The sequence below is a fragment of the Sus scrofa genome, chromosome 10 (assembly GCF_054392235.1).
Source record: "Sus scrofa isolate SSC_HxYL_T2T_F1_AM1 chromosome 10, Sscrofa_HxYL_maternal_Yorkshire_Landrace_v2.0, whole genome shotgun sequence".
NCBI lineage: Eukaryota > Metazoa > Chordata > Mammalia > Artiodactyla > Suidae > Sus > Sus scrofa.
The window spans coordinates 36,716,859-36,788,947 of NC_139392.1; the positions used below are offsets into that span (position 1 = coordinate 36,716,859).

Sequence of the window (72,089 nt, forward strand, 5' to 3'; positions counted from 1 at the left end):
TGCCTCAATTCCTCCCACTCCCCCGAGTTGGAGACTCCAACTGTGGGGAAAAGGGGCGATGACCACTCTGACTTCTTTCCTGCTGAAAAAGGGCAACATTAGGGAAAGCAGTTAGATCTCCATTCATGGATAGTTAAGTGGGCTTTGATACATTGCTTTGGATATCCCTTCTATCAACATTTGAACATTGATAGCATTTAATCAGGATGTAATGAAGACAGAAATACAATTAATTATAGAGGGTCTGAATAAAAGGATCAAGATGACAATGAGTATGGTGAAGAAATATTTTCACAAGGAGGAGGAGGTCAGGTGGTTCCACAGGGCAGCTCCAAAAACTAGAGCTGGATAGGACAGCTCATGAATCTACTGTTGAAGATCTAGCAGGGAATTATCAAGGAAATGCTGAAAAAAAGGCATCTTTTAAATCTAGTCCATCGAAGGCAGGCATAAACCTTGATTAGGCTCCATTGGCATGTGCCCCCCCTTTTCTTTTTCTCTTTTTTTTTCAGGCTAGAGGTTCAATCATAGCTGAAGCCACCAGCCTCTCTTTCTAAAAGAGGAGTCACACTCTCTGGAAAAATAAGGCATTGAGAGAAAAAAATGGATTCCCAGTCACAACTCAAAGGTTGTGTAAAAAATTTTGTAACCAGATTTCTAGAAATATGAATGTGGCAGATTCATGTGGGAGGGGCCCATGATTGGAGAGGAGGACTGAAAAGTGGCTCCCATATTCAGAAGGAAGCCAACAGGCTGTCTTCCTACATTTAGGGTCACCCAGAGCTCCTGAGTGGTGATAAGGACAGCAGCCATTATGGAAATGTCCCATCAGTTTTGATCCTAGGCCTGAGGGGTCAACCACAGAGACCTTCATCTTCAGGGGCAGTCCCTCTTCCAGTGATCTCCCCAACATATGGGGCACAGCCTAGGTGTTGTAGTTTGAGTCTTAGGGCATTCCTATTTAAAGGGTCCCTCTTTTCCACAGAGGAAACAGGCTCTGGGCATAGGTCTCTGCCCTAGTCCTCTCACCTTGGAAACTCCAAGGTTGACTCCCTGTAGTGCCATAACAAGAGCCTCAGCCTTTTCTCTGTCTCTCTTCTTGTTCTCCTTTGATTCTTCCTGGCCCTGATTATAACATTTGAGTTGCTTGTCTGAGGAGGTGCTCCAGGTTCTGATCAGGGCCAAAAGTAAACTTTTCTAGCTTTTGCCATGTATCTGGCACCAATTGAGCTATGAATTTATCCTTAAGAATTATTCAGCCCTCCATTGTTTCTGGGTTCCTTGGTGTATGTTTTCTCAATGCCTTTCTGAGTCTTTCTAAGAAAGCTGATGGACTCTCTTGTTCCCCTAGTAAAACTCTGATAGTTTTTAATGGGCTTTACTTATGAGGCTTTTAATCCCTCAACTATACATATAATAAAATGATTTCTATGCCAATTGTGTTTCTCTCCCTCATCAGCAGATCAACTGGGATACTCACAGGAACTGCCTGACACCCTGTGGGGAATCTTGTTCTATCTAGTTCCATTCATCTTCCCCAGCTTTGAGCAGTTTCAAAGACTTTATGTGTTTTTTTTTTTTTCTTTTTTTTTTTTCAGTAATAACACAATGTCCTTTCAGGCTAACTCAAAGGACTGCATGAGACCCTGAAAGACAATGATCTCACAAATGTCTCTTAATTTCTTCCCATGATGTTACTCTAGAATTGTTCTCATAGGGAGTAACACAATACAAAGTAAAAGATTAATTGATTCCTTTTTTGATTCTTCATAAGTATAATTTCCATCCCAGATTTGAATATATTTAAAGTTAACAGGAATTTTCCACAAATCAATTTGAGGCTTGCTATTATCAAATTCAGGATAGGGAGGCACAAGGCCTGAATCTTTCCAACTTATGGGGCTTTGGGCTTTAGTTATTATTTTTTGTTGGCCTGATCAGCTGGAGACTGTCCAAGAGAGTAATTCTTTAACAGAACAGAGGTTGATGGCCCATACATACAGGAATTGTCTTCCCCTTAGGGGGCCAATCCCATACAGTTCCATAGGAACCATTAAGAAGTATGACCCCCTCTTTTTCCCTGCATATATTCCAATGAATTTGATTTTTCATTCTCTTGAAGGTATCTGTCCTTTTTAAGGGACATAAAGTCCTATCTGGCATCCACATATTAACTGGTTTCACCTGGCAGTAAGTGAAACTCCAGCCTGTAACTAAATGTCCATCTTCACTAGTGGGCATATCTAAATTTTCTGAAAACCACATTTGAGTTTCAGGAGTTAAACATATGTTTTCTTTTCCAATACAAATTTGCCAATTTTTAAACCCTAAAATTTGATTAAAAGGCATCCCTTCTTCCTTTTTTAAAACAGTGCTGTTTGTCATCCTCCAGATCAGGGGCCCAGGAGGAATCATTAATAGATAAATATATATGCACTGGAGCCTCACCCCATTCCACAGGTCTCAATAAAGGAGGATTGGGGATATAGGCCCAGTAGGTATAATTGGTTTCTCCCATTGCTGCTAAGGGAATACTCACTGTGATAGAAATAAAAGTAAAGACAGGACCAAATTATTTGGAGTGATAGGCTTTCCTTCTCTTCTTAGTAGATTTTTGGCTTCTTGGGTTAGATGTTTAATCTGACCCCAAGTGGGAAGATGAGCCCTTCAGGTCTGTGGCAGCGACACATGAGTTGGTGTCACAGACATCACTGCTGTATCCATGGTGGGCAGCTCTGGATCCCAAATCATGAATCTGGGTCTCTTCAGTATGTTCTCATCCATCATTCTTTTTCTGGGGTTCGAAGTCGAGGGATGCTTCACAGGCTTGCTCGTGATATGGTTTGATTCTTCTTGATGGATTCCAAACAGGTTGTAATCCATGACGTAGTGAAATACAAGCATATCTCCTACCCCATGTAAAAAGTTTTCCTGGAGACCAGAAGTTTGTTAATGGATCCTGCCAACAAATCAAGGGCTGTACAGCCTGAGGAAAGTTAATCTTATTTTGTTCTGTACTAAAATGTCTCTCTGCAGCCATTTTTTCATCAGAGGCCAAATTTAAAATATTTAGAGTGAATAAGGTTTTATTTAAAAGTGTTTGTTGTGACTTAACTATTTCTGTGTCTCCCCCTTTTTGTTTTTGAAGAGCCTGTTTTACATATAAATTGGCTCATTCCACAATAGCCTGTCTTTGGGGGTTGTAAGGGAGACCAGTGAAGTGAGCAATATGCCATGTATCCAGGAATATTTTAAGTTGATAACTGATATAAGCTGGACCATTATCAGTTTTAATTGTTTGTGGCAGGCCCATGACTGCAAAACAGGCATATAAATTATGAATAACATGTTTAGCAGATTCACCAGATTGAGCTGTAGCCCAAATGAATTTAGAGCAAGTGTCAATATATACATGAATAAATGACAATTTTCCAAGAGATGAATAATGAGTAACATCCATTTGCCAGAGAGCATTTGGTTCAAGTCCCCTAGGGTTAACTCCAGGCTCAGATTGAGAAGGATTGTTAATAATTTGACATGCAGGACATTGATGGGCAATCACCCTAGCTTTAGCCCATATTATTCCAAGTCTCTTTTTAAGACCTCTGAACATTTACATGTGTTAAATCATGAAAATGTTGAGCTTCTTGACCTAGTGTCACCAAGCAGTCAATTTCTTTATTTCCTGCAACTAGAGGCCCAGGTAAGTTACTATGTGCTCTGATATGAGTAATATAAAATGGATATCTTCTTTCCCTTACAACAGTTTGTAATTCTGTAAACAAGTCAAATAACAAGATAGGTAAATTTTATTTAATGGTAGTGGTTTCAATCATTTTGGCAGTATGAGCTACATATGCTGAATCAGAAATAATATTGATTGGTTCAGGATAGTCCCTCAAGGCATGGATTACAGCAGTTAGTTCAGCCTTGGGCAGAAAGACCAGGTGTTTCTCTAATTTTAGAATGACTAGCCACATATCTGGCCTTCCCTTTACAAGTCCCATCAGTAAAGATCACAGGGGCTTCAATGATGGGTGAATCCTTCATCTTTTTTGGAAGAATCCATTGAGTTGATTTATAAATTGTAAAATAGGGTTTTTTGGATAATGATTATCTATTGATCCTACATAATCTGCAAAGAAAATTTGCCAACCTATGTGGTTTTTAAAACAATTTTGGATTTCCTTAACAGTTAAACTAACAATTACATGATTCAAATCTTTTCCAGACATTTGCACACAGTGAATACAACATTTTAGAATAAGTTGTGCCATCAGGTCCAGGTACGGAGACAAAGATTTTGTGACATTATTGGTAAGAAAAAGCCACTAGAGAATATTTCCTAATTGCATCAATATTCCCATGGGAGAATGAGGAGAAGGTATAATTACTAGCTGAATGGGCTGTTTTACATTGACCCGACTTAGTTGGGAGTTTTGTGTTTTACTTTCAATCTTTTGTAGTTCTCCTCTGCTTCTGCAATTAGAAAGTGGGGGCTGTTTAATTTAGAATCTCTCCTAAGTAAGGAGAAAAGATTTGGCAGTTCCTATGTAGGAATCCCCAAACAAGGTCGGAGCAAATTAATATCTCCTAACAGTTTTTGTAAATCATTTAATGTAGAAATTTGATCTCTTCGTAATTCTACCTTTTGAGGGTAAACAGTGGTACATTCAACTACAGTTCCCAGATATTGATATGGACTTTTTATTTGAATCTTTTCAGGAGCAATAATCAATCCTGCTTCTTTTAGACAGTATTGCAAACATTGAAAAACCTCAGTCAGCTGCTCCTGAGAGGGTACAGCACAAAGTATATCATCCATATAATGAACAATACAACATTTAGGAAATTGTTGTAGGACTGGCTCAACAACTTAAGCCACATAATACTGACACGAGGTAGGGCTGTTTAACATACCTTGAGGCAGGACCTTCCATTGATAATGCTTTCTAGGGGCTATATTGTTTATCACTGACACTGAAAAAGCAAATTTTTCCCTATCTTCTGCATATAAAGGAATTGTGAAAAAGCAGTATTTTAAGTCCAGGATAATTAACAGCCAGTCAGCTGGTATCATATTAGGAGATGGGAGGCCTTGTTGAAGGGCATCCATAGGCTGAATTACAGCATTTACTCCTCTTAAATCTGCTGACAATCTCCATTTTCCTGATTTTTTCTGTATAACAAACACTGGTGAATTCCAAGGACTAAAGGATTCTTCTATATGGCCCTTCTTTAATTGTTCTTGGACAAGATCATTTAATACCTTTAATTTTTTCTGAAGAAAGAAGTCACTGCTCAACCCAAACTGGTTTTTCTGTAGTCCATTTTAATTGAATAGTTTCAGGAGAAGCATAATTATTTTTACAAGCAGTGGCCACTAATGAAAAAGCCAATGTCCCAAACCAGATTTATCCATTTTAATCTCAGATACAACAGTTTGCACTCTCCCATGATGAAGTTGACCTAACTCCAGTCTGTGAATGTAACCCTCTTTATGTAGCATTTTTTGGCTTTTATGACCATATTGATCTACTGGTGATAAGTAAATTTCTGCATGCCCCTGTTGTAATAAATCTCTCCCCATAGATTGATAGGGTGTTGAGCAACATAAGGTTTCAATCTAGCTGGCTTCCCATCAGTCCTTCAGAATTAAGCCATTGGGCACTCTTTTTGAGACCCTCTGCTTTTCCTAACCCAGAGACTTCAATATTGGCTGGCTGAAGAGGCCAGGTGTCTGGCCAGTGTAAATGGCTAATGATTGAAACATCAGCCCCAGTATCAATCAATCCTCTAAAAGACTTCCCATTTATGATAACTTGACAAGTGGGTCATTCTTCTAGGACCTTTTCTGATAAAAACATTCCTGCCCCTCCTGTGGTATTGAATCTCTTCTGTCTAAAATTATTCCTCTCTTTTTTCTTCTGTACTCTAGGTAAAATTAAGATTTGAGCAATCCAATCCCCTTTTTTAAATTTCCAAGGAATCACAGTGGAAACCATCACTTGTACTTTATCATCCCTTATATTATCCAATATCCCAGTATGAACTCAAACTCCTTGTTCTGTTAGCCCCAACCTTCCTATTTCATCCTACTATATCTGTAGGTAATGGTTTTTCTAATTTGGTTGTAATAGAAGTAGGAGTTTCACTAGGAAGGAGAATTGAATCCTGTAAACTAGGGAGATCTACTTTGATATTGAATGCTCATGCAGAGCATAGTCCCAGGGAATCTCACATTGGTTGAGAGTTTGGGTCTTGTTCTCAATAGGAAAAGCTTACTTGGTTGATGGGGCTGGAAGCTTGCCCCAAGGAGAGTTTCCCAACAATGGGGTTCCATCTTTATGAAAGAGAGACCAGCACTATTTAGCCCAGTGACTTCCTTTATTACATCTTGGACATAGACTGGGCTGTTTATTATTGTTATTAGAAGGTGCTGAATCTCTGTGAAAGGAAGGTCGGGCTCATGGAGGAGCATGACATTGCTTTTTAGTATTTCCTGTCTTGCCACAATTAAAACATTTTTCTGAAAATTTGTCTTTCACCTTTAATTTAGCCATTGCTTGGGCTATAATTGAGGTCTTAAAGGACCCCATCCCCACTCCCTGACAGGCTTTAATATATTCAACAATGTTATCTTTTTCTTTTAAAAATTATATGGCCTTTTTGCAATCAATATTTGCATTTTCATATGCTAACAATTGAAAAATAATATCAGACACCTCAGAGTTAGTAATTTGTCATTTTAATGCCTCTTGTAAATGAGCTATATATTCAGTATAAGGTTCCTTAGGGCTTTGTAGGATCTTTTGAAAAGAAGTATTTATTTAACCCTTAGATTCAAGTTTATCCCATGCTGTTAAGCAACATTGTCTAATCAGTTCAATAGCCAAATCATTCATTCTCATTTGATCTTGAATATTACTCCAAGGACCAATCCCTAACAATTGTTCCATTGTAATCAGAAGATTTCAGACTGATTAAGATTAGCAGTAATTTGGGCATGAGCTTGCCAGCAAGAACTTAAATTGTAAATATTCACTGGGCAATAGCACAGCATGGGTTAAGTTATGCCAATCAGCAGGAATCATATTATTTCCTTCAGCTACTCCCTGCATGATTCCTTTTGTAAAGGGAGAATTAACACCATGGTTTTGAATGGCCTGCTTTAATTCTTTAAGAATTTTAAAAGGAAAGGGCTCATGAATGAGCTCATAAACTCCATCAGGGTTGGCAGGATCAATGCCTGGAGCCACTGTCTCCCTGACAGTTACTGGAAAGGCTAACTTCCCTTTGAGCCTGTAATATTCCCTGTTGAATGGATGATAGGTGGTATTCATGGATAATGTCCATTTTCTTTACAACCCTAGAAGTAGAGGCTTGATGAGTCCTCATCACCTCACTCCTAATAGTAGGCAATTGAGGAATATCAGAATAAAAAATTGGAGCTGAAGACTCAGGAGCCAAATATTCTCTATGATGATTTTGTTCAGGGACAGTAAGGTGGGAACTGGGGGACTCAAGGTCTCAGGATTCAAGAGCCCTTCCTCAAGAAACCACACCACTTTTATTGTGCTCTTTAGATGAGATCAAGTGAGGAGGGGCTATGGGTGGAGGATATAGGATTTGTTTACTATTTTATAAGTTATTTTACTATTTTAAGAGGCATTTAGCTGATAAAAGATTAAGCTTTTACTCTGATCTTTAGGCACATAACAGTCTTTGTTCTTAAGCTTAAGTCATTTACCAGCACTGTGACTGTTTTTCCAAGCAGGAAGATTGGATAAAGTAAAGAAGGACAAGATGTAGATTTTAGCAAAGAGGCTAAGAAAATATTGTAGAAACATATCTCATGAGAGCAGGGAGCCAAAAAAGAGGGGTGGAGTGGGTGGCATATCTGGCAGGATAGGTGTAGGCTGGAGTGGAATGTGAAAGTTAGGGAGAAGATGGTGGGAAGGAAACAGGCACAATAGTTTGGTGTCCTTACAGAGCCCTGGGTTTAAAAAAAAAAAAACAAAAAATCCTCCCAACCCTCATGCCCACTACACTTGATGAGACCCCTAAAGTTGAAGGGGGACAGGGAAAATGGAGGATCAGCTTGAGCAGTTGAGACATGTCCATAGTGAATCCCCAGAGTGAATGAGCATCCCCATACGTTCCCCTACTTCACAAAACAGGTCCCTCCTCATCAGTTAGTTAGGGGATTCTCCCTGCTTCCACAGTATATCTTTCTATTTTTTAATAGTTTTTTTTTTCCATCAAAGTCCTCTTCTGTTTCTTTTTTTAATTCCTCACCACCCCCTCTTTTCCCATCTCTCCTCCTAATACACACCTTTTTTTAGTAAGGGGAATACCATGATGTCTCTCTAGCCTGGCCCCTGTAGACACAACCTAGGGGCCTGCTGTTAAAACCACTTTATCCAAACATGGTATCTGTCTCATGGAAAATCCCTGTCTATTGTGCTGATGCCTGGTCTGTTGGTTCCTTTTGGGATCACCTTGATTTGTATTCTTCTAAATAGGGACTCATCTAAGGCCAGGGAAGTCCTCACTGACTCTCTGAGAACTCTATGTATGCAAAACCTTTAGGATGGCCACCAAATTTGTCACATAGTAACATGGTTGATGGAACCACAGCCATGAAAGTGTGCTTTCAGCTGTTCTGCTCTTTCACTATAGTCCACATTGCCAAAATATATCTGGAATCAGCTTTCATCTTCTCCTCAATGGACATGATAACTGGGCCAGCATTTTCTGAAGGTTAGATCATATTCACATGCTTCTCTTCCATGTTCTGTAGCTCCTTTAGCTTCTCAGCTTCTTCTTCCACCTCCCATACTCAAGAATTGATCACTTCCAACTCCAGTTACTCAATGGTGCCATTCCCCAGGTCACCCTTCACCAGTCCCAGCTCCTCTTCCTCCTCCTCCTGGCTGCTGAGGACTCTGGAGCCAGGCCCTGGGAAGGAGATAGGTGGGGGCATGAGGCCAGGGCATCTCCTCATTGGGCTTGGGCTCTGTCTTAGGTTCCTACAGCAGCCCCTCTGGCTCTAGCTCCTCAGACTATAAGCATATCCTATAGTTCCCTGAACCCCAGGGCCCCCTTCCTGACCTCTCCACCAACCCTGGGCACAAGATGATGTCACTGCCCCTGCCCAGAGCCCTGACCACTGCAGCTCCTTCTGCTGCTGCCACCACAGCCATCGCCACTCAGACTGTGTGTAATTTATTTATTATAAAATTAAAGCATAAAAATTAGTATGGAAAAAGATCAGCCATCAAATAAAATACATAAAATCATTAATAGATAATCTATGAAAAAGGAATACACATCACTTTAAGCATTTAAGTAGATGCCAAATTTAAACTATATTTATTTGTAATTAAAACATACAAATGAGATTATTTAGTCAAAATTTAATATATCATAAAAGTACAATAAGAATGTTTTTTTTCAGAATGTGGTCAAAAAGGTATTTTCAAGACTGAAGGGAGTACTAAGTTTGGTAAAGGTCATGAATGGTATTTTGGCAATGCTATGAATATGAGGAATTTCAATACATATATCAATTGATGCAGCAATTTCACTTGCAGGATCTCACACTAAAAATTTTTCAAAAAAATATACTTGCAAAATTATTTCTTATAGAAAAAGACTGAGGACATTGTAAAGAGGACTGGATACACCAATTTTAATATGTCTTTGTACAATAGTTACAAAGGTGAGGAAACAGAATGTGTTACAGCTACACAGACTGGCATGTAAAGATTTTCAGGAGGCTGAGTAGTAAAGTGCAAAAAAATAGTCATAAAGGCAAACACATATATGCAAATATACTTGTTTTTGCAAAGATTATTACTTAAAGACTCTTAGAAACAGACTATAGTGGCCACCTCTGGATGAAATAGAAGACTCTGGTTTCTGATAGTAGGAGGTTTATTCTACAATTTTTCATTTTGCATAAATACAACTTTATTGAATCTATATTATCAAAATGACTTACTGCCCAAGGCAATATTGCAAGCCCTATCAAATTACCAAGCACATTTTCTGCAGAACTAAAACAAAATATCTTTAAGTTTGTTTGGAAGCACAAAAGAACTGGAATAGTCAAAGCCATCCTGAGAAAGAAAAATGGAGCAGGAGAAGTCAGGCTCTCTGACTTAAGACTATACTACAAAGATACAGTCATCAAAACCATATGGTACTGGCACAAAAACAGAAATTTAGATGTGTGGAAAAGGATAGAGAGCCCAGAATTAAATCTATGTACATACTGTCTACTAATCTATGAAAAAGGAGGCCAGAATATACAATGGAGAAAAGACAGTCCCTTTAATAAGTGATGCTGTGAAAACTGGACAGCTACATATAAAAGAATGAAATTAGAACACTCCTAAACACTGCACACCAAAATAAACCCAAAATAGATTAAAGACCTAAATATAAGACTGGACACCATAAAATTCTTATAGGAAAACATAGGCCAAACACTCTCCAACACAAATCACAGCAATATCTTAGATCCACCTCCTAGAGTAATGACACTAAAAACAAAAATAAAAAATTGGGACCTAATTAAACTTAAAATTTTCTGCACAGCAAAGGGAACCCTAACCAAAATGAAAAGACAACCCACAGAATGGTAGAAAATATTTGCAAATGAAGCCACTGACAAGGGATTCATCTCCAAAATTTATAAACACCTCCTTCAGCTCAATATAAAAAAAGTTAATAAAAAACCAAATCCAAAAAAAAAAATGGGAAGATCTAAAAAGGCAATTCTCCAAAGAGGATATATGAATGCCAAAAAACATATAAGAAGATGTTCATCACTAATTATTAGAGAAATACAAAACAAAACTACTATGAGGAACCACCTTATACTGGCCAGAATGGCTGTAATAAAAAAATATACAAACAATAAATGGGGAAGAGGGTATGGAGAAAAGGGAAGCCTATCACACTGTAGTGGGAAAGTAAATTGCTACAACCACTGTGGAAAACTCTATGGAGATTTATCAGATAACTAAAAATAGAATTAACATTTGATCCAGAAACCCCAATCCTGGGCATCTATCCAGAGAAAAACATGACTCAAAATATACATGTAGTACAATGTCCATTGCAGTATTATATACAGTAGCCAAAACATGGAAACAACCTAAACATCCATCAGTAGAGGACTAGATAAGGAAGATGTTATGCATATACAAAATGGAATATTTTTTGACCATTACAAGGAAAGATATAATGGCATTTGCTGCAATGTGGACAGACATAGAAATTATCATACTAAGTGAAGTTAGTCAAACAGTGAGACACCAACATCATATGCTATCACTTACATGTGAAATCTTAAAAAAGGACACAATGAACTTCTTTGCAGAACAGATAGTGACTCACAGACTTTGAAGAACTTATGGTTTCCAAAGGAGACAATTTGTGGTGCTGGGATTTGGGATGGAAATTCTATAAAATTTAGTTGTGTTGATCATTGTACATTTATAAATGTAATAAAATTCATTGAGTTAAAATTAACTTTCATCATTTTTATACAATATATAGTAAAGGATCCATTAAAGTACAGTAGGCTGAAACATTTGTCAAAGCCATGTCTGGAGTATGAGTTTCCTAGTTATGATTCTAGAAAATCATCTTAGACCTTCCCTTATCTGATGAGCTGGGAATCAATTTTACTTTGGAAACAGATATGCAATTATATTGTACATGTTAAAATGTTTAAAAATAATTTATAAATACTACAAATAACATCAAATAATTTCATTTTTTTCTACTTGGGTTTACATGTAGTTTATGGCTATTCCTCTAAACATTCCTGTGTGCAACAATAAAAAATCAATAATCAATAAAATGTCCTAATATAGATATATTAACTAAAACTCTGTTTTTTAAAAGATTTGAACTTGAGTAACTTGTTGTACTACAAGAGTTGAACAATCTGTAGCATAGGAAATCACATTATCTTCAGAAATACTGTAATGAATCTCACAGTACTATATCAAGTGACTATGCAAATTTGTGACAACTAATTTTCTGAAAATGTTTTCACATCTTTATTTTCAAGGCTATAGATCAAGGGGTTCAGCATGGAAATCACTACTGTGTAAAATGCAGAAGGCACTTTAACTGTGGGCAAAGACTTTTCAGGGTTAGGGTTACAGTAAAGGAAAAGGATGGTTCCATGGAATATGGTGATAGCTGTCAGGTTGGAGGCACAGGTAGAGAAGGTTTTCTCATGTTCACTTGCAGTAGGCATCCTCATAACAGTGATACAAATGAGTATATAGGATGTCAGAATTATCAGGTTGCTTGATTCATTGAATATGGCAATAATAAAACATAGCATCTGACTGATATAGGGGTTTGATCAGGAAAGATAAACCAGTACAGAATGGTCACAGATAAAATTATTTATGATGTTAGACTTATGATAAGATAATGCAAGAAGAAAATATTTAAATGTCAGGGAACACACTATCCCCCTTGAGCAAGACTCAGCCACCAGCAGAACACAAAGCTTCTGAGATATAGCAGTGATATAGAGCAAGGGGTTACAAATGGCCACAAAACTATCATAGGCCATCACTTCTAACATGATAGTTTCTGTTACTCCAAATATGTGAGCAAAACAAAATTGCACAATGGACCCGGAAAAGGAGATGGTTCTGTCTCCACAATCAAGTTCTCTAAAAACTTAGGTGTAACTATGATAGAATAATGGAAATCTCCAAAGGACAAGTGACTAAGGAAAAAGCACATGATCATGTGGAGTTTTGAATTGATCTTGATGATGACTACCATGCCCAGACTCCCCAACACAGTGACTGTGTAGATAGACAAGAAAACCAGGAATATTGGAACCTGGGGTTCTGGATATTCTAAAAAACACAGAAGAATAAATGTGGGTATGATATTCTGATTTCCTTTTGATAACATCATGACCTCTATTGAATAAAGAACCAAAAGTTATTCCTGAAAAGTAGACATTAACAGAAAAGAGAAACAGAGAAGGAGGAAATTTCATAGGTCTCATTGAAGTTGATACAGAACAGTGATTCTTGGAGTTCCCATCATGGCTCATAGTGGGTTAAGAATCTGACTAGTACCCATGAGAATGCAGTTCTATCCCTGGCCTTGCTCTGTGGGTTAAGGACATGGTGTTGCCACAAGCTTCAGAATATGTCTCAGACACAGCTTGGATCCTGCAGTGCTGTGGCATAAGCTGGCAGCTGCAGCTCCTTTTCAACCCATAGCCTGGGAACTTCCATATGGTGCAGGTGAGGCAATAAAAAGACAAAAAAAAAATAAAGAAAGAGAAGACTGTTTCTTGAAGTATGGTCCTCAAACCAGCAGCAGTGAGAGCAGCTGAGAATTTTTTAGGGATGCAAAGTCTCCAGTATCATCACTAAATTCCAGAATCAAAGACTCCAGAATGGAGCCTGCAATTTATGTTTTAACCAGCCCTCCAGGTAATATTGATGAATGATAAATTATAAGAATAACTAAAATATATATAATAATCATGCTACTGTCTAAAATTTAGCCTTCATTACTGAATTGGTGAATTAATATTAATATATTACAGAACTGAAGTATAAATTTAGACCAAAAATAAATGATAGAAAACAACAGCAAGAGAGGTAAGACAGGAGAAAAAAGTACCTTGTTATGGTTCTAAGAATGATACTAACAGAGGTCCCATTGTTGCTCAGTGGTAATGAACCTGACTAGTATCCATAAGGATGCAGGCTCAATTCCTGGCCTTGTTCCCTGGGTTAAGGATCAAACATTGCCATGAGTTGTGGCTTGAATCCTGCATTGCTATGGCCCAGACCATCAGCTATAGTTCCTATTCAAACCCCCTATCCTGGGAAATTCCATAGGCTACAGGTGCAGTGCTAAAAAAGACCAAAAAAAAAAAAAAAAAAAGAATGGGTGTCAGATAAATCTCAGTGTAAATTTTTTTGTTTTTGTTTGTTTCAGACATTATAAAGAATTAAATACCCACAGAATGTGTGAGTTGGAGTAAATAAAAAATTGTATCTAGTCCCATGCCTTCTTTCTGGTTCTTAAAAATTGATTACAGAACCTTACACACGAAATGTTGATGTAGCCACCACCAAAACCTTCATTAATGGTGCAATGCCTCCTGATGAAATTTTATGGCTCTTTTATTGAGATCTTATTTAGCATTTTTATTTGTTAATTAAAGTTAATTAAATTGCATTTATTATATATTAATATGCTTTTAGGTCATCTATTCTGATATACATTTAAAGATTATAAATATGTACAATATAAAATATATATAACATAAATAGAAGAACAGGCATGTATTAGTTCAACAACAATAGTTTCATACAAAATATGTCCTAAGTTTCAATGAGAAATAAGCCCTCTTTATGATGAGGCAAACTTTAGGAAGATAAGGAGGTGAAAGCAGTAATGCCATAGAATAAATGACTTCAAGATATAGACATAAAACTGCCACAAAAACATATGGATGATTTTGTTCTATCTACTTAGTTTTGTCTGGATCAAGTGTTGGGCTCCAGACATAGCTCCATGAATGCCTACTTGACATGCACTATAAACAACCCCAGACATAAAGCACATGCCTTCAGAATATTCTTCCCAATAGCAAAATTTACTGGGCAGATAAGTTCCAAATATCCATTATTATTCAGGTTTATTTATATATTTATGTATTTATTTATTTGTCCAGCTGCACCTGCTGATAAATGGAAGTTCCTGGGCCAGGGATCCAACCAGCATTGCAGCTGCAGCCTGTGCCACAGCTGCAGTGACAATGAGTCTCCTTCAACATCTGAAAATATTAGCAAAACCCTGGTATATTAGGGAGATTGATACTACTTTTCTGATTTATTGGACACATTACATTAATAACAATATATACTCAGAAAAGGAGTTGGTATTAAACCCTAGCACTTTCAAATGATTTTGGCAAAAATATCTGGATAAGAATTAAGTTTATTAGGTTTATTCTCAAATTGAAACTAGGCCCATGAGATTTAAAAATCATTAAATAGCCTATAAAATTTTTGCAGCTTCTCCATTGGTTACCACTGCCTGTTTCTGCAATATAGAACTTAATTGTCAGAAACACTTCAGGCTGTCTTAGTGAAAATTAAAATGTCTCTAACCAGGAGTTCCCATGGCATCTCAGTGAGGTAACAACCTGATATCATGTCCTTGAGGATGTGGGTTCAATCCCAGGCCTTGATCATTGGACTAAGTATCTAGCATTGCCACAAGCTGTGATGTAGTTTGCAGATGTGGCTTGGACCTGGTGTTGCCGTGGCTGTGGCATAGCTACAGTTCTAAGTTGACTGTAGCCTCATAACTTCCATATGCTATATGTCTGGCCTTAAAAAGAAAAAAAAACAAAATGTCTCTGACCATATAAAAGGGCTATCTATAATTTTTAGAGTAAGGTATATGAACTGGAGCTCCATTTTTTTTTATCTAAATTGAAAGATACCGAAAGAGACATGAACTGACATGAAACCAGAAGACAGAGATCAATTTATGAAGGAGGCCTTTGTATGACTGATGAAACTCAGGAACTTGCATGCTCAGTAATCAGACACTTTTTAAGATATCAACAGGCTTAAGTTTGTAAAAAATCTGGCAGTATATTTCAATGAGACTGCAAGTAGAAATGTCATTTTATTTGCAGGACATAATAATGAATACAAAGAAAAAAATAAAAGCTCAATTGCCTTTCTAAACTTTGCTAAACTGTGGGTCTTATATTTGCCTCTGTGACAATGAACATATCTCCTACAGAGAATTATAATTGGAGTATTACTCAGTGGACCACAAAATCATATAATTATATGAAGCACTGTCTCTTGGGTCACTATGGTAGATATATTTTCTTTTTTTTTTTCTTTTTTTTTTTTTTTTGTCTTTTTGTTGTTATTGTTGTTGTTGTTGCTATTTCTTGGGCCGCTCCCACGGCATATGGAGGTTCCCAGGCTAGGGGTCAAATCGGAGCTGTAACCACTGGCCTACGCCAGAGCCACAGCAACGCGGGTTCCGAGCCGCGTCTGCAACCTACACCACAGCTCACGGCAATGCTGGATCGCTAACCCACTGAGCAAGGGCAGGGACCAAACCCGCAACCTCATGGTTCCTAGTCGGATTCGTTAACCACTGCGCCACAATGGGAACTCCGATATATTTTCTTCTAAATCATTTAGACAAAAAATATGGAGCACCAGCTCATATAGCTTACTCTAAAAAATATAGATAGCCCTTTTATATGGTCAGAGACATTTTGTTTTTCTTTTTAAGGCCTGACATATAGCATATGGAAGTTATGAGGCTAGAGTCAACTTAGAACTGTAGTTATGCCACAGCCATTGCAAATCTATGATTAAGATTTCTAAATATATTTCATTACTTACTTTTATTTCATATTTTTATCTTTTATTTATACATATATATTTTTCTACTGAATAGCATGGTGACCCAGATACACTTACAGGTATAAAATCTTTTTTCTCACAATACATGTTCCATTGTAAGTGACTAGACAGAGTTCCCAGTGTTACAGAGCAGGATGCCATTGCTAATCCATCCCAAAGGCAACATTCTGTATCTCTTTATGCCAAGATCCCAGTCCCTCCCATTCCCTCCCCTTCCCCCTTGGCAACCACAAGTCTATTCTCCAAGTCCATGATTTTCTTTTCTGTGGAAAGGTTCCTTTGTGCCATATATTATATTCTAGATATAAGTGATATCATTTGTTTTTCTCTTTCTGACTTATTTCACTCAGGATGAGTCTCTAGTTCCATCCATGTCATTTCAAATGACATTATTTTGTTCTTTTTTATGGCTGAGTAGTACTCCATTTTGTATATATACACCACATCTTTCTAATCCAATCATTTTTCAATGGACATTTGGGTTGCTTCCATGTCTTGGCAATTGTGAATAGTGCTGCAAGGGACATGAGGGTGCATGTGTTTTTTTAAGGAGAGTTTCATCAGGATATATGCCCAAGAGTGGGACTGCTGGATGATATGGTTGTTCTATGTATAGATTTATAATGTACCTCCATACTGTTCTCCATAGTGGCTGTACCAGCTTACATTCCCACCAAAAGTACAGGAGGTTTCCCTTTTCTCCACACCTTCTCCAGCATTTGTTATTTGTGTACTTATTAATGATGACCATTCTGACTGGTTTGAGGTGGTGGTAGCTCATGGTGGTTTTGATTTGCATTTCTCTAATAATCAGTGATGTTGAGCAATTTTGAATGTGTTGTTGGCCATCGTATTTCCTTGGAGAAATATCTATTCAGGCCTTTTGCCCATTGTTTAATTGGGTTGTTGGCTTTTTTGCTGTTAAGTTGTATAAGTTGCTTGCATATCCTAGAGATTGAGCCCTTGTCCATTGCATCATTTGACACTATTTTCTCCCATTCTGTAAGTTGCCTTTTTTTTTTTTTATTTCCTTTGCTGTGAAAAAGCTTGTGAGTTTGATTAGGTCTACTTGGTTTATTTTTGCTCATAGTTCTGTTGATTTGGGAGACTGACCTGATAAAACATTTGTAAAGTTGATGTCAGAGAATGTTTTCCCTATGTTCTCTTCCAGGAGTTTAATGGTGTCTTCTCTATGGGATGCTGCAAAATCAGTGCTCAGAGGGAAGTTCATAGCAATACAGGCCTTCCTCAAAAAGAAAAAAAATCTCAAATTGACAACTTAACCCACCACCTAAATGAATTACAAAAAGAAGAACAAGCAAAGCCTAAAGTCAGCAGAAGGAAGGAAATCATAAAGACCAATGAGGAAATCACTAAAATGGAGATTAAAAAAATAATAGACAAAATCAGCCAAACCATGAGCTGGTTCTTTGAAAATGTAAACAAAATTGACAAATCTCTGGCTAGACTCACCAAGAAGAGGAAAGAAAAAACCCAATAAGCAAAATAAGAAATGAAAAAGGAGAAGTCACACAGATACTACAAAAATACAAAAAAAAAATGAAAATACTATCAACAATTATATGCCAACAAATTCAACAACCTAGAGGAAATTGACAACTTTCTAGTGACTTACAGCCTTCCAAAACTGAATCAAGAAGAAATAGATCAACTGAACAGACCGATTACTAGAAATGAAATTGAATATGTCATAAAAACACTTTCTACAAATAAAAGTCTAGGACCAGATGAATTCACAGGTGATTTCTACTAAACATACAAAGAGGAATTTATACCCATCCTCCTTAAGCTTCTTCAAAAGTTTGATGAAATAAGAACACTCAGAAAGACGTCCTGTGATGCCGCCATTACCCTAATTCCAAAACCAGACAAAGATACCACCAAAAAAAGAAATTATTGGCCAATGTCTTTGATAAATATAGACACAAAAATTCTCAACAAAATTTTAGCCAACTGAATCCAACAACATATCAAAAAGAGGGTACACCATGACCAGTTGGGATTCATCCCAGTTTTCCAAGGATGGGTTCAACATATGTAAATCAATCAACATCATACACCACATTAAAAAAAGAAGTCAAAAACCACATGATCATCTCAATAGATGCAGGAAAAGCATTTGACACAGTACAACATACCTTTGTGATAAAAACTTACCAAATTGGATATAGAGGGAACATTCCTTAACATAATCAAAGCCATTTATGACAAACCCACAGCAAATATTATACTCAAAGGAGAAAAATTGAAAGCCTTCCCACTAAAATCTGGAACAAGACAAGGATGTCCACTCTCATACTGTTATTCAACATAGTATTGGAAGTCCTAGCCACAGCAATCAGACAAACAAAAGAAATAAAAGGCATCCAAATAGGAAGAGAAGAGGTAAAACTGTCACTATATGCAGATGACATGATCTCTGTATAGAAAACCCCAAAGACTCAACACAAAACTACTTGAACTGATCAACAAATAGTGCAAAGTAGCAGGATATGATTAACATTCAGAAATCAGTCACATTTATGTATACTTACAATTAAATATTAGAAAATGAATACAAAAATACAATACCTTTTAAAATTGCACCCCCAAATATCAAGTACCTGGGAAAACACCTGACCAAGGATGTAAAGTACTTATATGCCAAGAACTATAAAACATTGATCAAATAAATTAAAGAAGATGTAAAAAATGGAAAGATATTCCATGCTCCTGGTTTGGAAAAATTAATATTGCAAAAATGCCCATACTATCCAAAGCAATCTACAGATTCAATGCAATCCCTATTAAATTACCCATGATATTTTTCACAGAAGTAGAACAAACAATCCAAAAAATCATATGGAACCACAAAATACCCAGAGTTGCCAAAGCAATCCAAAGGAACAAAAACCATACAGAATGCATAACTCTCCCAGACTTCAGGCAGTAAGCCACAGTCATGAAGAGAATGTGGTACTGGTACCAAAACAGACATCCTGACCAATGGAATAGTATAGAGAACCCAGAAATAAACCCAGACACCTTTGGTCCATTAATTTTTGACAAAGGAGGCAAAAACATGAAATGGCAAAAAGACAGTCTTTTCCACAAGTATTGCTGGGAAACCTGGTCAGCTGCATGTAAATCAATGAAACTAGAACACACCCTCCCACCATGCACCAAAATAAACTCAAAATGGCTTAAAGACTTAAATGTAAGACAAGACATCATTACTTACTTTTAGATTTTGAATTATTGAAATAATACATAGTCAAAGAAGTAAACATTAACTGTAGGATTTTAAATAAGGAAAAAAGAACAATCTAGATGTAATTGTTACAAATTCAACTGAATTTCAAATCCTATATTCAGAAGTATAGTAGAGAAAATTGGCCAACATGACCTGAAGCAAAGGATGGATTTGACCTTTACCAATGGGAATATGTGCTTATGATTTACCCCTGATGTGATGTGAGAACAGAAGATATACCTCTGTAATATTCTTTCCCCAAACCCATAGTCCCAGTTTAATATGAGATAAATCATTAGACAAACCCATATTTGGAAGAATCCTACAGGATATCCCAGCAGTACTCCTTAGAATCCTCAAAGCTGAGAAAAACAAGGAAAGAGTGAAAACCCATCACAGACAGAGGTGATTTGGGAGACATGCCAACTTAATGCAATGTGGTCTCCTGGACTGGATCCCAGAAAAGAAAAAAAGGACATTAATTTTGTCTTTTTTTGCCTTTTCTATGGTTGCTCTCACGGCATATGGAGGTTCCCACACTAGGGATCTAATTGGAGCTGTAGCAACTGACCTATTCCAGAGCCACAGAAATGTGGGATCCAAGCTGGGTCTACAACATACACCACAGCTCACAGCAACACTGGACCCTTAACCCACTGAGCAAGGCCAGGGATTGAACCCACAACCCCATGGCTCCTAGTCAGATTCGTTAACCACTGCACCATGATGGAAACTCCAGAAAAAGGACAATAATGGAAAAAACTGATAGAATCCCAATAAAATTTATATTTTAGACAACATTATGTAATATTATTTCTTTTTTAAAAAATTTTATTTTACACTGGGTAAAACACTTAACATGATATCTACTCTAAGGTATTTTTGTCTTTTTCTTTCTATGGATTTCCCAGACCAGATATTAGATCTAAGCCACAGTTGCCACCTACTGTGGCAACACAGCTTCTTTAACTCAGTTGACAGGGCTGGGGATCAAACCTGTGTGCTGGCACTGCAGAGATGCTGAAGATCCCATTGTGTCATAGCAGGAATTCCTTAAGATATATTCAAGTGTAGAGTACATCACAGCATTGTTGACTACAGATATAATTTTGTACAACACATCTCTAGATCTTAATCTTATTTTACTTAAGCTTTGTGCCCATTGATTTGAAACTTCCCATTTTCCCCTCCACTAGCCTCTGGCAACTAATATTCCCCTCTTTAAGTTTATGAATTTTATTACATTACATATGTCCTGTAAATGGAATCATATAGTATTTTTCTTTCTCTGGCACTGAGCAAAATGTTTTCAGTGTTCATCCATGTGGTCACATGTTACAGAATTTCCATCTTTTTTAAAGCCAAATTGCATTCTATTGTTTATACATAATACATTTTTTTTTAAATCAAAATGTCCACAGATATTTAGGTTGTCTCCAAATCTTGGCTGTTGTGAATGGTTCTACAATGAACATGGCAAGCCTAATATCTCCTTGAAAACTTGATTAGAATTTTTTATAAGTATCCAGAAATAGTATAACTGGATCATGTTTAACTCAATTTTTAATTTGTAAAGTACCTCCATACTGTTTTCCACAGCAGTTACAACATCTTCTTTAATACTAACAATGTAAAGTGTGATGAAAACTCTCTGAAATATCCTTGAACCTTATTTTGTAAATCAAAAATTATTAAAAATTGTAAAATTTATTACTAAAAATCTATCATTTAATAGTCCCATTTTATTTGCATCTCTAATAACACAACCAGTTCTACTTTAGGCCAACACACCATTCCCTCTGAACTGAAATAGTGTAATCATAATTAGCAACTTCTCAGCCTCCACTTCCCCCCAACTTTGAATAACTTTGCTACCCCCCTTGTCAGATTTTGTGTTTAATGTCTTCGGCTGTGAGTGTGTTGGGACTAAGTTGAAGGGTGGAGGTTTGGGGATAGTAAGTAATATTTTTGCACTCCTATAACTAAATAAGAACTAATTTAGTGAATCCAAACTTACATATTATTTCCTGATAATACACACATTTCACAAACAAGACACAATAATTCTAATTCCCTAGACCACAGAATTGGTATGTGAAGAAATCTGGCTTCATATATCATCCTCGGAGTTCCTGTCATGGCTGTTAAAAAGAAACCTGTAGAACTGTAGAGATATGCCAGACCTTGAAGGAAAATTTTAGTTTAAAACCGTAGTGGAAGAAAGTTGGAGCCGTAAAGTATCTTTGAGTTCTGGATTAATCACCAGTGTTTTCTGGAAGTTTGTTTTTTGTTTTTGTTTTTGTTTTGCCAGGAACTTGATATTAAAAGGTAGTGATGCAGAAGTTTCTGTTGTGGCTCAGTGGGCTAAGAACCTGACTAGTATTCATGAGGATGCAGATTTGATCTCTGGCCTTGCTAAGTGAGTTAAGGATTCAGCATTTCTGTGAGCTGCAGTGTAGGTCACAGATGTAGCTCAAATCTGGTGTTGCTGTGGCTATGGTGCAGCCCAGTAGCTGCAGCTCTGATTCAACTCCTAGCCTGGGAACTTCTATATGCCATGGATACAGCCATAAAAAGTGAATAACATCCTCTTCATGAAAGAGAAACTACAAAATCACAGCAGCCTTAGGACATACTCCAAACATAGCAATTTTAGGGTATTTTTGTAATGGCTTCATCAATAATGAGGAGATGAAACTATAAACTAAAATAAGGTATTACTACTCACCTACCAACTTGAAAATAAGAAATATCCCATGGCAATATTTAATGTTGGCAAGAATGGGCAATAATTAGAATTCAGCTGCAAGATGTGTAGAGTGCAAACTAATACAACTACTTGGGAAGTTGTATGATGGTGTCTAGTAAAAGAAAAGAAACAAGTTCCCTTTGATCCAGAACATTCAACAGAGGACTTTACTCACAGAATGACAGCTTATGTGCAATGTAGTGCATCTTTGTGTTAAAAATGTTCATAGCAACATTTCCATTAAATGCGGAAAAGGAAATATCCAGGAGAGAAATTGCTGGATCATATAGTAGTTCAATTTTAAATTTTGGGATAAATACCTCCATGATATTTTCCATATGGTATGTAATTTCCTGCACCAATTTACATTCTCACCAATGGTGTACAAGGGTTCTCTTTTCTCCACATTCTCTCCAACACTGGTATTTTGTAGACTTTGTAGAAGGAATGGAGATGGGGCAATTTAGGGATATTGAATTAAAATACACAAAATACTCCGTATGCGGTAGCTAAGAAACAAGGGTATATTGTATAGCATGGGAATTATAGCTATGGTCTTGTAATAATTTTTTTTTTTTTTTATCAGGCTGTACCCACAGCATTGGAAGTTCCCGGGCTAGGGGTCTGATCAGAGCTGCAGCTTTCAACTGACAACACAGCCATAGGAATGCCAGATCCCAGCTACATATGCATCCAACAAAGCAGCTTGCAGCAATGCCAGATATGAGGGCATATACACACTAAAATTTTATATGCATTTCAAAAGGAGACAAAAAGGTAACTTTGAGACTCTCATAACCTATTATCAGGGGTTGTAACTGAAAAGAAAAAGTTCTAAATATGACACAGTCCTTGAAGCAGTTTGCTCCTGGTGGTGTTAGGCACCATAACTAGAGAATGTGTATGGAAATGTTGCAAAGTGCTGACAGTGTTTTATCTTTAATTTCTTGGAGAAAGTAACCTACAGAATTTTTATTCAGAATGTTTTCTGCTTGTTTTTCATATTTCCTAATGTAAGAGAGAGAGGAAGAGAAAAGGCAAGGCAGCAGAAAATAAGGGAAGAAAACAGGGAAGGGTAATAATTTACATGCTTCTTGAAATTAGAATGTGGATGTCTTTAGAGGAATGTTTTTAAGCCTCATATTCTGGGAGTGATACATAAATAGAATTTTCTTTTTTTTTCTTATGAACTGAAGATGATTTTTTAAAGCACAGTAAGATTTAATGATCATATATATATACATATATTACGTTATTTACTCAATAAATTATGATACCATTACTAGAAGAAAAAATTTAATAAAAATTAAAATGTATAAAAACATTTAAGAAAATAAGTCCTCTCTCATCAAAATTACATTTAGTGAGAAAACAGTTGTTCGGCATTGATTAACTTTCTGATCAATACTTACATATCATTATTTCTAAGGCTATACATCATGGGGTTTAGCATGTGGATCACCACTGTGTAAAACACAGTGGCTATTCTCATGAACAGAAATGATCTTTTGGAGCTGGTCACACATTAAAAAGAAGGAAGTTCCCATGTAAGATGGTGATGACAGTCAGGTAGGAGGCACAGTTGGAGAAGGCTTTTCAGAGCCCACCAGTAAATGACATCTTGATAATTGTGACAATGATGAAAAGAAACGAATAGAGGTTAATTGGAAGGCTACAAGCCTCATTGACTGTGGAAATGATAAAACTCAGCATCAGGTTGAAATACGTGTCAGAGCAGGAGGCAGAGATGATGGCAGAATACTCACAGCAAACATGGTTTATAATGTTAGAACCACAGGAAGAGAGTTCCAAAAGAGAATATGTGAGTGTCAAGGAACATAACCCACCCCATGAGCAAGTTGAGGCTACCAGGAGGGTATAGAGCTTAGGAGACATAGAAACCATGTAGAGAAGGGGGTTACAAATAGCCACAAACTGGTCATAAGCCATCAAGGCTAACATGAATATTTCCATAATCATGAATGTGCAGCCAAAGGAAAACTGCATCATGCAACCCATGTAAGAGATAGTCCTTATGTCCACAAACAAGATCTCTAAGAGTTTGGGTATAGTTACAGAATATTAGCAAAAATCAAGAAAGGAGAGATGGCTGAGAAAAAAGTACATGGGGGTGTGGAGCTTGGGATTCATTGTGATGATCACAATCATACCCACATTCCCCACTACGGAGACTGCATAAATGGCCAAGAAGACCAAGAAGAGGGGCACCTGGAGGTGTGGTTATTCAGAGAAGTCCAGGAGAATGAAGGTGATTCCAACACTCTGATTTCCCTTTTCCATCACTATGGTTCCTGCCGGAGAAAATCAGAGAGTCCTTCCTGAGCAACCAAATGTTACAAATCTAGTGGAGCCTGAAGCCTGCATGGTGTGTCTCCGGGTGTTTGTGAGGGAGTAAGTTTGTGTCCTGATGGAGGGTGAGGTCTAGCATGGACTAGAATGATCTGAGCATCAGGGGTGGCTCAGGGAATGGATCTCTTTGAAATTGCTCATCTTAGCTCTTTCCCATTTCCCTTCACATAAATGTTTCTTTAAATAGACCCATTTAGTTAAAATTTTTGACTATGGATACAAATTCCTATGTTTGCTCTGGCCATTTCAATTGGCCAAGATTTCTTCACATTGCTCTCACTTTTCCTCACTTTTCTGTTTTTCTTGTCACTTTTCCTCTCCAGCCATCAGACAAGCCCTAGTTTAACATCCTTGTAATGATTTCATCAACTGACTTAACCTTGTTAATAGGTCATTTGCATCTTCTAGAGAATAAGAATGACATCTTGTAAAGATCTTGGGCTTTGTAATATGGTCAACCTGGGTTCAAATTTGGCCTCAGCCACCTATTGATATGTGTCCCTGACAAGTTGTTTAATCTTTCTGTAACATATTCCCTTATCTATAGAGAAATGATAATAGTGTAAGCATTTATTTTTATTTTTATTGTACAATTTTATATATCATAATTTAAGATAGCTATTTTGTAAACATCTAAGATTAATTGCACATGTAGTAAATGTCACCTCAAATTTAATTTATTCTCTTCCTGTGCTTCTAATTCTGTTTTTAAATAGGTATATTTTGAATTTCAAATATATGACTATAAAATACCTTAGAATGCAGTACCAGTTATAACTTTAGAGATATGAAGTGGCACAAATAGAGAATATGACATAGAAAAATACTGCAGAGACATAGAGGAAATAGCTGTCTTTCCTAGTTCATTTTAATTCTTTCTTCTTGGATACACATCTCTACTATCATCTCAAACCATCCATGCATAAGCTTTCTTTTCTCCAATTCTCTTCCCTTTTTCTTGATTTCTATGATTTGCTTTTCTTCTCAATTTCAGGTTTTGAGAAAGGCAGTTAGGACTAAGTGAAAGTATTCTTCAAAAAGTGCTCCCATCTTTATCCCTAGCTACCACCATCTACTTACCTAGGTAACAATCATCTTTATTTAGCCTGCCTATATGACCACACTTCAGGACTATCTTTCATTAAATTTTATTTTAGATTTGTGCTTGGATTTAGATTTGTAGACATTTTCAAAATTACCTCCTTACAAATTACTCAAAATCTTAACCCTTCTTTCTGAATTTCTATAATCCCTAATGTCACTATATCACCCAGACTCTTTAACTGATACTCCTTTTGTTTAACTCACAGCAGTAATTTTGATCATTTTTGCATAAAACACATTTTTATAACATCATGTCTTCATCACATTGACCACCTTGTCCTCTACTCCATCAGATTTTAAGCATCACAATTTTTTAATATCAAATTCCTGGCAAAACTCTTCCAGACAATGTTGGTGATTAATCCATAAAATGAAGTTATATTACTGCTCAAACTTGCTTCCACCTAACTGGTTTTAAACTCAAAATTCTAATGCAAATTCTGGTATATTTCCCTACAGTTTTATGGGTTTCTTCTTACTATTTTCCTAAAATATATTTTGAAATTGAGAACAGGTAATATTACTTGAATATTCATCAAGTAAATTACAGAAGGAACATTAAAAGACAAATGCATTCCAACAATTTTTAAAATGTAAGAAATAGATTTGAGTAATTCCTTCTTCTTAACTGAATTAAATGTACACTATTGTACTGCTACTGGATTTGCAAAGGTGTCTCTCTCCAAAAGTATTTCATAGTTTCCCATATCAGAATAAAAGTATTACACTTAGTTGAACAACTCACAAGAACATAGTTATTCTTTTTAGATTTATTGACTGAGGTCTTCTTTGATTTAAATAAGATTCTTGAAAATTATTTCCAAAACACAACTTTGATTAAAATAAATTGTCATAGCCTATAATATTAGGGTATCAAAACTTCTTCCAAAGTATTTTCCAGTAGAGTCTTCAAGAAAATTGTATTTTTCTCATTAAAAATATAAGTCAAGGACACCATAGAGAACCTCTCAAGGGTGAGCCAGACTTTCAAATAAATTTGGGATCATGCTGTATATTTGCATCTACCTGAGTGATTTTGGGGAATCACATGACAGAGAATTTTGATTGAGGTGTTTGTCATGAGCTACAAATAGGACAATTGCACTTAAGATTTTTTATTTTCATAGATGGTATACTTTTCTTCAGCCAATCATTTTTTTGTGTGTAACATTAGGCACAGTCAAATAAAAATTCAACACCTGCATTAAAATTAAATACATATATGATTTATTGACATAGGTGGTAATATAACTTCAATGTATATTAATACCATTAAATTATATAGGAAAGCTCACTTCTCTTTGCTGGGAGAGTTTATCTTGGCAGCTAGGCAGAGGCAGTGGTTATCTGATATCTTCTAATACCATGTATCTCATTTACATTTCATAACATTTTAGAAAATGTGTTATATATGTGTGTATTGGTGTATAACATATGAAATATCAAAATAAATATAAATTTCTAAAAGTATGTTAACTGCAGTTTTTACTATATCTATGGACATTTACACTGAAGTACAAAAAAGTAAATAATATTTATTTCCAAACATTTCTATTGTAGATGTATCCCGGGCAAATTAAAATTAAACCTTGGGGTGCAATTAAAATACAAATCTCAAGAGATCAAAGATGCTAATTGACCAATTCCTTTATGATTTAATTTTATGAGTTTAAAAGAGATGCTTGTATGCAAAGATTGCTTAACTCTAATTTCAGAAAAGAATCCTTTGTTATGGGACTGTTTTAGAAATACACTACAAAAAAAAAGTAATCCTGAATATAAATATAAATTTGAGCTAAAAAATATATTTTAATTTTGAGAAGGCACACAAAATAAATACTTTGTTAATTTGGCTTTTAATTTTATTCTATCAATGGAATGTAGTATAGGTATTATCCAGAACTGTCATCAAAACCACCAATGATTTTTCCATCAAATTCCTAATATCTTCAGGTGTCCATTATATAAAAGATAGAGTTCTGTTTTTACAATAGCAACAGAAATAATATCAGATTCAAGCTATTCTATTGGGAATTCACAGGATTCAGAATTGTTGAGGCCAATATAGTTAAGGCCAAAAATATATGGTGAATTTCACAAATATTACACAATGTTTTTGCTTCTTGTAATCTGAACATATCCCTGAAAATAGCTGGCAGAGGTCTGAAAGGGAAAGAAATTTCCTTTTGTAGACTAAATCCCAGGTAAGTCTAATTTTAACATCCTCTTCATTATTGTGTGTGTGCATGTATGTTTCTAATATTGAGAAACTTTTTCTTTTTACAAAAGCCTGTATATTCCAGTAAGTTTTCAGAAAAGTGCCTTTAATGACAGGCAAGGCAAAAATGCTGCCATTGACTAAATACTAGTTAAAGGAAATAATGGACAAAGAGGAACACTGTGAACATGAGAGATACTAAGTGATTAAATATATTTAATATTACATCAAGTCCTTTTGGGTTACTACAGTAGAGTGCTAAATGTCTGAAATAAGCTTGCATTTCAACAGCATGGTGAGTGATGCCTGAGGATCCCAGACCTTGAGCCTGGTGGAGCACAGTCTAGGCACCCTGCTGGGCTATGCATTATCCTGCATCTGCATCACCAGGGGCTGCTCCCAAATGCTCACATCAACTTACAGTGGCAGGGGCTCTGGCTGGCTCTGGGTGGGTCCTGTGCATGCTCTACCAGTGTGCAGTGCATACCAGTAGAAAGCTGGGCTGCACTGTGCACTTAAACTCCAGTAGTCAGATGCTCCCTGGGCAGTACACTCCACCAGGGCCCCCAGCACCCGTGCTCACCACTCCTCTATGGAGACCTGAAGGACTGGCCTTGGCCTTGTCAGCATTGTGCAGTCCAGGGCCAAGGATTGCTAACTTGGAGGTGCACACTGGCAGGATGGCTAAGAATATGGGCAGGATGGGGGGCACTACTCTGCTGGGGTCCAGGGGCCAGGGTCACTCCCCAGAGGCATCACTACCTGGCTTCCCTGCAAGGTGAAGCTGAGGTGAGGGGCCTGGCAGGAAAGACAGGCTGGGGGGGGCCCTGTGTGGCTCTGCCTGTTGGTTGCTGGAGGCAGCCAAAGTCCCCCAACCCATCCAGGCAACACCAATCCAAGGCCCTGGGCTCCTGTCCTGGGAAGGGAGAGATCTGGGTGCTGAGTTGCCAATGAAGGCCTTGGATCACCCCCAGCTGATCTGGGGGTTGGGGGAAAGTGGTTGTGGGGATGCAGAGGCAACAGTTACCTATTTCTAGCAAAATGCCAGAGGTTAAATTGCCTTAACCTGAGAGAGAAAAAAAAAAGCAGTTCTAGTTTCAGTTCTGACTATTTATCACCCACTTATATCAGTATAACTAAGCGAGTTCTCTAATTTCTAGTGTAATCAGCTTACATATTATTTTTGGTTTTAAATATAACAAGTTGTATTTATTTCACTGTTTGTAGGTGTTTTATCATTGACTTGGAAAGTACCATATTGCAATGAATTAGTTATCCCCTGAGATCATAGATAATCATGCATTTCATGTTGGAAACACACATGGTTACTAAGCACAAATACAAAACTATTTGGCTATGATATAGATTAAGTTCCTCATTTGGTCATATCTCACCAATTGGAAGAAAGGGTAGGTGATAGAAAAAAACTAGGGAATTTTAGCATTAACATGGAAAATAAATACAGTGTTTCTTACTTCATTTTTATATATGTTTTATATAATTTATAAATTTATAGTGTATATTATATATTAATATAATACATAAATATGTGTATATATACATATTTTACAAAATTTTGCAAATTTTATTGATTCCAAGTAACTATTAAATGTGCCCATCTAAGATCTTATTAAGCTCTTAAAGCAATCCTTTATTTATGTATTTATTTATTTACTAATAAGGATTTTAATTTTTTCCATTGTAGCTGGTTTATAGTGTTCTGTCAATTTTCTACTATACAGCAAGGTGACCCAGTCACACATAAATATATACACTTTTTTTCTCATATTATCATGCTCCATCATAAGTAACTATGTACAGTTCTCTGTGCTAAACAGCAGGAACTCTTTGCTTATCCATTCCAAAATCAATCCTTTAAAGTAGCTGTTAAATGCTGAAATTTTAAGACTGCCACACAAAAGTATTATTACATTCACAAATTACAGATCCTACTTTCCTAAATAACATTTACATTTTCTAATACAGTATAATTTATTCCAGCAGGTAAATTTCAAAGTGTGTGACCGGTGATACTAGGTTAGAGGCTGTTAAATCTTAGAAGGAAAATCTTCAAAAATCATTCCAGATAAATTTATTTTTGAGTGCAACCAATTCCACACAAGTATGATTTTGAAAATTTTTAATCTTGTATCAGCTCTTTAAAGAGTAAAAATAATACATATGTTATCAATTAACTTGATGTCATTAACATTCATATCTCATTGGTCACTATCCCATTGTGGGAGGTTAAATATATCATGATAAGCAAGTCTTCAGATTTGCATCCTTCTCTAACTTCCATTATTGTTATTTGGCAGGTAAGCCAAAGGCCTGAGCTGATAGACACAACTGGGAAAAATTTCACCAAGGTGACTTTCTTTATCCTCTCTGGATTTGCAAATCACCCTGAGCTATGGGTCAGCCTTTTCTTGGTGTTTCTTTTTATCTGTTCACTGTTTTGGGGAAACTTGGACTGATTATGTTAAGCAGAATTGACTCTCAGCTTCACACACCTATGTCCTTTTTCTTAGCAATTTACCATTCATTGACATATTTTATTCCTCTACTATAACACCCAAGGCATGGGGAATTCCCAGTCAAAACAGAAAACCATCTCCTTCATTGGCTGCTTTGTTCAAATGTATTTTTTTTTTTTGGATTTGGTTAGTAGTGAGTGTTTTCTTCTAGGATCAGTGGCCTATGACCACTATGTCACAACCTGAAATCCCTTACTGTATTCAGTGATTATGTCTCAGAAAGGGTGTAACTGGCTGGGAACAATGCTACATACAGTAGGCTTTACCAATTCTCTGATATCCATCTGTGTGATCAGCAGTTTGGCATTCTGTGATTCCAGCATCAATCACATTTTCTGTGACACCATAGCTCTTTTGCCCCTGTACTGTGTGCATGCATTCAGCACAGAAATGGAGATCTTTGTTTTGGCTGGGCTCACCATTCTTAATTCTCTCTTATAATCATTATCACCTATATTGTCATTATCTCAGCCGTCCTGAGGACCAAGTCTGCATCAGGCAGAAAAAAAGCCTTTTCTACCTGTGTGTCCCACATCATGGGTGTGACTATCTTCTATGGGTCCCTGATTTTCACATATTTGCAGCCTGATAACACACCATCCTTGACCCAAGCACAGGTGGCATCTGTATTCTATACCACTGTCATTCCAATGCTGAATCCACTCATCTATAGTTTGAAGAATAAAGATGAAAAAGGTCCTCTCCTGAGAGTCATACAAAGAAAACATTTTGCATGACAAATCTCTTCGTGCTGCAAGAAAAGCACACCTGTCTGGTTTCAAGCACTCCATTGCTCCAACAATTAGGAAACTACTAGAATAACTCAAAAAAGCATAACACAAAATAACTGATAATAGAATCTTAAAATGTGAGAGACAAATTATTATTTAATATGTATGGGATACCAAATAATCATTTTGAGTTCATTTCATTACACTATTCAGACACACACATGCACAAATAAGAAAGCAACTGACCAGTAACTGAATCTTTCCCTGACTATCCTTGAGTGAGCATATTATCACAGTAAAACATGTTAGACAATTATTCTATTGACTTTTCATATTGTTTGATATTGTTTTCTCAATCATCAGCAAATTGAGAGTAATAGTAAACTAGAAAATGAAGAGATAATGACTCCAATTATGGCTGAGAGCCACAGAGCAAAAAAAAAAAAAAAAAAAAAAAAATGTGCAGCATTAACAAATGTAAGTCCAGGGTTGAAGGGGTGGGTTTTTGAAGTTATTCCAGTGGTGATCAATGAGAACAAGAGACACAGGGTAATACAGAGACATCTCTTGGCCATGTAGATTCATTTCACTATAACAATTATAATTTTGATCATTTATTTCAAAAGCAATGCATTTATGAAGTGGAGTTCATTCTCCATCAAAAAGAGCAGTTTAATTTCTTCATCACCTTGATCTTCCTCCCTAAGTTCAAAGATTTGATAAACATTTAAATGTGAATGTGTCTATGTGAGTGTTTGTGTAGATGAATGAAGTACTAGCAGTAGCATAATTCCCTAGGCATTTTAGAAGGAATCTGTAGAGATTCTCATTTCTCTAAAGCAGGCAGAAAAACCTTCACTAAGTATGTAGTATTAAAAGGGGAAACTGTTTCCTTATTATTTTCCTTGAAAGGAGATTTAAGGTAAACCTCAATTAATGAACTCTCCCAGGCACTGTTACAAAATGATCACTGGAGAAGATGTAACCCTCATTACCACCTTTACTGAGCATGAATCATTGAGTAGTAACTAAAGGATTTGGGACATCACATTTAAAATATATTTTAAAAGGAATTTGATGAGGTGCTTTAAAAATAAAATGTGTGTTTATGATATTTTTCTTTCCAAGTATGCAAGCTCTCTGACAGAAGAGTTTGCTATGTTATATTTTTCCTATCCACAACACATTGCTAATGTATCACATACACAATATGTAATTAAATACTTTCTTTGCATTTTATTTGCTTGTGGAAGCATAGGGATTCATGCATCAAGGGCAGGGATTCTACCTTAGTCATGTTGATCTCTTTCTTTGGTATTTGGAATGTGTGCATTTTGGCATTCAAAAACACATTAATTTAGTTGAAACTTCTATTTCTATAATTCCTGCAAAAACATCTTATTTATATGATAAAATGGCATAGTAATTAACATATTTCTTTTCACCTGATTTTTCCTTATGGTTAAGATATAGAAATGAGTATACAGAGATTTATAGGATTTACAATCATATAGAAATGTATAAATCTCTGGTTAAGCCTTCTCACATATCCTGTACCACAGACAAATCTCCTATAAAAAATCAGCCTCAGTCTTGGAAATAAGTAGCTAAAGATAATTCATGTGAAAGGCTCTGTTTGTGCACACATATTTACTTGGTTTTAAAATTTTAATTTTCTTCTCTGATCTACAAATGTCTTCTGACTCCTGCAAGGTTCATTTTATAATGTAAAATACTATGCTATGAACCATTATAAGTGACAACTTGAAACATACTATGCATTACTCTAGGGATATATTGAGGCTTCTGTCTTATCAGTCATTTCTTTTGTCAAGTCTACATGAATTTCTTTTTCCTCTGAAGCAGAGTGTAATTCAGATTGGTTGCTCTCAATATTTTTTCATCATCATCATGGAGACCTATTAACCTCAGTATATTTTCCTTTCATTTCAAAGATTTTCTCTCATGAATTATAACCACATTGCTCAATTTTTTGTAAATATCTGTAACATCAAGACTGCTGAACTGTATTTATATTTACCCTTGGTCTAATTGTATGTATCAATTTTCACTTGTTTTTGCATATGTATTAATCATATGTAGATAATTCTAAGATTTTATCATTTTGGTATCAATAAAATTATGTACCTAATTGTTATTTTTATGCTTTTATGTTTCCTTGCTTGTTTCTAAGAGAAAAAAGTGCCATATTTTTCTCACTAATCACAAGCAAAAATATAATTTATTTGACCAAAGTTATGATTAAATTTCCTTATATAGTTTCAATATTCTCTTCATATTTATTTATGTGTAAAACTTCCATCTTTCTCTCTTCTCGATGCTCTTTATATTCCTTCCCTCTAGAATCTGTGATACACATGTCCAGAATGAGCCTTATATATCTTTGCATTTTCTCTAGTCTTTCCTTCTCTCCAGACTCTAGCACTTGACCAGGCCAGATGATCAACTTAATAATGTTTAGAACAATGTCCCCACAGTGATCACAGTTTGTAAAATGACCCAGATATTTTTTTTCTTTTTTTCATTAGGCTGGAATAAAAGACAATCTGTTTAAAATGTTTACCTCATCAGGCTTCAAAATAAAAATACTGAGTATTTTTTCCATGTATTTATACTGCAGTGCCCTTAAAATACACCTGTTAACATTTGTGTTTCTCTAGTTTGTGTTCTATTTCACAGCTTTAAAACATCTTTTCTATCAATGTAAAGAAAAAATAAAATTATGTTTCACATTTCCTTTTTTTTTTTTTTTTGGTTGTGCTCACAGCATGCAGAAGGTCCCAGGCTAGGGGTCCAGGGTTCAGACTCACACCCAGCAGCAACCCAAGTCACTGCAGTGACAATGCTGAATCCTTAACCAGCTGCACCACAGGAGACCTCCTTAATTTCTTTTACTTCAAGAAAGACTAGAAATTCCTGAGGAACTAAATTACTCAATGAAAGTGACTTTTTGATAGCAGGCAGAGTCAGACTCACTCTCTTGCCCCTACACAAAGATTAGAGATCAGTTCAGAAATGAATTCCAGATATTGTCTGAATTGGAAAAAGTACTGTAAAGTAAGTTAAGATTTTTATGTAAGATTTTTACATAGGATATTTGCTTTCAAAATATGGGAAAGGGAAATGGTCTGAGAATCTAAAAATAGCTAAAGAAATGAAAGAGTAAAAATACATTTTAGAAAAAATATAGAACAATTGGTGTTACAAAACATGAACATATTGGAAAAAAAAGTAATTTTATATTTATTCAGTATAACAAATTCTTCTAAAAAGACAATGATTATCAAAGTGAGTCTAAATACAGTATATTGTATTTTTCACACATTTTTTTAACAAAATAGTGATGCAAAATATTATAATAGAATAACTATTTTTATAGAACACCATTTTTACTATTCCATTTGCCTGATTCTCACCTCTTCCATATATATATATATATATTTAATATTTTATACTTCTCTTCTTTCAGTGTGACCATATCACTGAAGACTCTGAAGAAATTTCCTTGAGAAAAAAAATTTTAAAATACTATGGCTACCCTCATAGCATATGGAATTTGAATAGGAGCCACAAACACAGTAATGCTGGACCCTTAACCCAATGCACTGTGCCAGGAATCCAACTTGCACTTCTGCAGTGACCAGAGCCACTGCACACTGCCCTTGGTTTCTTAATGCACTGCAACACAGTAGGAACCCTAAAATTTGTTTTTAATAGAAGAGGTCCAATTGTCTCCATGCAGTCCCTACTCTTAGTTTTTCTCCAAAGCACTTACCACCATAGACACACAGATTCTTCATTATTGCTTCTCCTTCTCCTCTCTCCCAACATAAAATAACACTCTTACTACATATTACTCTCTGCCCCTCAGGGTGCATGACCTATCCACTGCATGGACCTCTGCACTGACGTTCCCCTTTCTGAACCACTCCCCTCCCATGTACCTGCATGACTAACACTTCCCTCCTTCAAATATTTGCTCACAATCCAACATCGTATTAAGCTTACCTTGACCACACAATTTCTGATTGCTTCCTCATGCCCCTATTCCAGAACTCCCTCCTCTGAGCTGTTTCACTTTTTATTTTTATAGCAGTTTTCACCTTCTAACACGTTATATTACTTTTTATGTATTTTTTCCTATTTACCCCAGCTGTGAATTTATAATCTTTAATACTATAATTGATAAGACCAGACATGCATATCAACATTTGACTCTTTCTTTCCCAGAATCTGAGTTAATTATACTAGTTGAGTAATCATAAATTGAAATCCATGACTTTAAATTTATTAGTCCATAAAGTAATTGATAAATTGATTAATCCATAAATTTCAATAAATTTACCACATTTAAATTAAAGAGTCACATTCATTTTCTGTCTGCAATGTAGTATAATATAAAATTGATACCTAAAGGAAAAAAAGTGGAGAGTTCCTGTACTGGCTTATAAGTAACAAACCCTACAAGTATCCATGAGGATGTGGGTTGGCTCCCTGGCGTCTCCCAGTGGGTTAAAGATCCAGTGTTGCTTTGAGCTGCAATGTAGTTCACAGTCATGTCTAAGATCTGCTATTGCTGTGGCTGTGGCAAAGGCTGGTGGCTAAAGCTATAATTTGACCCCTAGCCTGGGAACTCACATATGCTGTGGGTTTGGCTCTAAAAAGACAAAAAAGTAAATAAATATATATTCTTTTAGCTTGACCTATTTTTTTTAAATCTTGAATTATTCTTAAACAATAGGAAATTTAAAATTTTAACTTTAGATTATCTATTTACTATGCCACAATAAAAGTAATTATTACCACTATATACAGGTCAAATTTAAAGCAACACTCAGATGAGTAATGCATATATTAAATTCATATATTATCAAACAGATTACAAAAAGTAAATAAACAGCTATTACTAGGTAATATAGAAAAAAAAATGAATTGAACCTAATGGGGAAAAGCATTTCTATGCCACAGTATGCTTCTTTGGCATAAGGATTACCTTGAGCTGGTTATTTTTATTTTTATTTTTTTGTCTTTTGTCATTTTAGGGCCGTACCCACACATATGGAGGTTCCCAGGCTAGGTGTCTAATCAGAGCTGTAGCTGCTGGTCTATGCCAGAGCCACAGCAACATCAGATCCAAGCCAAGTGTGTGATCTACACCACAGCTCATGGCAAAGCTGGATCATTAATCTACTGAGAAAGGCCAGGGATTGAACCTGCAACCTCATGGTTCCTAGTCTGATTTGTTTCCACTGTGCCATGACAGGAACTCCAAGCTGGTTATTTTTAAGAAAGAGCAGACACAGGATATATTCCGAAAACTGAGTAGATGTTACCTTTTGTAAGAGGCATTTACATTTAAAATGGAAATCTTCATGTACAAGGATGTCTCTCTCTCTCTGTACCAAGAAGAGGAAGAAAACTAAATATCTAGAAACTTATCAATGAAGAAGGCTTGGACTTGAACCTGCACTGACAAACATACCATTGTTTACTATATTCTTATTCCTGCCTCCCATCCTCCCTCCCCCCATTATCCTTTGTGTTTAGCTTGACATGATGTTTAAGGGGGAGGCTTGGGCCGTTTGAAGGAGTCACTCAGTTTTCCTGGTATCACCCATGTATACAGGATATAAATATCATTAAATTTCTGCTTATTTTTCTCCTATTATTCTGTCCTTCATTACAGTGGGTGGGTCTTATTCAAAAAATGAGAATATAGGAAAAATTGTTTGTTTTTCTTCATAATCCTAGTAAAGTAGGGGAAGAATGATAAAATCTAGATAACAATTAATGGATTTGAAAGCAAAAAAATAGCATCTATCTGAAAAAAAACAACAACAGTCTTGTAAGATTTAAAGAAAGAAATAGTAACTAGAATAAAATAAAAGAAAAAACATTGAATGAAGAAACATTTAACTGCATGAATGAATAGTTAAAACTGTAGTGAGCTAGTGTATATCATCATTAAATCAAAAGATATTTAAAATCTCTGATCAGACTTTGTTTTTTTCCATTTGGCTCAGTGAATTAAGGATTTGGGGTTTTCACTGGTGTGGTTTGGGTCCCAGCTCTGGAGCAGGTTCAATCATCACTGTCCCTGGAAATTTGCATGCTGTGGGCATGGCCAAAAAAAAAAAAAAAAAAAAAAGGGAGAATAGCTTAAAGTCATAAGCATCACTAAACATGACATATGTAGGGAAAATATTGAGGAAGAAGCACTTGCTCCCAGTAATTTTGCAAACAACAGGGCTTTGGAGGTAGCATTTACATAGAAAATTACCATGTCTCTCATTTGATTTAACTCTCAGTTATCTACTGTCAAATAGATTTATATTCACTTTTTAACCTCCAAATAAGCCTGTTTCAGCAGCACTGACTTCTAATAAATAGAACTGCCCTTCATCAAAGATATAGTACAAATAAAATGTGCTCCCTTGGCTACAACAATATATTACTTCCTAAAACCATGATGTATGAGTGGACTTTTCTGTAAGATTCCCTTTTAAATCTATACAACCATTGATCTAATTATCATGAATTAATGAAAAAACCTACAAATTATGGGTTTTATGAAAGTCTAATGTAACACTGTTTATAGTATATTATGAAATTTTAGGTGAATTGAGGATGAATATTGAATATATGGTACCACAAAAATTATGCAAATCTAGAGGCATATAAATAATCATTTTATGAAAAAAATAATTGAGAAAAATTATCAAAACATTTCAACAGTTTTGAATTGTTTTCAGACTGTTCTTTGTATTTGGTTTCTAATGAACATATTACTCATATAGTATCACACACTTAAATATAAAAGTATCATTGAGGAAAATGTATCCTTCTGTCCCTGATGGTTTCAGACCTAGAGTAATTAAGTATTTCCCTAGAAAGTGCTTCTCTACCACTCCAGGCATCAATTTGGACATCACAAAAGAAAACCAAACCATTAGGCTCTTCATTGTGTGGGTAGTAAGGGAAAAGATAAGTAGCATTTCAAAACTTGGCAGAGCTGCATGGAGTCCTTGAACTTTTGTCTTTGGAAGCATTTTGAGTAAAATCCCATGTAAATTGGCCCACAGGGATGACCAAATTTTTCATTATCACCAATCCACAGTATATGAGGTAACCTAGAATTAACAGGATGAGTGGCAAGACCTAGGTTTCTCTGTTTATATACCTATTTGTTTTAAACATAGCTTTCTGGAAAATTTTACCTTTGATCAGGAGCTGACCACAATTTCTAGGTTTATTTTTTTTCCCTCTGGGAAGTGAATGCACTAAGATTTAAAGAGAACATATCTCTTAGAAAACAAATATATTACAGAAATTTTCTACTTAAATAGTCTTCATGTCTTATTTGTGAATAAATTTTGAGGTTGACATATGGCTAAAAAGATAATACAGGAAGACAGTGGTTTTACATCAAATTTGACTCCTGGGAAGTATTATTTTGAAAATTAGAAGGTTTTCCTTAGGCTCAGATAAAGCGTTGACATTATCAGAAGAATATACATGTAGATAGTACTTTGACAACACCCTAAGTAATGCCAGGGCATGTGGAACTAGAAATACAGAGATGACATAATCAGGGACTACAAGAAACATGCATATTTTAGAAATATAATTTTGGAAGAATTTTGATTTTGAATGGTCAAATTAGGAAATTATTCATCATAACTTTTGGAAGCTAATATGAACCTGTGGTCTATCATTTTAATGCACCCTACTAATATCCACTAGGTTAAATATATTTATCATTTATATTAAATAATATTGGAAGTTAAAAGAGCACATGGTGGATTAAAACTATTATTCTGTCATTGTTTATTATATATATAGCATTTTCTTCCTGAGGTTTGCTGAAGTTTATAAATGGGAATAGAGCATCATAAGTCTGCTGTCTGCTGTCAATCTATTTTGGGAAAATTGCAGACCCAACATATAATAGTACTGATTTTGGATAAGTTACCAAAATTCTCTGTGCCATTTTTCTCCTCTAAAATATGTGGCTAGTAGTATTACGTATGGTGTAATAATCCATGGAAACATAATGCTCTAATAAAGGGAAGCATTCAGAACAGTGTCATGCATATTTTAAATATCCAATATATTAGCTTACATTATATCCAAATGCTAATTTATACCTATTTCTATATTTGGCAATCAAATTAAGATTTTTCTCTTTTTACTCTGTAAACCTTTCTTAATATCACATTACAGAAAAACTAAAGTAGTAAAAATATGTCCTGTCTTTCATTTAAACACAACTTTCTGAAGCCATGCCTGCTAAACATCAACTTCAATTTCTCAACAGTTTAGAGCATTTGAATACTATGGGTGGAAAACATAACACACATGTGAATGACTTCATCCTTATGGGACCGACAGATTCTGAAGCAATCCAGAGGATGCTATTTATGCTATTTCTCCTGATATACCTGGTTACTGTGCTGGGCAATGCAGGAATGATATGGATAATCCACCTGAGTCTCCAGCTTCATATCCCCAAGTATTTTTTTTCCTCAGCCACTTGTCATTACTTGATCTCAGTTACTCAAAAGTCATCACACCTAAAACTTTAGAGAACTTACTGATTCCCACCAAGTACATTCCATACATGAATGGCTTCACCCAGTTGTATTTCTTTGTCTTCTTGGGGGTCACTGAATGTTCTTCTCTCCTCCACAGCATTTGACTGCTGTGTAGCTACTTGCACTCCTCTGCAGTATCACGTTGTTGTGTACACATGATGCTGCTGCTCCTTAGTTTTTGGATCTTATTTGATTGGTTTCATGGACTCCTTTGTCAATGTGCTTTTCATGAGCATACTGGATTTTTGCAACTCCAATATAATCCATCACTTTTTATGTGACACATACCTAATTTTAGCCTTGTCTTGTACTGACATATAAGACATGGAAATAATGGTATTCTTTGTAGCTGGCTCACTCTAATGGCATCTCTTATCACAATACTTGTGTCCTATGTGTCTATCCTTTCTACTATCCTGAAAATTACTTCTACCACAGGAAAGAAATAGCCTTCTGTACTTGTGCCTCCCACATCCTGGGAGTCACCATCATTTACGACACTATGGTTTTTACTTATTTAAAACCAAGTAAGTCCTCCTTGGGAAAGAAATCAAGTGGTTCTGTTTTTTATACTATTGTCATCCCCACACTGAATCCACTCATTCACAGTCTTAGAAACAAAGAAGTAAAAAATGCTTTCATTAAAGTCTTACAGAAAACCGTGGGTACCTGGCAATTAAAGTGAGAGTGAAGCTAAACTGAATAGATTTTTTTCCCTCTTCCCTATAGTGTATTCCCTTGGTCTTTTTCCAGAAATGCTGGAATCCTTTATGTATTTGTTTTCTGTTTGGCCAAATATGGTCTTTTCATTTCCAGGAAGATGCCTTTAGAAATCCATGTAGGGGGTATAGCTCAGTGGTTGAGCATTTGACTGCAGAAATTGATAATATATTGGAAACTATGAAATATATTAATGCTATGGTCAAAACTTACATGTTTTTGAGGATAACTGATTTGAAAATCAAAAAATATGATTGTCATTTTTAAAGCTATAGCATACAAATTCCCATGTATCCTTGAATTTCAGAGAATTTTATTATGGCAAAGAACTCCATTTGAGGAGTAATGATAGGAATTATTTCATTTATTTTATGGAGAAGCAATATAGTGAGTGATTATGAAAATTTGCTTTGGAACTAAACATTCCAGAATTTATAGTCTAGATCTTGTACCCTTTTAGCTGTATAACCCTTGATAACTCACTGAAAATTTTAGCCTCAGGATTCTTCAACTGCAAGAAAGAAATAATAATTCAAGGTCCATAGACTTATAAAATAAAATCAGATAATGACTTTTGGGCATTTAACGTAGTACTAATAAAGACTGGACATTATCATTAGAACATTCACATTACTACATTATTTTTAATGTTCCATGACTTTTTCTTAAAGAATATTCACTTTTTTCTTATAAATTACTTTTGATTGAATTAAAAGGGAAGCACACAAGCAGCTAAGGAACAAGTCAGCACTTCATAGTTTTAGAGTTGGAGTGCTATATATTAACATTGGAGAAAATTTGGAAAACATTGAAATATTTAAGTTAGTAGAAAGGCCCTAATGATAATTAACAGCTTTGTATGTGTTCTAGATTAATAGTTATTTGTAAATGCATACATATTATATACATAAGCAATGTTTTTGTCATTTCATATGTACTTTTTTATAGCTTTCCATATAAACTTATAAATTTAATATTTTTTTATTCTTTTGTTAATTAAACCTAAGGTGAATGTGTTCTTGGTACATGGGAAAACCTCATGACTCATTTTGAAATGCTTTGGACCTGAAATGTTTGTAAATTCATCAAGTTAAAAATTTGCATGCAGTTCTATCTCCTTGGTGGCCTCCTTACTTTTCTGTGATGTGTCAACAAGATTCAGTAAAGTGCTCCTTTGTTAAAAATTTGTGTATTTTAAAAAAATCATAGCCTGTCTGTTGCATTCTATAGGCTTTTATAACCATTAAAATAAATGGTTGAATTAAATGCTTGACTTACTTGTCCTACTTTTTTTTTTAACAGAGACAAATTATAAAGCTACAAATTTACAATGAATTCAGATTTTGCAGCAACTCATACATTTTAGTCAGATTGGGTACTAAAATTTCCTTTATTTTATTTATTTATTTCTTCATTCATTCATTCATTCATTTTGCCATGCTTGAGCCATGTGGAAGCTCCTGGGCCTGGGATCAAACTTGTGCCACAGCAGCCACCTGAGCCTTTACAGTGACAAGGCTGCATCCTTAACTCACTGTATCACAAGGAAACTCCCTAAATATTTTCTTCTACATAGTCTAAAATTGCACTTTCTATTTACTCTGCTATTTACATGCTATATAAGAACATATGTTTCCTTTTCCCCACTATTTTGGTATGTCTTAAACTTTTGTAACTTTTTTTTTCTTTTTTCTTTTGTCTTTTTTAGGGCTGCACCCATAGCATATGGAGGTTTCCAGGCTAATGGTATAATCAGAGCTGTTGTTGCTGGCCTATACCAGAGCCACAGCAATGCCAGATCCTAGCTACTTCTGTGACCTACACCACAGCTCATGAGCAATGTTGTATCCTTAACCCACTGATCAAGGCCACGGATCAAACCCACATCCTCCTGGTTACTAGTTGGATTTGTTTCTGCAGCGTCATGACTGGAACTCCCTGTAACTAGTTTTTTTTTTTTTTTTCAAGCAATAATTATAATTTTTTTATTTTTTGAAATTTGCAGTTTTCTTTGCAAAATTGTATTTGATTATTTTCCAAAAAGACATTTAATTTTTTTTTTTTTGTCTTTTTAGGTCCATGCCTGTAGCATATGGAGGTTCCTAGGCTAGAAATCAAATCAGAGCTACAGATGCTGGCTACAGCCACAGCCACAGCAACATAGGATCCAACCTATCTCTGTGTCCTACATCACAGCTCATGGCAAAGCCAGATCCTTAACCTACTGAGAGAGGCCAGGGATCAAACCTGCATCCTCATGGATACTAGTCAGATTCATTTTCACTGAGCCATGAAGGTAACTCCTAAATATTTAAAATAAAGTGCAAAAGTATGAATTCCCTTTTAAGAGTTAAATGCTTAAAAATCTTACCTAATTTAAAACTGTCAATTAACTTATTCAAATATTTTAAATATGTGTTATCTTCCTCTAAATAGTTTGTTTTAAATATCCCCATATTATATATGAATGACATTTAAAATTATTATGACTTTTTTGTCTAATAGCCATGATATTTAGACTCTAAACATCTATTGATACTGGGTTTTGCTTAGAAAAGTTTAATAATATGCTTTTTTTTTTGGCTCTTCTTGATTAGGGATGGAGTAGACACAGGTAGTTTTAGAAGTCCTGATAAAGGACCATATTGAAAGAGGGAAACTTAGGGGACATTCACTGAGAGATCTCTGTAAGTAAATAAATTGCTCAAAAAAGCCGTCAGAACAAGGCAAGTTTGCTTCATTAGTGGAGCCTTACGAATTGCCTCAAGTCACTGGGTGAGGGATGGGATTAGGCCTGCATTCATATTCAGAACTAGGGCAAGAGTATGAGGCCCACCCTTCTGTGGATTTGAATACACCTTGCCAGATATTAAGGAGGAGCTACTACTCCCAGAAAGGAAAAGGTGGGCTTTTCCAACCCCCACTCTCCTTGAATGATAAAATCTGTAGCCCACTGGATCCTCAGAGCAGAGCTTCTGCACCTGCCCACTTGCATCTCTCATGAGCATCCTATCTTCATAAATCTATTTCTTGCATATCACTTTGTCTCTCACCGAATTCCTTCTTTGCAGAGACATGAAGAACCTGAATCTCGGTGAGGCCAGACACAGGGTGAGTGATTCTAATTTAAAACTTGGGGAGGAGGCAAGATGGCAGAAGAATAGGGGGACACGCTGGACCTCTTCCACAAACACAAACCAAAAAAACACATCTACAGGATAAACGACTCACACAGAACAGAAACCAATTGCTGGCAGAAGAACCTAAACTCCAATAATGGCAAGAATTTTGTGACATTACTAGGTAAAACAAGAGAAAAGAGAGTGAGAGAAGGGGAATGTGAGCTGGACAGGTGCTCCCAAAAGGGAACTGCAGAGGAGAAAGGGATCCTGTACCCTGGAAAGTCATCTACTCAATGGAAAGATCAACCAAACCAGAGGAATCTCCAGATGCAGAGGAGTGTAGCAGTAAGTTGGAGTTCTGAAAAGCAGAGCGAGAACCAAACAGATCATCTGATCTATGGGCACAGTGACCAAAAATTGAGACGCCTGGGTGGGGGCTGGGCACCGAGACCTCAGCTCCTCAGGTTAGTCCCTGGGAAAGGGCTGGGTGGGGCAGGGTGGAGAAGAGACTGCTTGGGAGGTCTAGAAACCAGTCCATCAAGTTTTACAGGGCAGAGACTGCCTGGGAGACTAGAAAGCAGAGTGTCACAGGGGGAGGGAGCAATATGCTAAGGGCGGAGAAGTGGAAAGCCACATCAGAGGGAACCTGGGAGAAGAGCTGGGTCTGTGTCAATGTTGGGGAAGGGAGAGAAGAAGGGGTGGGCCCCAAGGAACACTCCCCATGCCACAGCAAGCTTACTGGCCCACTAGCTATCAGAAAGTTGTGCTTCCCAGTGCATCCCCCCACCCCCCACCACCCCTACATACACGATGGACCTGGGGCTGCCTGCCATCTGGGAGGGCTGGCCTCAATAATTGCTGGAAGCCTACCACCACAGGGGCTGTCCATGCCCTGGCATGCTTGCCTTTTGGAGGGACTACACCCCTGTGGAGCAGCACCAAACACCGCCAGCCCCTGGGAAAAGGCCTGCAGCCCAGAAAAGCTAGAACAAGCTTGGCCAGGCTCAGAAAAGGTCTGCCTAATTCTCGGACAGTCCTTCCAAGTTGGGCTGCCCTGGGGAAGAGCCTCTTGGATTCGCAGCAGCCCAGCTAGCTGCTCCATCCCTTGTGGGGTACCACATTCCTACAGAACAGCTCCTCAGGACTGCCAGCTCCTGCAGGAAACCCCACACCCTAGAAAAGCTAGAAGAAGCTTGGCCAGGCTGTGATAGGATCTGCCTAATTCTCGGACAGTCCTTCTGAGTTGGGCTGCCCTGGGGAAGAGTCTCTTGGGTTTTCAGCAGCCCAGCTAACTTCTCCAGGCCTCGGGGGGTACTTCACTCCTATGGAAGAGCTGCTCAGCACAGCCAGCTCACTAGAAGAGCCCAAGGAGCCCAGAAAACTACAACAAGCTTGGCCAGGCCATGTAAAGAGCTGCCTAAACTCTCAGACAGTCATTCTGAGTCAGGCTGCTCTGGGGAAGAGCCTCTTGTGTTCTCAGTGACCCAGAGAGCTGCATCAAACCTGGGGGGTGCTGCATTCCTGCAGAACAGCTACCCAGCACCACCAGCCCCCTGCAAGAGCCCCATAGCACAAAAACACCAGAGCAATCTCTGCCCATCCAAGTGAAATTTTCTCCCATCGTGGTGTGGATCTCCCAGTCCTGTCTGCCCTCAGGAAGTCTTCCGTTGCATCAGAGAGACCCTGTTAACCCCGCCAACACTCCAAAAAGCTACACTGCCTCAAAAAAGACTGACCAACAACACCAGCTCTCAGGAAACATTCCATGGCAGTGACAAGACAAACACTGCCCAGCCATCACGAGGACAACTCCACCAAGAAAATGAAATCAGCAAGCAAGATGAAGAAGCTGAGAAACCACCACCAGTCAAACCAACAGGAGAACTCACGTAAAGCAGTCAACAATGAAACAGATCTCTGCAGTCTGACAGACCTGGAGTTCAAAAGAGAAATAGTGAAAATACTGAAGGAATTAAGAGAAGATATGAACAGTAATGCAGACACCCTCAGAAAGGAACTACAAAATATAAGGAGGAGCCAAGACAATCTAGAAAATTCATTTGCAGAGATGCAAACTGAACTAAGGGCAGAAAAAAAAAAAACAGAATGAATAATGCAGAAGAACGAATCAGTGATGTGGAAGTTAGAATAATGGAAATCACCCAATCAGGTCAGCAGACAGAAAACCAAATCAAAAAACTGGAAAGCAATATAAGAGACCTATGGGATAATATAAAGTGGGCCAATCTATGCATAATAGGAATTCCAGAAGGAGTAGAAAAAGATAAGGGAGTGGAAAATATAGTTGAAGAAATTATCACTGGAAACCTTCCAAATCTAAAGGATACTGAGTTCAAGATACAGGAAGCCCAGTGAGCCCCAAAAAAGTTGAACCCAAATAGACCCACACCAAGACACATTATAATAAAAATGGCAAAAGTTAGTGATAAAGAGAGGATCCTAAAGGCAGCAAGAGAAAAGCAGGATGTTACCTACAAGGGAACTCCCATAAGATTATCATCTGATTTTGCTACAGAAACTCTACAGGCCAGGAGGGAATGGCAAGAGCTATTTAAAGTGCTAAAAGGAAAAAATATGAAACCTAGAATACTCTATCCAGCAAAAAATTTATTTAAAATAGGAGAAATAAAAAGATTTTCCAACAAGCAGAAGTTAAATGGATACAGCAATACAAAACCAAGGCTAAAAGAAATACTGAAAGCAATTCTCTAAACCAAAAAGAAAGGAAGGAATGAAAGGGAGGAAAAAGGAAAAAAAAAAAAAAAAAAACAAAGAGGAAGAACTAGGACTGAGGAAACCACAATCAGAGAGCAGTCCCTCAAATAAGCCAGCATACAGATATAATCATGAACATGTTTCAAAACAAAATAAAATTAAGAAGAAAAAGAAAGAGTCATCAAAATCATAAAATGTGAGCAAGGGATGTTGGGAAATAAATAGGCCCTTTTTGTTTGTTTGTTTGTTTGTTTGTTTCTCTTAATTTTAATATAGTAATGACTTGTTTGAACACACAGGACCATCAAGCTAAAAGACACAATTATAGGAAGAGGTTAGCATACTTAAAATCAGGGCAACCACAAGCGAAAACCAAACATTGCATTTGCAAAAAAAATGGGAAAAAACCCACTAAAACAGATAATAACCAAAGACCATTCAACCACAAAAAAAAGGAAGAATGGAGAACCATAGAATCAACTGGAACACGAGGTTCAAATGGCAATAAATAATCATATATCAATTATCACCTTAAATGTCAATGGACTGAATGCTCCAATCAAAAGACACAGAGTGGCTGAGTGGATAAAAAGGCAAAAACCTTCAATATGCTGCCTCCAAGAAACTCACCTTAGGACAAAGGATACATATAGATTGAAAGTGAAAGGGTGGGAAAAAAAAATTTCATGCCAATAGACATGACAGGAAAGCAGGAGTTGCAACACTCATATCAGACAAAATAGACTTTAAAACAAAAGACATAAAAAAAGACAAAGAAGGACACTATTTAATGATTAAGGGATCCATCCAAGGAAAGGATGTTACTATCATCAACATATATGCCCCAAATCCAGGAGCACCCAGATACATACAACAAATATTAACAGACATAAAGGGAGATATTGATGGGAATACAATCATAGTAGTAGACCTTAATACCCCCCTCACATCAATGGACAGATCCTCTAGACAGAAAACCAATAAAGCAACAGACATCCTAAAGGAAACAATAGAAAAGTTAGACTGAATTGATATATCTTCAGGACACTACATCGAAAAAAAGCAGAATACACATTCTTCTCAAATGCACATTGAACATTCTCAAGAATCGGCCACATATTGGGACACAAAGCTAACCTCTATAAATTTAGGAGCATAGAAATTATCTCAAGTATCTTCTCTGACCACAATGCCATGAAATTAGAAATCAACCATGGGAAAAGGAAAGAGAAAAAACCTACTACACGGAGACTAAACAACATGATACTAAAAAACCAATGGGTCAATGAGGAAATCAAGAAGGAAATTAAAAAATACCTTGAAACAAATGATAATGAAGACACAACCTCTCAAAATCTAAGGGATGCTGCGAAAGCAGTGCTCAGAGGGAAATTTATAGCAATACAGGCCTTCCTCAAAAAAGAAGAAAGATCCCAAATTGACAACTTAACCCTCCACCTAAACAAATTAGAAAAAGAAGAACAAAAAAGACCTAAAGTCAGCAGAAGGAAGGAAATTATAAAGATCAAAGAAGAAATCAATAAAATAGAGACAAAAAACAATAGAGAAAATTAATAAAAACCAAGAGCTGCTTCATTGAAAACGTAAACAAAATTGACAAACCTCTGGCCAGACTTACTAAAAAGAGGAGAGAAAGAATCCAAATAAACAAAATTATAAATGAAAAAGGAGAAATCACAATGGATACCGCAGATATACAAAAAAACCATAAGAGAATACTATGAGCAACTATATGCCAACAAATTTGACAATCTTGAAGAAATGACAGTTTTCTAGACTCTTACAGCATGCCAAAACTGAATCAAGAAGAAACAGACCAACTGAACAGACCAGTCACTAGAAATGAAATTGAAGAGGTCATCAAAACACTCCCTACAAATAAAAGTCCAGGACCAGATGGCTTCACAGACAAATTCTACCAAACATATAAAGAGGAACTGGTGCCCATCCTCCTTAAACTCTTTCAAAAGGTTGAAGAAGAAGGAATACTCCCAAATACATTCTATGATGCCACCATCACCCTAATTCCAAAACCAGACATAGATAACACCAAAAAAAGAAAACTATAGGCCAACATCGTTGATGAGTAGAGATGCAAAAATTCTCAACAAAATCATAGCCAACTGAATCTAATAAGATATCAAAAAGATCATACACCACGACCAGGTAGGGTTCATCCCAGTTTCACAAGGATGGTTCAACATATGCAAATCAATCAACGTCATCCACCGCATTAAAAAAAGGAAAGTCAAAAACCATATGATCACCTCAATAGATGCAGAAATAGCATTAGACAAAGTCCAACATCCATTCATGATGAAGACTCTCACCAAAGTGGGTATAGAGGGATCATTCCTGTACATAATCAAAGCCATTGATGAGAAACCCACAGCAAATATAATACTCAATGGGGAAAAACTGAAAGCCTTCTCACTCAAATCTGGAACAAGACAGGGATGCCCACTCTCACCACTGCTCCTCAACATAGTTTTGGAAGTTCTAACCACAGCCAGCAGGCAAAGAAATGAAATAAAAGGCATCCATATAGGAAGAGAAGAGATAAAACTGTCACTGTGTTCAGGTGACATGATACTATACATAGAAAACCCTAAGGACTCAACCCCAAAACTACTTGAATTGATTAATAAATTCAGCAAAGTAGCAGGCTAGAAGATTAACATTCAAAAGTAAGTCACATTTCTGTATACCAGTAATGAAATAGTAGAAAAGGAATACAAAAATATGATACCTTTTAAAAGTGCACCTCACAAAATCAAATACCTTGGAATACACCTGATCAAGGATGTAAAGGACTTATTTACCAAGAACAATAAAACTTTAATCAAAGAAATCAAAGAATATGTAAAGAAATGGAAAGATATTCCATGTTGTAAAAATGGCCATGCTACCCAAAGCAATCTACAGATTCAATGCAATCCCTATCAAATTACCCATGACATTTTTCACAGAACTACAACAAACAATCCAAAAATTTATATGGAACCACAAAAACCTAGAATCACCAAAGCATTCCTGAGAAACAAAAACCAAGCAGGGGACATAACTCTTCCAGACTTCAAGCAATATTACAAAGCCACAGTCATCAAAACCGTGTGATACTGGTATCAAAACAGACAGACAGACCAATGGAACAGAATAGAGAACCCAGAAGTAAATCCAGAAAACTCTCTTCAATTAATCTTTGGAGACAAGAATATAAAGTGGGGAAAAGAAAATTTATTCAGCCAGAATGGCTGGGAAACCTGAACAGCTGAATGCAAAGCAATGAAATTAGAACACACCCTCACACAATGCACAAAAAATAAACTCAAAATGGCTGAAAGACTTAAATATATGACAGGACACCATCAAACTCCTAGAAGAAAACATAGGCAAAACACTCTCTGACATCAACATCATGAATATTTTCTCAGGTCAGTCACCCAAAACAATAGAAATAAGAGCAAAAATAAACCCATGGGACCTAATCAAACTGATAAGATTTTGCACAGCAAAGGAAACCAAAAAGAAAACAAAAAGACAACTTACAGAATGGGAGAAAATAGTTTCAAATGATGCAACCGACAAGGGCTTAATCTCTAGGATATATAAGCAACTTATACAACTCAACAGCAAAAAAACCACTCACCCAAAGGAAAAATGGGCAAAAGATTTTAATAGACTTTTCTCCAAGGAAGATATAAAGATGGCCAACAAACACATGAAGAAATGCTCAACATCACTGATTATAAGAGAAATGCAAATAAAAACTACCATGAGATACCACCTCATACCAGTCAGAATGACCATCATTAAGAAGTCCACAGATAACACGTGCTGGAGGGGGAGTGGAGAAAAGGGAACCCTCCTGCACTGTTGGTGGGAATGTAAACTGGAACAGCCACTATTGAGAAGAGTTTGGAGATACCTTAGAAATCTATACATAGAACTTCCATACGACCCCACAGTCCCACTCTTGGGCCTATATCCAGACAAAACTCTGCTTAAAAGAGACACATGCTCCTCTATGTTCATTGCAGCACTTTATATTATCCCATGAGTCTCTTATATTGCTTTCCTGTTTTTTGATTTGGTTTTCTGTCTGCTGACCTGATTGGGTGATTTCCATTATTCTAACTTCCACATCACTGATTCGTTCTTCTGCATTATTCATTCTGTTTTTTTTTTTTTTTCTGCCCTTAGTTCAGTTTGCATCTCTGCAAATGAATTTTCTAGATTGTCTTGGCTCCTCCTTATATTTTGTAGTTCCTTTCTGAGGGTGTCTGCATTACTGTTCATATCTTCTCTTAATTCCTTCAGTATTTTCACTATTTCTCTTTTGAACTCCAGGTCTGTCAGACTGCAGAGATCTGTTTCATTGTTGACTGCTTTACGTGAGTTCTCCTGTTGGTTTGACTGGTGGTGGTTTCTCAGCTTCTTCATCTTGCTTGCTGATTTCATTTTCTTGGTGGAGTTGTACCCTCCGTGGCCAGGCAGTGTTTGTCTTGTCACTGCCATGGAATGTTTCCTGAGAGTTGGTGTTGTTGGTCAGTCTTTTTTGAGGCAGTGTGGCTTTTCTAGAGTGTTGATGGGCTAACAGGGTCTCTTTGATGCAAAAGATGACTTCCTGAGGGCAGACAGGACTGGGAGATCCACACCACGATGGGAGCAGTTTTCACTCAGCCGGGCAGAGCTTGCTTTTGTGTTTTTGTGCTGTTGGGTTCTTGCAGGGGGTTGACAGTGCACAGGAGTGCAGCACCCCCCTCCACATTCTGGAGCAGCTATCTGGGTCACTGAGAACCCAAAACGCTCTTCCCTGGGGCAGCCTGATCCAGAAGGACTGTCCGAGAATTAGGCAGATCTTTTCACATCCCGGCTGGCTTCTTGTAGATTTTCTGTGGTGCAGGGGCTCCTGTAGGGATCTGGCTGTCCTGTGCAGTTGTTCCACGGGAGTGCAGCACCCAAGAGCTGGAGTAGCTAGCTGGGCTTCTGCAAACAAATGAGGCTCTTCCCCAAGGCAGCCCAACTCCAAAGGACTGTCCAAGAATTAGGCAGATCTTTTCATGGCCCTTCCAGGGTTGTTGTAGCTTTTCTGGGCTGTGGGGGGTCCTGCAGGGAGCTGGCTGTCCTCTGCAGTTGTTCCATGGGAGTGTGGCTCTCCCCCCTGAGAGCTGGAGTGGCTATCTGTGCTGCTGCGAACCCAAGAGGCTCTTCCCCCGGGCAGCCCAACTCCGAAGGATTGTACAAGAATTAGGCAGATCTTTTCACATCCAAGCCAGGCTTGTTGTAGCTTTTCTGGGCTGCAGGGACTCCTGCAGGGAGCTGGCAGTCCTGTGCAGCTGTTCTGCCAGAGTGTGGCACCCCCTGATGGCTGCAGCAGCTAGCTGGGCTGCTGTTAACCCAAGAGGCTTTTCTCCAGGGCAGCTCAACTCAGAAGAACTCTCCAATAATTAGGCAGATGTTTTCGTGGCCCTACCAGGCTTGTAGCTTTTCTGGGCTGTGGGGGGTCCTTCCAGGAGCTGGCAGTCCTATGCAGTTGTTCTGCAGGGGTGTGGCTCTCCCCTGCCATCCCCTGAGAGCTAGAGTGGCTAGCTGGGCTCCTGCAAAACCAAGAGGCTATTCCCCAAGGCAGCCCAACTTGCAAGGACTTTTTAAGAATTAGGCAGATCTTTTCATGGCCTGGCCAAGCTTATTCTAGCTTTTCTGGGCTGCAGGACTTTTCCCAGGGGCTGGCAGTGTTTGGTGCTGCTCCACATGAGTGTAGCCCCTCCAAAGGGCAAGCATGCCAGGGCAGGGACAGCCCCTGCAGTGGTAGGCTTCCAGCAATTATTGAGGCCAGCCCTCCCAGATGGCAGGCAGCCCTAGGTCTAACATGTACATAATGAGTGGCAGGTTGGTATGCACTGGGAAGCACAATTTTCTGATAGCTAGAGGGCTGGTAAGCTTGCTGTGGCATGGGGAGTATTCTATGGGGGCCCACCCCTTCTTCTCTCCCCTCCCCAACACTGGTGCAGACCTGGCTCTTCTCCCAGGTTCCCTCTGATGTGGCTTTCCACATCCCCACCCTTAGCGTATTGCTCCCTCCCCCTGCAACACTCTGCTTTCTAGTCTCCCAGGTAGTCCCTGTCCCATCAAACTTGACAGACTGGATTCTAGACCTCCCAAGCTGTCTCCCCTCTACCCTGCCCCCCCATTCCATTCCCAGGGACTAACCCTCAGAGCCGAGGTCTCAGTGCCCAGCCCCCACCCAGGTGTCTCAATTTTTTGGTGACTGTGCCCATAGTTCAAATGATCTGTTCAGTTCTTGCTCTGCTTTTCAGAACTCCGACTTTCTGCTACACTCTTCTCTGCATCTGGAGATTCCTCCAGTTCATTTGATCTTTCCCTCTAGTCGGTGACTTTCCAGGGTGCGGGATGCCTTTCTCCTCTGCAGTTTCCTTTCGGGACCGCCACTCCAGCTCAGATTCCCCTCTCTCACTCTCCTCTTTTCTCTTGTTTTGCCTATTAATGTCACAAAATTCTTGCCATTATTGGAGTTTAGGTTCTTCTGCCAGGGATTCGTTGCTGTTCTGTGTGAGTCATTTATCCTGTAGATGTGGGGTTTTTTTGTGTGTTTGTGGGAGAGGGCAAGCATATCCCCCTACTCTTCTGCCATCTTGTCTCTCTCTGTTGTGGTCATTCTTATTCTGGGCATTTGCTATGCATAGAACCAAATAATGTATGGTCTTCTATATTCTCTGTCTTAGGATGTTTTCAAAGTTTATTTATATTGTAGCATGCATTATTATGTCATTATTTTTAAGGTGAATTAATAGTCTATTTTGTGGATATACCACAAACTCATTATTCACTCATCAATCATTTGACTTATATTGTGGCCATGAATAGTGCTGCTGTAAACAATTGTACACATTTATGTGAATACCTGTTTACAGATCTTTTTGGTATTTATCAATAAGGGGAATTTCTGGGTTCTTTGACAACTCTATATTTAAATTTTGTAGAAAACCAACTGCGTACTCAAAACTTAAACATCATCTTACATTTTCATCAGCAGTGTTCTCCAGCTTTCACATTATTGACAGTGTCCTTCGAAGCACAAGAATTTTTAAATTTGGTGGGATCCAATTTGTCTATTCGCTTTTGTTATTTATGCTTTTGTTGCCATATTTCAGGAATCTTGCTTAATTCGAAATCTTGATTTCATTCTATGGTTTCTACTCATCATTTTATAGTTTCAATCCTACATTTGATCTATTTACAGGTAATTTTCATATGTTATATGAGGTATAATTCAAATCCATTCTTTTATATTTGATGCAAGTTTATTGGCATCATTTATTGAAGAAACTATTCAATTCCTATTGAATGATACTGGCAACTTTATCAAAACATGTTTGACAATAGACGCATGAGTTTATTTCTGGACTTTCAATTTTATTATTTTATGTGTTGTCTTCTCATCCAAGTACACTGTTTTAGTTACTGTAGCTTTTAGTATGTTCAGAAGGGTAAGCCTTCCAAATTTGTTCTTAACTTTTCAAGACTATTTGACTCTTTGGGATTCTGTATAGTGCTACATGAATTTTAGGACCAATTATCTTTTTCTGCAAAAAAAAAAAAATCTGTCAATTTCTTAATTTTTTTTTTAATTTTGAGGGCTAAACCTACAGCACATTGAAGTTTCCAGGCTAGAGGGCAAAACATAGCTGCAGCTGCTGGCCTAGACTACAGCCACAGCAACACCAGATCCAAGCCATGTCTGTGACCTGAACTACAGCCACAGCAATTCCAGATACTTAACCCACTGAGCAAGTCCAGGGATTGAATCCACATCCTCATGGAAACTAGTTGTTTTTGTTTCCACTAAGCCTCAAATTAAACTCCCGTATCTCCACTGGAATTGTTTTACATCTACATCTGTTCTAGAGTGTATTGTTATCTTAATAGCTCTACTATTTTAATCCATTAATATTGGATATGTTTCTGTTTATAGAGCTTTAATTTCCTTAAAAGTGTTTTCTATGCTTTGGTGTAAAAGTATTTCACTCACTTGGTTAAACATTTTATTCTTTATGATGTTGTTTCAAATGGAATTATATTTTTAATTTTTATATAATGATTTTTATTTTTTCCATTATAGCTGCTTTACAGTGTTTTGTCAATTTTCTATTGTTCAGCATGGTGACCCAGTTATACATATATGTATACATTCTTTTTTCCCATATTATATTTACAGTAGATTTATGATGTTCTCTGAATTTCTGATATACAGCAAAGTGCCTGATTTGCACATATGTACATTCTTTTTCTTGTATTATCTTCCATCATTTTCCATCACAAATGATTGGACATAGTTTGAAGTGCAATACAGCAGAACCTCATTGCTAATCCACTCCAAATGCAATAGTTTACATCTACAAACCCCAAACTTCCAGTCCATCCCACTCTCTCCATCTCCCCCTTGGAAACCACAATTCTGTTCTCCATGTCCATTAATTTTTTTCTTTTCTGTAGTTAGGTTCATTTGTGCCATGTACTAGGTTCCAGATAAAAGTGATATCATATGATATTTATCTTTCTCTTTCTGACTTACCTCACTTAGTATGACAATCTCTAGTCCCATTAATGTTGCTGGAAATGGCATTATTTTGTTCTTTTTATGTCTGAATATTATTCCATTGTGTTTATGTACCACAACTTCTTAATCCATTCATCTGTTGATGGACATATGTGTTGTTTCCACTTCTTGGGTACTGTCAATATTGCTGCAATGAACATATGGGGTGAATGTATCTTTCTGAGAGAAAGTTTTGTCTGGATATCTATTCAGGAGTGGGATTATTGGGTAATATGATAGCTATATAATAAAACAGTACTTCCATATTGTTTTCCATAGTGATTGTGACAATTTACATCCCCACCCAAAATGTAAGCAGGGTCCCTCTTTTACACAACCTCTCCAGCATTTTTTATTTGTAGATTTATAAATGATAGCCATTCTGATCAGTGTGAGATAGTACCTCATTTTAGTTTTGTTTTGCATTTTTCTAATAAGCAGTGATGTTGAGCATTTTTTCCTGTGCCTGTTGGCCAATTGTATGTCTTCTTTGGAGAAATATATATTCAGGTTTTTGCCCATTTTTCAATTGCTTTTTTTATTTTATTTTGCTGTTTAGTTGTTTGTATATTTTGGAGATTAAGCCCTTGTTGGTTGCATTGTTTGTAAGTATTTTCTCCCATTGCATTTTTTTATGGTTTCCTTTGATGAGTAAAAACTTTTCAGTTTGACTAGGTCTCATCTGTTTATTATTGTTTTTATTTCTATAGCCTTGGGAGACAGAGAATGTTTTGCCTATATTCTCTTCTAGAAGTTTCATTGTGTCTTCTCTTATGCTTAAGTCTTTAAGCCATTATGAGATTATTTTTTTGCACCATGTGAGGGTGTGTTCTAGTTTCACTGTTTTATGTGCAGCTGTCCAGTTTTCTCAGCACCACTTGCTCAAAAGACTGTCTTTTTACCATTTCATATACTTCCCTCCTTTGTTAAAGATTAACTGACCATAGGTGTTTGGGTTAATTTTTGGGTTCTCTGTTCTGTTCCATTGGTCTCTTTTTGTTCTGTACCACACTCTCTAGATTACTGTAGCTTTGTTATATTGTCTGAAGTCTGAGAGAGTTATGCTTCCTGCTTTTTTTTCCCTCCATATTTCTTTAGCAATTCTTTGTATTTTATGGTTCCTTATACATTTTTGGCTTGTTTGTTCTAGCTCTGTGAAAAGTGTCATTGGAAGTTTGGTAGAGATTGCATTAAATCTGTAGATAACTTTGGGTAGCATGGCCATTATAACAATATTAATACTTCTAATTCAGGAATGTGTGATACATTCCATTTTTTCAAATCATCTTTAATATATTTGTTTAATGTTTTATAAAGACTTAGAATATAAGACTTTCACTTCCTTGGTCATGTTTATTTTTTAAATGGCCACACAGTGGCATATGGAAGTTCCTGTGTCAGAGATTATTAGCTGTAGCTGTGACCTACATTGCAGCTGCAGCAACACTAGATTTCTTTAACCCACTGTACCAGGCCAAGGATTAAACCTGAACCTTTGTGATGACCCACTGTGCTACTGTTGGATCTGTTTTCTTAATGTTATTTTCAAATTTTCATTTAAGTTGTATAGAAATACAACTGATTTTTCTATGTTGATTCACAAATTTTCAGAACGTATTTTTAACTTCATTGAATAATAATTGAAATATAAATGTGTATATTTTAAGTGAACAATGTAGTGGTTTGATGTATATAAACATTTGAAGATGATTACCAACTTCAAGATAATTAACACATTTCACCACTCATAGTTAACATAGGTAACTCTTTTTTAAATGGGAAAAAGAATGCTTAATATCAACTTTCAGCAAAATTTTCAGCACAAAATATTGTATTATTAACTAATCACCATACTGTACACTAAATAGTTAAAACTTACTTTTCTATAACTAAAAATATTCCTAATTTTTCCTAAAATTAACCTGATAGTCACTCATATCTGACAGTAATGAATTAACCATACCATTACTTTTGATGACTATTTGGACTACACATTCAAAAGTTATATGATATTTAATTTTATTCTATTATTTTCATTTTTATACTTTATTTTCTCCTGCAGCATATAATTATGAGATTATTGTGAAAATAATCTATCTAAATTTATTTTTCATTGTACATTATTCACACACAGAATTCCAGTTGAAAGTAATTCCAATTGCTGTATTAAAGTTGATGAGTTATTGAAATTGCAATATACTTTACTGATTTTTTTTAGGGCCACACCTGCAGCATAAGGAGATTCCCAGGCTAGGGTTATAATAAAGAGCTACAGCTGCCTGCCTCCACTACAGTCACACAATTGCAGATCCAAGTCACATCTGTGGTCTACACCACAACTCACAACAATGACATATCCTTAACCCACTGAGCAAGGCCAGGGATTGAACCCAAAACTTGATGTTTCCTAGTCAGATTTGTTTCTGCTGCACAATAACAGGAACTCCTGATTTCAATTTTTGTTTTTTTTAAAGATAAATTTTCTCCTTGTTCTTATAAGGGAATACAGTACTTTATACCTGAAGTGTATCCAAAGATGAAGAATTCTCTAACTTTCAAAAACCTTGCCAATCTATTGTGGACTCAAATTACCTGATTTAATTAATATAAGTTTATACCAGACCATGTTCTGATAACACCAGTATAAATATTGAGCTTGTGGTGGAAACTCTATTTTAACTGCTAGAGCAATTGTAGTTATTATTTTGATAGCAGAAGCAAAAGAAAATGAAGAATGTTTTGTAATACTACAAAATAAAAAGTAATAGACTTTTTATAATGAAGGAAATTTTCAGGCTACTGATTAGTGTCAGAGTAATTGAAAGAAGAGATTCCCAAATAGAATTTTATACTTATAACATTGTACAACCTACACTGTGATTTTAATTCCCTTTATTTTTTCACTGGACTCAGTTATATCTGTGAAACATGACTGCCAAGACCAGCTCAGCAGGTGAAGGCTGAAGAATGGGTGCTGTGAAACTTAAGAAAAAGTTAACATAAAATGAGACACAGAGACATTTATCTTAATTACAGGTGGGAACCTGGGGACTCAAGGTCTCAGGGACCAAGAGTGCCTCCTCAAGAAACCACACTGCCTTTATTGTGCTCTTTTGGATTACATCAAGTGAAGAGGGAGCTATATGTGCAGGATGTAGTTTTTCTTAATTATTATTTTAAAATTCACATAGCTGGTAGCTGGTTAAGTTTTTACTCTGACCTTTAGGCATTTAACAGTCATTAGCATTGAGGAAGATTGGCTTCAGCTATCTATGCATAGCATCTAGAGAATCACCACTGTGCTTCTGCAGATGGTGTGCATATCTGCAGCAACCTGGCATGCCTAGGTTTGCACCTGGTTCTCCTTGCTAATGCATATTCCCTATTGACCTCTCATAAATCCCTTGGGGCCATGAGGTTCATCTTCCTCTTATTGTTAAGAGGACATATCATGCTGTTCAAACCACATGCCTATCTGCACAGGTCTGGCATGCCTAGACCAATACTTTATGTCCTAATTCAGCTAAACATATGAATAAATTATGCCATTTGGTCTTTGTTCATAAGCTTACCTTATTTACCAGCACTACAACTACTTTTCAAGGGGGAATATGGTGTAAAGTAAAGCAGGAAAAGAGCGAGTTTTTAGCATAGAAAATAGAAACAGAGAGGCTAAGAAAAAACTGTAGAAACATGTCTCCTGACACATGACAATTTCAGAAAATGCTCACTCAAAATATACAGAAAACTGATATGTGGATATGAACCAGGTTTGACATTGAGCTATACAAATTTTTTCTTGTATTCCTTATTGTTTTTCTGAATTACATAATGGTGCATTGGCTCTATATATGTATATAATGTTGCAGTTTAGCAATGAGATTAATATTCACAAATAGTATAGAAGGGAAGAAAGAAATTCCAATTGCTGCATTAAGTATTTTGTTATATAGGAAAATACATTTAATAAAATTGGTGAGAAAAATGTTTGGATATTGTATAGGCTTATACAAAGTGATTCATTGCTCAGATATTAAATTCTGCAATCAACCCTAACTGACTACTATTACAGTGAGAAGTAAGGCAAATATAAAGTCATTCCACATGTCAGTTATGAGAAATATTTAGGTAGTTATCTTTTTCATATTCAGGTGATTATTGCTATAGAAATACAAATTTAATTAAAACAGTTTACCATTCAGCATACCATTTACTTCTCCATGTTTCTACATTTTTCTTGTTGCCACTATTTGAACCACTTTTGCTATGTGTACACTTATGCCATGTGTACAGCCCTGAAAACACCCTCCAAAAGGGCCAAAACTATATACATATATTCTTGATAATACTTTCTCAATATGTTAAATAATTAAAAACATAAATGTTAAAAAGAGGTCTTGAGTATTATCAAGTATTATCAAGTATTATTATTGAGAAAGTATTATTATTCAGATTTGTTTCCTCTGTGCCATTATGGGAACTCCAAGAATATATTATTGACAATAATTCTCTCAGTGAAGTGTATTCACATATCCCTTTTACTTCAGCTAACAATAGGATCATGATAGTATTTTCCCTTGGAATTCTGCATGGGGTTTTAAAAGTTATTGTGAATGAGATGTCTATGGTTATCAAGAAGACTAGGTAGAAGCCTATCTTAAGGAGAGCACAATTTGCTTAAGTTGTTGGAAAGTTATTTCAAAATGATTTGGAATAGGGAATGCTGTAAACATATGTTCACCTTTTTTATTTAATATTTTATTTTTGATATTATAGTTGGTATACAATGTTCTGCAAGTGTGTGTGTGTGTATATAAATATATGTATATACAGCAGGATCTCATTGTCTATACACTCCAAATGCAATAGTTTGCATCTACTTTGACATATTCCACACCCATACTCAGACACAGATGAGTGATCGGGTAATTTATCACCTCATATCATATCTTTGTATATCAGGGTATATGTCCTCCAATATCCATAATGCACCAATTTCTGATGCTAAGAGACTACTAATAGTTTCTTAATGAGTAACTTTTATTAAACAGTAGGGCGTTTGATGGGTCTGGTGATATTAAATTTGAGTTTTTACAAATCTCTGGATATGAGTTAAATTTAATCAATTTGTTTTAGCTAAGTAAATCTACCAGTAAATTTTATATCATTTCAGAAAAGTAGGAATAAATGTTAGTTATAGTAAAGTTAATGAGAAAATTTATTAATGAACCAAAAATTTATTTTGCATTATTTAAGTCCTATTATCTATTGAATATTATGAGCTTGATGATTGATTTTTGCTTTGTTAGAAAGTCTCCTGGCAATAGCAAATTCATAGTAAGAAAAAAAATATTTTCTCCTTAATAACATTATAGCTGAATAATAATTTTAGATAGAATTGTTTTCTTACAGTACAATTTTTTTGGGGGGTGTAGAACTATTTTTTTATTTAATTATTTTTTCATTATAGCTGGTTTACAGTGTTCTATCAATTTTCTCATGCACAGCATGGTGACCCAGTTACACATACAAGTATACAATCTTTTATGCTATTCAAATTCACCATTCAAAATTAATACAGCTAAATATTCCAATTCATCTCCATATCAACCACATTCCTCAATGGATCAGATATCTCTGGACAGTTCATGAATTCAGACTAATGTATTTTATTGGAAATCTGCAGAAAAACATGAATTCCTATGTGCACACTCCCCCCACACACATACAAATGCCAAGTCAAGGGCTAAAGACATGTGAATTATCAAATACAAAATACCAACTTGAAGAAAAAATGTGATGCCCCACTTATAATTTTTGCCTACATTTAGTTGAATGTATCACCAGGTTTATTTGGTCCTCTTTAAAGTGCCTTATTTTCATTGAATTAATCACAGAACAAAACATCCTTGTGTTTTAAAATATCAGCATCATTGGAAATACATTAGCTTTGGAAATGTTGACATTACATAAATTTTAATAATATTTTCTTGGTCAAAGGAATTTATGTTTACTAAGGCAAGCATTTATCATGATTTGCGGGAGAATTAAGGGAAATCATTTAGAAGAAGAGCTTTTCTACAAGTAAAAGTTTAAATAAAAAACACTGAGATAAGTAGAAGGGGCAGAGACACAACCTTGTTAAGACCCATACCCCTGGTGGGCAACCACAAAGTACAAGGGGGTATCACAACCTTGGAGGGATTGGTTCTAACACTGGGTACCCCAGGTCTTAGGATAGGCACTGGGAATAAGAATTTCTTTAACAAATTTTAAAAACCAATTTATGACAATTAGAGCTGGTTTGTGTATGTTAAAACATCATTGTGTCTCAAGGATAACTCCCATTTGGCTAGTGGTGTATAATTATTTTAATGTGCTGTTGAATAAAACTTGCAATAGGTTTTGAGATGTTTTCAAGTGTATTCATCAAGTTTATTGCTTTTTAATTAGTAGTGGTAATATATTTTTGTGTTTATTGGTTAGTAATACTAAGCAACATTTATCAGTTAAAATATACAGAACATTTTACACAGGAGTATATTTTTTAATCTTCTAAATGATTTATAAGTATTGTCATTCATGCTGCTTTCCCCCCTTTTTAATTTTTAAACTTTTATTGAAATATAGTCGATTTACATTGTTGTGCTAATTTCTATCATACAACAAAAAGTGATTCAGTTATGTATGTACATATATCTATTCTTTTTCAAATCACTTTCCCATAAATATTATCACAGAATATTGATTAGAATTTCTTTGGATATAAACTTAGCAGTGAAATTGAAGAATCATATGGTAGACATACAGATGGTCAAGAGTCACTTGTAAGGATGCTCAGCATCAGTAATTATCAGAAAAAGCCAATTATATCATCTTCAGTTTTATAGGGCACATTTTTGTGTGTCTCAAATTTTTGCTTGACTTTTTTTTTATTCAAAACTTTGAGTATATTATACCCTACTTTTTTTTTTTTTTTTGTTCTGCTACATTCTACTTATGAACACAGGGAGGGGGTAATTTCAAGTTATGGTAGGTACCAAGGTTATTTCTGGGTGATGCCCTTCCTATTTTATGAATGACATCAGTTTTTTTTGTTTGTTTTTTTTGTTTTGTTTTGTTGTTGTTGTTGTTGCTATGTCTTGAGCCGCTCCCGAGGCATATGGAGGTTTCCAGGTGAATGACATCATTTTTATTCTTTCTGTTCTTTACCCCCTCCCTCCACCATTTTTAAAAAGTCTGATACTGTTAGTCAATGTAAAGTACTTAAAAAATCCAAATCCTTCTTTGTATGTTATTAATGAGCTTGAGGGAAATTAATTTTCTGTCCTTATAAGCTAAATATACAAATAAAAGTTAGGTTTACTACATAGGAGATATTTTTGTCTATCAGGGTAAGGAAAACTTTAGGGAAAAATACCCTCTATGATGCTAATAACTTGTCATTATTTCTTAAAATATATGCCCCTGGAATAGAGACAAGAATATTTTTCAGTGTTTTATAAGGAAGTTGCTGTTAAAAAGTGGTCAGAATTGACTGTAATTCAGAGTGGCCTTTAGTAATTAAGTGAAAAATAATCTCCATGATTTACCCAGAGAGTCTTCATTACAAAAGAATCCAACATAATTTTCTAGTATATTATTTTGAAAACACTGTTCCCATATAACTCTGAGAAAGAAATTTTTAAATTACTGAGATTTACTGTTAATATAGGAGATAAATAAAAGGAACACAAATGTTGAGAAAAATTATCTTTTGAAATCAGTGAGATTTTATGAGCACCAGGTATGTTAAAAACCATCATTGCAGTGTACAAATAGAGGAATATATTTCATGTCTTATGGTTTATTACAGATTTTAGAGATGGCAGAATGTAGGAGAGTTCACAAACAATTCTGATATAAGATAGACTGAAATTGTATGTCCTCACTAAGAACTGTGGATATTGGAAAATTAGAAGAGCTTATGTGTGCTTAGAAATCAGACAAAAGTTGAATGGAGATACTAACACTCACATAGCTTTTGGAGAATGGCAACTTGTCCATCTCTGAATGACAACTTTGAGCAGAATATTGACCACAGTATAGAATTATCATACATTGTGTCCATACAAAAGCACCACAGATTTATAGTTTCCACTTGTCACATTTCAGAGGTTTAATTGTAAAAGGTAAAAATCTACCTCTCAGAGAATGTCCAGAGGAAAACTGAAAATGCATAAGCTAAAATCTATAATTATGTGAGAGATAATGTGTTGTATATATAGAAGAGGAATTCCTGGAAAAAATGCATAGAAATCTTTCATTTCATCAATATTTGTTCTGCCAACATTCTTCCGTTTTAGTGCTTATTTACTTTGTGCTACCATGAGTTATCTATTCTATAAAAGGTAATACATAAACATAAATAAATAGCTTATTAATATGGAGGGCAAGCAGGTATATAAAGCATGAATTTCAGATGTTCATTTTTGTGGCCACTTTTGATTATCATGTAAGGCTATTATCTAGGGTATCTGTGGACAAGATAAGCAGGAGTCATGGGATAAAAATACACATAATAAAGTGTAAGGATAGTAGATTATATACTCTTTAACCTGGATATTGAATGATAAATAATCTCAAGGCTATTAACCCTCCCATAAAGATCAGTAACTTCTGTAAAGATACAGAGTGTAGATTTTTTTCCAAAGATGGATATGCTTGTATAACTGAATCAGAGAGAGGTGATAGAAAAGCAATGATTTTCATTGTGCCATCTGCAGTAAAATAAATTTTCAAAAGTAGAAGGATCCACCCAACACTTTATATTCCACCATCATCTATTTCCCACCTTTGTCTGCCTACTTTCCTTCAGCTTTTCCAGAAGATTATCTGTTTATTTTATTTTGGACAAATCTAGAAATTTTAAAGTTGTGACATCCATTTGAAGAGTTGAGGTGAAGACAGTATCTACTGACAATCTGCTTGGCCTCCTTTTATTTTTATTTTTTTGTTAGGGTATAGTTGATTTACAGCATTGTGTCATTTTTTAATATATAGCATAGTGACAAAGGCATTCATAAATATTTATAATATATAATGTATATGTATATGTACATTCTTTTTATCATTCTATATTCTATCATGTTCTATCCCAAGAGATTTTGGGATATTGTTTCCTGTACTATACCTATCTGCTTTGCTTCATTTTAAAAACACACATCTCCTTCCTCTTTCTCATTTGTTCTCTTCTAAGAACTCAGAGTTTTCAGATATTTGAATAATACAAACTCTACTAGGAATAGAACCCTACAATCATTCAAAAATCATCCCAGATTTAATATTCTTAAGAGAAAAATACAAACTTTTGAGTAATAACCCACTGTCCTTGATATAGAAATGTAACTACAGGGATTCTGAGTTAACTTAAGGGTGCTTTTTAGAAATTGTGAAAAGAAAAATAGAAATTGGAATATCTAGATAATACAACATGACAAAACATGTTTGTCTGCCCATTAACAATTGTCTATTACAAAATATCACATTCATGATGATAACATCAGATTATTTAATGTCCATAAGTGTTTCCCATTTCATTTCTCCTGCTATAATAACTGGAGCAAGTGAGTAAGGAAGAGGTGGTTCACATTAAATTTATAAGATAATATATATTTATCCATATATGTATACCAAATATGTGATACATAATTGCTTATTAATGGCATTATTAATTGTGTTAAATGTGAATTGTGACTTTATATTTGTAGCATGAACCTTCAAAGGCAGTCATATATATGTTAAATCCCAAGTGATAGAGCATGCAAAATATCTGCAATAAAAGTTTTGACTTGAAAAACAAATGAAGGAAAAAACAGAGGCATTATCTCTTAATTACAAATATAATAACTTGGCAATGTTAATCAAGAATCATAACAGATCTAACAAGGAGGAGTTCTGATCATGGCGCAGTGGTTAACGAATCTGACTAGGAACCGTGAGGTTGCGGGTTTGATCCCTGCCCTTGCTCAGTGGCTTAACGATCCGGTGTTGCCATGAGCTGTGGTGTAGGTTGAAGACGTGGCTCAGATCCTGCATTGCTGTGGCTCTGGTGTAGGCTGACAGCTACAGCTCTGATAAGACCCCTAGCCTGGGAACCTCCATATGCCATGGAAGTGGCCCAAGAAATGGCAAAAAGACAAAAACAAACAAACAAAAAACAAATCTAACAAGGAGTTTTATTTGAAAAGTTCTACAGAAAAATACTACCTTCAAAAGCTTATTTGAAATTCATAGTAAGTCTTTGCTGTGGTCTTTAAAAACAAAAGAACCAAGTGTTAACCAAATTTATTAAGAAATCACAGGCAGAATTTCCCCCAAGAAGAACAGTCCATAATATCATGTAATACACTATGATTAATTTATTTTTTGTTGTTGCAGGTAAACAATTTCACACTCATCCCATCTCACTCATGAAACCATGCAGCTGAACAGTAATATGACTGAGTTCATCCAACTTGGGTTGACCCAGGATCCTGTTAGGAAGAAAATAGTGTTTGTCATTTTCTTGATTTTCTATTTGGGGTTATTGTTGGGTAACCTGCTGATTATTGCCACCATCAAGACTAGCTGAGCACTGGGAGTCTAATGTACTTCCTCCTTTTCTACTTATCCTTTTCTGATACCTGTTTTTCTGTTTTCACATCTCCTAGAATGATTTTTGATGCTCTCATGAAGACCACTACCTCTTTCAGAGAGTGCATGATCCATGTCTTTTCGCACATTTCTTTGGATGCCTGGAGATCGTCATCCTTATCCTCAGGGCTCTTGACTGCTATGTGACTATCTATAAGGCCCTGCACTATACAGCCATTATGAGCCATCAAGTGTGTGGTATGCTGATGGTCCTGGCTTGGGTGGGGTCCTATGTGGATTCTTCAGCTCAGATTTTTCTAAACATGAGTTTATCTTTCTGTGGTCACAATGTGATTGATCACTATTTTTTTTACTTGCAGCCTTTGTTAAAACTTGCCTGTGCAAAATTCCATGTGACCAAACTACTCTTGATGTCCAATAGTGGGGCCATCTTCCCCCACTGTAATACTCACTAAGTACAGTGAGTATTGTCATGCTGGTATTCTCCTATGTAATCATATTGCATTCTCTGAGAAACCAAAGTGCTGAAGGGAGGAGAAAAATCCCTCTCCACCTGCATCTCCCACATCTTGTGTTCTTTTTTTTTTTTTTTTGGTCCTTGTATATTTATATGGACACGCCTTGCCACCCCTTTCTCCATGGATAAGATTGTAGCTGTGTTTTATACAATTGGAATGCTTTTGTTCAACCCTCTGATTTATACTTTGAGGAAAGCAGAAGTAAAAAATGCCATGATGATGTTATGGAGTAAGAAGTTGGTTTCAGATGACCAAAGATGAATGAAAATTTTTTAAGTTTTTCTTCATAGTCTGGATTGACCTGGAAAAAGTTGATAGAGACTTTATTGTGAAGTGAATACAATTGTGTATTAGCAATTTGAAAGTATGCACTGATTAGCACTGAGTCAATTTAATGTAGAGGAACAGACAACACTATTAATAAATGGGTCATAAGGACAATTACCTTAGGTGTTGTATATCTATCTGTCTTATCTGACAAGTATTACTGCAGTTTTCATCTAGTGTGTCCTCACACCTACCTGATGCTTTATTTTGGTTTTTTTTGCTCCCAGATAATCTGGCCCTATATGCCTATATACACAACCTAGTAATTTTTATGTATTCCCAACAATTTCATGGATTAAAAATTCTGTTTCATTTTATCTGTTCAAGAACCTTCAACTTAGCTTTCTTCCTAATTGGTATCAGTTTCAAATATTTGTAGAAGTTTCACGAAGTAAGAGATAGTATATAATCTAGTATTACCCCTTTCAATTCTTGGTTGTTTACTTCAAATTCTTACCATTTTGTTACATAGATCATTTTTTTTCCCAGTTGGAAATTTACCCTTTTGTTGTAGTTCTTTGATCATAAGAAAGTGTTCACCGTAGGTTTTTACTACATATAGTATGTTTAATAAAATCTAATTTGTGTTCCTAATTTAATGTCTTCTAACTTTGGAGGAGTATTAAGTTTTCTCTTAAATTATACCAATTGTATTTTAAAAATGACAGTGGGTTATTATTGAGTGTAGCATAGATGTTCCACCTTAAAAGTGATGTATTTTTGTGGGCTGAGAGTGTAAGCTGTTGATGTTAGTGAATTTCAATTTGTAAATATACTTGAGCAGTAAATGAGAAAACTCAGAGATTATTTAGGCTTGAGTTTGAATTATTTATATCATAGATATGAATATGTGTTTCCTTTCTTGAAAAGAAAAAAAAACTGTGGGAACAGTAAAAGAAAAAATTGCCAGGAACTCAGAAGTAAGAGTAATGAGATGAATAGGATGAACAGAGAAATATTTTAGGGAAGGAAAACAATTGCATTTGATATTCTAATGGTGGATAAATGACATAAAGCATTATGTCAAAACTCACAAAACTACACAACAGAAGAGTAAACACTAATGAAAAATGTCTGGAACTGGGAAATTGTGAGGGTGATAGAGTGTAATTTTGCACAGTTTTATATAAACTTAAAATTTCTATAAAAAATAAAGTATGTAAGACATTTTTATAAGAGAAAGACCAATTTCTCCTTGCCATAGTTAAAATATTTTAAATTTTAATAAATTTATTATGTATATTGTATTAAGCCATGTATTGATACCCTCAAATCCTCTACATCTTTCCCCAGTAACCTATAAAAATATCATTAATAAATATGCAATACTTATATATGCAAATATTTTCTGGGAGAAGAATGTTTTTTTGATTGAGAAGTATTATTTTTTTTATTTTTGGCTATTCTGTTTATGAGCCAGGGAAGTATTATTCTTAATTGGCATGCATTAAACTATATGCTGTTATAAATCAAGAAGCACTTGAATTAATATACTTTTACACTCCAAAAAGAGAGTCTTAAATACTTTGTATTTACATATTAATGGTTATCACTATTCTTTAATTTTTTTTCATTTTTCTATCAGGAACATTTTTGAAAAAAATATACACTTCTTGAAAGTAGGTTAAGTCTTCAATAATAATGAAGGTTTGGATTTTTTACTACAAATACATTCTATCTAAATTTATATTAGTTTCTCTTTTTTTTTGTCTTTTTAGGACCATGCTGGTGGCATATGGAAGTTCCAAGGCTAGGGGTCAAATTGAAACTGCAGATGCTGGCATAGGCCACAGGCACAGCAATGCCAGATCCTTAAACCCCTGAGCAAGGCCAGGGATCCAACCCTCATCCTCATGAACACCAATCTGGTTTGTTATAAACAAGCCATGATGGGATCTGCCTATATTAGATTATAAAAGGATGTAAATGTAAAAACTGTGTTTCAAAGCCTCAGGCAGGATTTTGCATAAGAAAAGTAGGTGAGAAATTTTAGCATCTAAAATTGAAATCTAGGTTTATCTATATATTTCTATCTATCTATCTATCTATCTATCATCTACCTATCATATATCTATCTATATCTCAAAGGATGGTAAAACAAGGAAATTCTACCACCTTCTCATTGCTAATCATTATCCTAGCAGTTGACAATATGATAATAAAGAAAAATAAAACAACATTCACACTTCCATGAATATTATGATGTAGTAAAGATGGAAAAAAAATATTTAATATTGCAGGGGTTATAAAAATGCCTCAAACTACACAAAGCAAGACAATTAAAGAGTGTGAAGGTGGCAATGCTAGGCTAAAGATGTATATTAAGGATAGTCAAACCAACAGGAGAAGTCACCTAAAACAGTCAACAATGAAACAGATCTCTGCAGTCTGACAGACCTGGAGTTCAAAAGAGAAATAGTGAAAATACTGAAGGAATTAAGAGAAGATATGAACAGTAATGCACACACTCTCAGAAAGGAACTAGAAAATATAAGGAGGAGCCAAGACAATCTAGAAAATTCATTTGCAGAGATGCAAACTGAACTAAGGGCAGAAAGAAAAAACCAGAATGAATAATGCAGAAGAACGAATCAGTGATGTGGAAGTTAGAATAATGGAAATCACCCAATGGTCAGCAGACAGAAAACCAAATCAAAAAACAGGAAAGCAATATAAGAGACTCATGGGATAATATAAAGTGGGCCAATCTACACATATTAGGAATTCCAGAGGAATAGAAAAAGATAAGGGGATGGAAAATATATTTGAAGAAATTATTGCTGGAAACTTCCCAAATCTAAAGGACACTGAGTTCAAGATACAGGAATCACAGAGGGCCCCAAACAAGATGAACCCAAATAGACCCACACCAAGACACATAGTAATAAAAATGGCAAAAGTTAGTGATAAAGAGAGGATCCTAAAGGCAGCAAGAGAAAAGCAGAATGTCACCTACAAGGGAACCTCCATTTATCAGCTATTTTCTCTACAGAAACACTACAGGCCAGGAGGGAATGGCCACAGATATTTAAAGTGCTAAAAGGAAAAAAAAATACTCAACCTAGAGTACTCTATCCAGCAAGAATATCATTTGAAATAGAAGGGGAAATTAAAAAAAAAATTCCAGCAAAAAAATCTAAAAGAATAGAGCAATACAAAACCCAGGCTAAAAGAAATACTCAAAGGGCTTCTCTAAACCAAAAATGAAAAGAAGCAAAGAAAGTGAGGAAAAAGAAAAAAAAAAGAAGAAGAGGAAGAACTAGGATTGAGGAAACAACAATCAGAGAGCAGTCACTCAAATAAGCATATTTAGTCGTGAACAATATTCAAACAAAATAAAATTAAAAAGAAAAAAAAGAGTCATCAAAATCATAAAATGTGGGCAAGAGATGTTAGGAAATAAATAGACCCTTTTTGTTTGTTTGTTTGTTTCTCTTCTTAATTTTAATATAGTAATTAAGTGTTCAAACCTACAGGACCATCAGGCTAAAACACAAAATTATAGGAAAGGGTTAGCATACTTAAAAAACAGGGCAACCACAAGCCAAAACCGAACATTGCATTCACAAAAAATGAAAAAAAAAAAAACACTCAAGCAGATAATAACCAGAGACCATCCAACCAAAAAAAAAAAAAAAAAAAAAAAGAATGGAGAACCATAGAATCAACTGGAACACGAGGTTCAACATGGCAATAAATAATCATCTATCAATTATCACCTTAAATGTCAATGGACTGAATGCCCCAATCAAAAGACACAGAGTGGCTGAGTGGATAAAAAGGCAAAAACCTTCAATATGCTGCCTACAAGAAACCAACCTTAGGACAAAGGATACATTTAGATTGAAAGTGAAGGGGTGGGGAAAAATATTTCACGCCAATAGACATGACAGGAAATCAGGAGTCGCAACGCTCATATCAGACAAAATAGACTTTAAAACAAAAGATATAAAAAAAGACAAAGAAGGACACTACTTAATGATTAAGGGATCCATCCAAGGAGAGGATGTTACTATCATCAACATATATGCCCCAAATCCAGGAGCACCCAGATCCATACAACAAATCCTAACAGACATAAAGGGAGAAATTGATGAGAACACAATCATGGTAAGAGACTTTAATACTCTGCTCACACCAATGGACAGATCCTCTAGACAGAAAACCAGTAAATAAACAGAGATCCTAAAGGAAACAATAGAAAATTTAGACTTAATTGACATCTTCAGGACACTACATCCAAAATAATAAGAATACACAGTCTTCTCAAGTGCACATCGAACATTCTCAAGAATCGACCACATATTGGGACATATTGCTAATTTCAATAAGTTTAGGAGCATATAATTTATCTCAAGTATCTTCTCTGACCACAATGCCATGAACCTAGAAATCAACCATGGGAAAAGGAAAGAGAAAAAAACCTACTACACGAAGAATAAACAACATACTACTAAAAAACCAATGGGTCAATGAGGAAATCAAGAAGGAAATTAAAAAAATACCTTGAAACAAATGATAACGAAGACACATCCTCTCAAAATGTGTGGGATGCTGCAAAGGCAGTGCTCAGAGGGAAATTTGTAGCGATACAGGCCTTTCTCAAAAAAGAAGAAAGGTCCCAAATTGACAGCTTAACCCTCCACCTAAACAAATTAGAAAAAGAAGAAGAAAAAAGACCTAAAGTCAGCAGAAGGAAGGAAATTATAAATATCAAAGAGGAAATTAATAAAATAGAGATTCAAAAAACAATAGAGAAAATTAATTAATCCAAGAGCTGGTTCTTTGAAAAGGTCAACAAAATTGGCACTCCCCTGGCCAGACTCACCAAAAAGAGTGAGAAAGAACCCAAATAAACAAAATTAGAAATGAAAAAGGAGAAAAATGGATACTGCAGAAATACAAAAAAAAAAAAAAAAAATAAGAGAATACTATGAACAACTATATGCCAACAAATTTGACAATCTGGACAAAATGGACAACTTTCCAGAATCTTACAGCCTGCCAAAACTGAATCAAGAAGAAACAGACCAACTGAACAGACGGAGCATTAGAAATGAAATTGAAGAAGTCACAAAAACACTCCCTACAAATAAAAGTCCAGGACCAGATGGCTTCACAGGCGAATTCTATCAAACATATAAAGAGGAAATGATACCCATCCTCCTTAAACTCTTTCAAAAGGTAGAAGAAGAAAGACTCCCAAAGGAATTCAATGACCCCACCGTCACCCTAATTCCAAAAGCAGATGAAGATACCACCAAAAAAGAAAACTATAGGCCAATATCTTTGATGAATATAGAAGAAAAAATTCTCCACAAAAACGTAGCCA

The 72,089-nt window shown here is 36.0% G+C and overlaps 5 pseudogenes; 2 read left to right on the top strand and 3 right to left on the bottom strand.

Moving 5' to 3' along the window:
• Window positions 1-8,441: 8,441 nt before the first annotated feature.
• Window positions 8,442-11,735, bottom strand: LOC110258412 (polyadenylate-binding protein 2 pseudogene; annotated as a pseudogene).
• Window positions 11,736-12,020: 285 nt separating this feature from the next.
• Window positions 12,021-12,966, bottom strand: LOC100621052 (olfactory receptor 5D13-like; annotated as a pseudogene).
• A 10,925-nt stretch (window positions 12,967-23,891) lies between these two features.
• On the bottom strand, window positions 23,892-24,784 carry LOC110258413 (olfactory receptor 1165-like; annotated as a pseudogene).
• Window positions 24,785-28,537: 3,753 nt separating this feature from the next.
• LOC110258414 (olfactory receptor 8I2-like) lies at window positions 28,538-31,449 on the top strand (annotated as a pseudogene).
• Window positions 31,450-39,800: 8,351 nt separating this feature from the next.
• On the top strand, window positions 39,801-40,743 carry LOC110258415 (olfactory receptor 8H1-like; annotated as a pseudogene).
• Window positions 40,744-72,089: the final 31,346 nt, after the last annotated feature.